This window comes from Zea mays, chromosome 4, assembly GCF_902167145.1.
Source record: "Zea mays cultivar B73 chromosome 4, Zm-B73-REFERENCE-NAM-5.0, whole genome shotgun sequence".
NCBI lineage: Eukaryota > Viridiplantae > Streptophyta > Magnoliopsida > Poales > Poaceae > Zea > Zea mays.
The window spans coordinates 184,980,621-185,052,709 of NC_050099.1; the positions used below are offsets into that span (position 1 = coordinate 184,980,621).

The window sequence follows — 72,089 nt, forward strand, 5'->3', positions numbered from 1 at the left end:
GATGGGAAGAAGAAGAAGACAAGACGCATCAAGGAGATCGTCTACTACGACAGCGATGAGTCCTCTTCTTCCCAAAAGGACGACGACCACGACAAACAAAGGAAACCGGTTAATTCTAACTTTTCTTTTGACTACTCTCGTATTCCGCAAAGTTCAAATTCACATTTGCTTTCCATTCCACTCGGCAAGCCCCCACACTTTGATGGGGAGGACTACGGATTTTGGAGCCACAAAATGCGTAGTCACCTATTCTCTCTCCATCCTAGCATATGGGAGATTGTAGATAGTGGAATGCACTTTAATAGTTCGGATAGTCCTATATTCATTAATGAGCAAATCCATAAGAATGCACAAGCTACTACTGTTCTTCTAGCCTCATTGTGCAGGGATGAATATAATAAAGTGAGTGGCTTGGATAACGCCAAGCAAATCTGGGATACCCTCAAGATCTCTCATGAGGGAAATGACGCTACCTTGCTCACCAAAATGGAGTTGGTGGAGGGCGAGCTTGGACGGTTCGCAATGATAAGGGGCGAGGAGCCAACTCAGACATACAACCGGCTCAAGACCCTTATCAACAAAATAAGGAGCTACGGAAGCACGCGATGGACGGACCACGACGTCGTCCGACTAATGCTCAGGTCCTTTACCGTTCTTGATCCTCATTTGGTGAATAATATTCGTGAGAATCCCAGGTACACCAAAATGTCGCCCGAAGAAGTCCTAGGAAAATTCGTCAGCGGGCGAATGATGATCAAGGAGGCAAGGTATGTGGACGACGCCTTGAATGGACCGATCAACGAGCCGCAACCTTTTGCTCTCAAAGCCATAGGGAACAAGGAGGCGCTACCCAGCAAGGTGGCGCAAATTGAGGCGGCCGGTCTTAATGAAGAAGAAATGGCCCTCATTATCAAGAGATTCAAGACGGTGCTAAAGGGTCGCAATGGACAGCCGAGCAAGACTAAGACCAAGGGGAAGCGATCATGCTTCAGATGCGGTAAGCTTGGTCATTTTATTGCTAACTGTCCCGATAATGATAGTGACCAGGAAAAGGAAAACAAGAGGGAAAAGAAGAAGCATTACAAGAAGGCAAAGGGCGAGGCGCATCTAGGCAAGGAGTGGGACTCGGATTGCTCCTCGTCCGACTCCGACAATGAAGGACTCGCCGCCACCGCCTTCAACAAATCAACCCTCTTCCCCAACGAGCGTCACACATGCCTTATGGCAAGGGAGAAGAAGGTATGTACTCGCAACTCTACCTATGCTTCTTCAAGTGAGGACGAATCTAGTGATGAGGATGAAGTAGATTATTCATGTTTGTTCAAGGGCTTAGATAGATCTAAGATAGACAAAATTAATGAATTAATTGATGCCTTGAATGAAAAGAATATACTTTTAGAAAAGCAAGAGGATTTGTTGTATGAAGAGCATGATAAATTTGTTGAGGCACAAAAATCCTATGCTTTAGAAGTTAAGAGAAATGAAATGCTTTCTTTTGAACTATCTACTTGTCATGAAACCATTTCTACTTTGAAAGGTGTCAACAATGATTTAAATGCTAAATTAGAAGTAGCAAATAAATCCAATTCCTGTGTAGAACATGTTGAAATTTGTACTAGGTGTAAAGATTTTGACATTAATGCTTGTAGTGAACACCTAGTTTCAATTTCCAAGCTTAATGATGAACTGGCTAGTCTTAATGCTCAACTTAAGACTAGCAAGAATGATTTCGATAAGCTAAAATTTGCAAGGGATGCCTACACAATTGGTAGACACCCCTCAATTAAGGATGGACTTGGCTTCAAGAGAGAAGCTAAGAACTTAACAAGCCATAAGGCTCCCATTCCCGCCAAGGAGAAAGGGAAGGCCCCTATGGCTAGTAATGTGCAAAAGAACCATGCTTTTATGTATTATGATAGGAGACAAACTAGAAATACTTATAGGAGTTATAATGCTTTTGATGATTTTGACTCTCATGCCATGTTTGCTTCTAGTTCTTCCTATATGCATGGTAGAAATATGTCTAGGAGAAATGCTATTCATCATGTGTCTAGAAAGAATGCTATTCATGCTCCTAGGAAAGTAGTGAATGAACCTTCCACAATTTATTATGCTTTAAATGCTTCCTTTGCTATTTGTAGAAAGGATAAGAAAATTGTTGCTAGAAAGTTAGGGGCAAAATGCAAGGGAGACAAAACTTGCATTTGGGTCCCTAAGGATATTTGCACTAACCTTGTAGGACCCAACATGAGTTGGGTACCTAAGACCCAAGCCTAAATTTGCCTTGCAGGTTTATGCATCCGGGGGTTCAAGCTGGATTATTGATAGCGGATGCACAAACCATATGACGGGGGAGAAGAAGATGTTCACCTCCTACGTCAAGAATAAGGATTCCCAAGATTCAATCATATTCGGTGATGGGAATCAAGGCAAGGTAAAAGGGTTAGGTAAAATTGCAATTTCTAATGAGCACTCTATCTCTAATGTGTTTTTAGTAGAGTCACTAGGATATAATTTATTATCTGTTAGTCAATTGTGCAATATGGGATATAACTGTCTGTTTACAAATATAGATGTGTCTGTCTTTAGAAGAAGTGATGGTTCACTAGCTTTTAAGGGTGTATTAGACGGCAAACTTTATTTAGTTGATTTTGCAAAAGAAGAGGCCGGTCTAGATGCATGCTTAATGGCTAAGACTTGCATGGGCTGGTTGTGGCATCGCCGCTTAGCACATGTGGGGATGAAGAACCTCCACAAGCTTCTAAAGGGAGATCATGTGATAGGTCTAACCAATGTTCATTTCGAAAAAGATAGACCTTGTGCAGCTTGTCAAGCAGGGAAACAGGTGGGAGGAGCGCATCACAGCAAGAATGTGATGACCACTTCAAGACCCCTGGAGCTGCTGCATATGGATCTCTTCGGACCCGTCGCCTATCTAAGCATAGGGGGGAGTAAGTATGGTTTAGTTATTGTTGATGATTTTTCCCGCTTCACTTGGGTGTTCTTTTTGAAGGATAAGTCTGAAACCCAAGGGACCCTCAAGCGCTTCCTCAGGAGAGCTCAAAATGAGTTTGAGCTCAAAGTGAAAAAGATTAGGAGCGACAACGGGTCCGAGTTCAAGAACCTTCAAGTGGAGGAGTTCCTTGAAGAAGAAGGGATCAAGCACGAGTTCTCCGCTCCCTACACACCACAGCAAAATGGTGTGGTAGAGAGGAAGAACAGGACGCTCATCGACATGGTGAGGACGATGCTAGAAGAGTTCAAGACCCCCGAGTGCTTTTGGACGGAAGCCGTGAACACGGCTTGCCACGCCATCAACAGGGTCTACCTTCATCGCCTCCTCAAGAAGACTTCGTATGAGCTTCTAACCGGTAACAAACCCAATGTATCTTACTTTCGTGTATTTGGGAGTAAATGCTACATTCTAGTGAAGAAGGGTAGAAATTCTAAGTTTGCTCCCAAAGCTGTAGAAGGGTTTTTGTTAGGTTATGACTCAAATACAAAGGCGTATAGAGTCTTCAACAAATCGTCGGGTTTGGTTGAAGTCTCTAGCGACGTTGTATTTGATGAGACTAATGGCTCTCCAAGAGAGCAAGTTGTTGATTGTGATGATGTAGATGAAGAAGATGTTCCGACGGCCGCTATACGGACCATGGCGATTGGAGAAGTACGGCCACAGGAACAAGATGAACAAGATCAACCTTCTTCCTCGACCATGGTGCTACCCCCAACTCAAGACGATGAACAGGTTCATCAACAGGAGGCATGTGATCAAGGGGGAGCACAAGATAATCATGTGATGGAGGAAGAAGTGCAACCGGCACCTCCAACCCAAGTTCGATCGATGATTCAAAGGGATCATCCCGTCGACCAAATTCTGGGTGACATTAGCAAGGGAGTAACTACTCGATCTCGATTAGTTAATTTTTGTGAGCATTACTCCTTTGTCTCTTCTATTGAGCCTTTCAGGGTAGAAGAGGCCTTGCTAGATCCGGACTGGGTGTTGGCCATGCAAGAGGAGTTAAACAACTTCAAGCGCAATGAAGTGTGGACACTGGTGCCTCGTCCGAAGCAAAATGTTGTGGGAACCAAGTGGGTGTTCCGCAACAAACAGGACGAGCACGGGGTGGTGACGAGGAACAAGGCTCGACTTGTGGCAAAAGGTTATGCCCAAGTCGCAGGTTTGGATTTCGAGGAGACCTTTGCTCCTGTGGCTAGGCTAGAGTCAATTCGAATCTTGCTAGCATATGCCGCTCACCATTCTTTCAGGTTGTACCAAATGGATGTGAAGAGCGCTTTCCTCAACGGGCCAATCAAGGAGGAGGTGTACGTGGAGCAACCCCTGGCTTCGAGGATGAACGGTACCCCGACCATGTGTGTAAGCTCTCTAAGGCGCTCTATGGACTTAAGCAAGCCCCAAGAGCATGGTATGAATGCCTTAGAGACTTTTTACTTGCTAATGCTTTCAAGGTTGGGAAGGCCGATCCAACTCTTTTTACAAAGACATGTGATGGTGATTTGTTTGTGTGCCAAATTTATGTCGATGACATAATATTTGGTTCTACTAACCAAAAGTCTTGTGAAGAGTTTAGCAGGGTGATGACGCAGAAATTCGAGATGTCGATGATGGGCGAGTTGAACTACTTCCTTGGGTTCCAAGTGAAGCAACTCAAGGACGGCACCTTCATCTCCCAAACGAAGTACACGCAAGATCTGCTAAAGCGGTTTGGGATGAAGGACGCCAAGCCCGCAAAGACTCCGATGGGGACCGACGGACACACCGACCTCAACAAAGGAGGTAAGTCCGTTGATCAAAAAGCATACCGGTCAATGATAGGTTCTTTGCTTTATTTATGTGCTAGTAGACCGGATATTATGCTTAGCGTATGCATGTGTGCTAGATTTCAATCCGATCCTAAGGAGTGTCACTTAGTGGCGGTGAAGCGAATTCTTAGATATTTGGTTGCTACGCCTTGCTTCGGGCTCTGGTATCCAAAGGGGTCTACCTTTGACTTAGTTGGATACTCAGACTCCGACTACGCTGGATGTAAGGTCGATAGGAAGAGTACATCGGGGACGTGCCAATTCTTAGGAAGGTCCCTGGTGTCATGGAACTCTAAGAAACAAACATCCGTTGCCCTATCCACCGCTGAGGCCGAGTATGTTGCCGCAGGACAGTGTTGCGCGCAACTACTTTGGATGAGGCAAACCCTCCGGGACTTTGGCTACAATCTGAGCAAAGTCCCACTCCTATGTGACAATGAGAGTGCTATCCGCATGGCGGAGAATCCTGTTGAGCACAGCCGCACAAAGCACATAGACATCCGGCATCACTTTTTGAGAGACCACCAGCAAAAGGGAGATATCGAAGTGTTTCATGTTAGCACCGAGAATCAGCTAGCCGATATCTTCACTAAGCCTCTAGATGAGAAGACCTTTTGCAGGTTGCGTAGTGAGCTAAATGTCATAGATTCGCGGAACCTGGATTGAATTGTAGCATACATGTACTTATGCTTTTGATCATGTTCCTTTTTGCATTTTGTTGCTTATTATGGTGCTCAAGTTGTACAAACACTCCCTGGACCTCACAAGTCCGTTGCAAAGTGATGCACATGTTTAGGGGGAGATGTGTTACAACTTGACCCTTTGAGACTAACCATGTGCTTGAGTTTGATAATTTAGTCTCGAAGGAGGATTGAAAGGGAAAAGGTGGACTTGGACCATGAAAGACTTCCACTGCACTCCGATGAGAGGGTAACTAATTCCAAGTTCATCTCATGAAATCTTATTGCCATTTGCTCTTAATTGAAGACTTTGGTGAGGCAATGGGGTTAAAAGGCCAAGATTAATCCCGTTTTGGTGCTTGATGCCAAAGGGGGAGAAAATAAAGGCCAAAGTGATAAATGGATCAGCTACCACTTGAGAGATTTTGAAAATAGTAGAAATAGAGTTTTTGTTTTGTCAAAAGCTTTTATTGTCTCTTATTGTCTCTATTGTCAAAAGTTGGCTTCTTGTGGGGAGAAGTGTTGATTATGGGAAATAGGGGGAGTTTTTGAAATCTTTGATCAATCTCTTGTGGAATGACTCTCTTTATGCTTCAATATGTGTGTTTGACTTAGAGATAGAGATTTGAGTTTGATTTGCAAAAACAAATCAAGTGGTGGCAAAGGATGATCCATATATGTCAAAATTGAATAAAACTCAAAGTCAGTTTTTATTTGAAGTGATTTTGCACTTGTTCTAGTTGTTTTATGTTGTGTTGGCATAAATCACCAAAAAGGGGGAGATTGAAAGGGAAATGTGCCCTTGGGCCATTTCTAAGTATTTTGGTGATTGAGTGCAAACACAAGGGCTTAAATGTGAAAATATGCTCATGGATGAACAAAGTGCAAATCACAAGTAAAGGTATGTTTCTAAGCCTTAGTACATTAGTTTTGTGTACTAACATCTTGTCTAAGTGTTAGAAACAGGAGAAAGAAGAAAAGAAAAGAAGTGGAGAGTGGCTGTGTACAGCCAAAGGCTGCTTCGGACTGGGGCACCGGACTGTCCGGTGTGCACCGGACAGTGTCCGGTGCGCCAGACCACCACAGAGCAAACCAGCCGCTCTCGGGTTTTTCTCCGGCGACTTCGGCTAAAATTCACCGGACTGTCCGGTGTGCACCGGACTGTCCGGTGAGCCAACGGTCGGCCGGGCCAACGGTCGGCCGCGCGATCGGCGCGCGACACGTGGCCGAGCCAACGGACGGAAGGAAGCACCGGACTGTCCGGTGTGCACCGGACATGTACGGTGCACCAACAGTGCGCAGATCTGACTCAGACAGCAACGGTCGGATGCGCTGTTTAAGGAAACAAATCGGGCACCGGACAGTGTCCGGTGTGCACCGGACTGTCCGGTGCGCCCGACGACAGAAGGCAAGGATAGCCTTCCAGATGTGCTCTCAACGGCTCCTAGCTGCCTTGGGGCTATAAAAGGGACCCCTAGGCGCATGGAGCAGTACACCAAGCATTCCTTGAGCACTCTTGATCACTCACACATCAATCTCGCGCACTTGTTCGACATTCTAGTGATTTGAGCTCCGTTCTAGTGTGCTAGTCTTTTGAGCTCAAGTCTGGGTCTTGTGTGTGCGTATTCGCTGTGATCTTTGTGTCGTGTGTGAGTTGCTAATCCCTCCCTTGCTCTGTGATTCTCTGTGAACATCTTTTGTAAGGGCGAGAGGCTCCAAGTTGTGGAGATTCCTCGCAAACGGGATTGAGAAAAGAAAAGCAAGAACACCGTGGTATTCAAGTTGATCATTGGATCACTTGAGAGGAGTTGAGTGCAACTCTCGTCCGTTGGGACGCCACAACGTGGAGTAGGCAAGTTTTGTACTTGGCCGAACCACGGGATAACCACTGTGTCATCTCTGTGATTGGATTCTTGTGGTTATTGTGTTTTGACTCCTCTCTAGCCACTTGGCATAAACTGTGCTAACGCCTAATCAAGTTTTGTGGCTATAAGTTTAAGTTTTTACAGGATCACCTATTCACCCCCCCCCTCTAGGTGCTCTCAAAAGGGTTGAGTAAAGACAGATTATAGAGAGCAGAGAAAATTCATATATCTAAGGTTTTACCTAGCTAACTGATGTCATTGTGGACAAAAGTCACACAATACACCAACAATCATTTCAAAGAAGCAAATCAAACATGAACACAAAGGACAATGAACTCAAGCATACCAGCACAACATAATCCAGTTCTACTCATTCAACCAAAACAAAAGGTGACACAAGGTTTGGAATAAGAAAGATATTATAACATCAAGGAGTTGGGTAAGAATTATCAAGGAGTTAGATAATACATATTTGTTGGTGGCCAAGAGTGAAATAAGATAACCATGAACTATTAAAGTGAGGATGAATGATACAACCAAGGATATGAGGTGAGTTAGGGAGAAAGTATTATCAAGGGGAAAAGTAGAGAGGCAAAGGTTTAATATATCAAGGTAGATATTGCGCAAGGGTGGCAATACAATGGCAAGAAAACAAAAGTATAAGAAGTCAAGGGTTATATAGTAATATTATGAATTAGAAAACCACTATAATATAATATCGCCCTTACCGAACTAGTCGAAAATCTTAATACTAAAGAACAATCCTATCAACCTAGCCAAGAAGTCAAATAATAGATCTAGGGGATCCATAACAAAACTTCTTGCGGACTGGGGATAAGACAGAAAATAGAGTATCGTTGATAGCTTCGAAAGGGTTTCTTCTAGCAAACTTCGCTTCAAGTCCGCAATCTTAGCTTGATCATCTTGCAATACTTCTCATTAGAACCTTCTGATAGACGAAGAATCAGACAAGAAGGGTTGAAAATAAAAGAGACAAGTTTTAATATAAAGTAAGTTTTAATGGAAGAAATTAGACCATGTTTTGAAATAATGACTGGGCTTTCCATTTCTAACTAATCTAGCGACCTACGGTCACATTGCTTTGATACCACTTCTGTCACACCCGTTTCCCAAGGGGCAGAGCCGGGTGCATCGCATATGTGTGCCAGGATCTATTTCCACACATATGTTGACGTCACAAGTGTAATATATCAAAAGAACAATGCATAAGAGCGTAAATAAAGATTTTATTAACATATTACACTTCGAACAGACATAATGTCTTAACCTTTATTCATCAAAGTACAGCGAAACATGAACATCCATCCACAGGAAGATGACCGGGGGAATCACTAGACTAGCATCCATGGAGTTCAGCATCATAACTTCATCTACAAACTTCTGATAAAAATTAAGCAAGGGTGAGCTCACTTATGGTCGGGGCTCAGCAAGTGGGGGAAAATTCAAGGTAACAAGGTAAGGCTAAAGTTAAATGTGGTTAGCATTTTAGTTGGTCAACATTTTATTAACAACACCTGTCTTACTAATAAGTGTGAATCCCAAGTATTTCCATTAAACAAAGGTATAAGAGTATATCAAAAACACTTAAGTGAAACCACTTAAGCAAACCATTGGCAGATCATCGGATCTCAATTTCCATCTTCAAGTTCAATTATCATGTGAGAAGTCCAGGCTGCTCATAACCGTGAGCACGGCTGATATATCAGTTTTACACTCTGCAGAGGTGGCACATCTTTACCCATGAGTCGCGATTCCCTTCTAGTCCGGGTTAGCTAGACCCGTATTCACTTCCGAGGTGAATGGCCAGGGTCTCACTACGAGGCTTCTCCCTAGAGTCCTCATTACGCAAATGTTGGAAATGGCCAACTACATAAGGTACACCTACCATAACCAACTTATAGTCCAGTCCACAGGGTAAAGCTTTGGGAACTATGCCTGTATCCAATCTGCCTGAGCCGGTACTATAAGTGCTTGCCAGGTGCCCCCGTTCCTGGTCGACCACGACCAACACCCAATATAAGACTTCCCTAGTTAATTAGCCAAGACCAGAGCCATGATAGTTCTCATGGTAGCACTGTTTTCCTGGGTGGTCACTCCATGTTCTAATTAATATGCAATAATCTTGTTTAACCATCGGGTTAACAATAATAATGTAAACTTATCATTTGAAACATTAATATCATAAACAGGAGTGACTGCATAAAGTTAAGTTGTAGCAATAGCATAGCTACTTGATTAGATCATAATACCAGGTTAAACAAGTAGTAAGGTTGGAAAGGTTAGGGGTATCTAAATAGGTAACCCATCAAATTATGCATATATATATCGAAGAATAAACTTTATTAAATATATTGTTTGGGATCAAATAGAGTATGCAGAGGGAGAAGTCCACTTGCCTTGCTTATTGAAAACTTGAGTTTCTTCCACGGATCGGAATAGATCTTGATTCTTAACTACTAGATCAACCACTAAATATCACACAAACAAACAAGAAGAACAAACACCACTCAATAACATACCACATTCACCATACGCAAAGCTAAAAGAAAGCTTAACGAAAAGAGCGTTCGCTTTTCAAAAACATTACAAGTAATGACTATAATAAGAGGGTATTCTTTTCAAAAAATTGTGATCTATACTTTATAAAACAAGACATGAGCTTAAAAATATATTAATTAAAATATACAATTATTAGGTTCACCTATTTAATCGTTTATAAAACATCATATGTGATATGTCTAAGATTAAGGGTTTATAAGATGATAAAACACGTTATAACAATATTAAACCTTTTTAACCTTTTTAGAAAAGGTATATGTTATATATCTAAGGTTAATGGGCTACGAAATACGTTATTAATTTTGGAAGCATTATGGAACGTATTATAATTCATTGTTAAACCTTCACTTATGATAAACTAAGATATAAGTCTAAATAGATTTTGTGTGACAAGACAACTAAATAATAATTATATTCATTTTCATTAAGAGAACACATAGCCTATATTACTAGTCATGAACAAATTGTTTATATGATTAATTAATAAATAAAAAGATAATTGATCTATTATTTATCTTTAGTATTAATTTAGAAACTAATGATCTAATTCTTTAATAAGGAAATTGAAATTGTTTTTGACATTCTATAAACTATCATTTTATTTTACAAAAGCAATAACACTAATTAATCTATTTTAACACTTATTTTAGGAAAAACTCCATATTACTTTTAAACATTGTGAGATGTAATATATCATCATTTATAAAAACTTGAATATAAGGCTAAATATAATTAGACAAATATTTATCTTTTATTTTTATTAATAAAACTAACAAAACTATTTCTATTTTATTTGGGTTCTAAATTTACATTTTATAATAAAAATTGTAACATGGACCTACATATAAATAAAGGTAGACTAGAAGGTGTAGCTGATAAATTTGCATTTTATATATAGATGTCATTATAAATATCTATCTTTTGGTTACCAGAACATAAAGGCTAAATTTTTTAATTTCTTATTTAGAAAACCATATAACCAACATAGTTAAAATTATAAAAAAATGTAATTTATTGTAAGTGCTACATATGAAGTTAGCACCACAAGGACCCAATTATTTGAGCTCAAATTAATATTTTTTTATAAACTGAAAAATGTTGTAGAGCTAAAATACGATTAACTGTAGACCATAGGTGGTAACGTGTAAATAAATTAGACCTTTTTTCTACTTTGGATTGAGTAGAGAGGGCTTTGGCGCAGCAGGTTCGACGATGAATAATGGTAGTTGCTGCGCGGTGTCGTGGAACAGAGAAGCTAGAGAACTCTGTTGTCGACGAACGTTTAGCAATAGGCGCCGGGGATACATCGGCGTCGTGGCGCGAACTCCAGTAGAACAGGCGATAGCGGTGAGGTTCAACACAACGACGAGCTCCAGCGACGTCGTTGTGCGACAGCAGCACGGCGAGCAACTGCAGCAGCTCGGCATGGCGACGTCGGTAACAGCAGCAAGCATGGTGTAGCACGACAAGTAGCCCGCACGGCTCCCGCGACGTAAGGATGGTGACCAAGCACAGGCGCAGCGTACGCCGACGAGCACTAGCAAGGGGATTCAGCGAACTATAATGACGTGTCACGAGAGATTGGAATCAACGACGGAAATGGTGCGGTGGTGTAGTGTGTGCAAGCAGCTCAAGCAAGAGGGGAGCAGGCGAGCAGAGACCCGAAGGACTGATAAGAGAGTGTGGCGAGGTGAGAAGCGCGGACGGGTCTGCTCTTATAGTTGAGCAGAGGAAGTGGAGAGGGTGTCGGGTGCCAGCTTAAAGGTGCCTTGAAGGCTATTTGCTGTGGTGTTGAATGTCGTGATTGAAATCTCCATTAATGGAGGAGGTAAGGCTGGGAAAGAAACCATCGTGACGAGAAACGGGCGAGCGACTGATTGGGCGCTGGGCCAGCGAGGCGACATGGGCTGAATCGACGATGACTGCTGCTGCTGATTATTGCGAACAGAGCAACGTGAGAGAAAGTGGAGGAGAGGAGGAATAGTGTCATGGGTCCCATGCGTCATTGAGAGGTGAGAGAAGAGAGGAAGAGTGCGAGAGGAATGTGCTAGCTAGGTAGAACGACCGTGTATTTTATTTTGTTTTTTTTCCTGTTTAAAATATATATATATTAAAAAACTATAATAAGTTCATTGATAAAAAATATCTAAAATTAAATAATAAATTAGTTTTGGACGAACATTTATTATTAAATAGATTGAGCTGTCATAAAAAGAAACAAAGCAAATGAAATGTTCACGTATTCATATGATGATCATTATTAACCTATCAACACGCATATTCAAAAAAAAATATTTTATCAACTCCTTATTTGTTTTATAAAATAAGATTTTTCTCACCAATACAAAAATTGGATGTATCACACAAAATTTATGCTTCAGTATGAATGCATCAAACACTTAGACCTAATTGTATCTAATCAAGAAATTATTCAATTTATTTATATCATCAATTCATTTTTTTGAAAATATAAATATTTTTCTTTCTGCTGTAAATTAGAAATATAAACTAAGTATCATTTATTTGGTGGATTTAGTGTGTTACAATAGCATCATAAGAGGACACATCCAAGATTTTGAAGTCTGTAGAAAAAGTGAACCCTTAGACCGACCATGTAGTCCGAATTTTTTGTTTTTTAGCCCCTTTCGGGACAAAAATTTACGTTTGGACCCCCAAAAATTTTATTTGCATATTGTTAGTGTTTAGTAAATTCTTAGTGATTATATAGTTAGCATTTTGTTTAGCGCATTGATATTACATGTTTTCTGTGTTGGCAACCATCGTGTTGTCGCTTATTCGCAGGTTCTATAAACATCACTTTAGAGGGGAGGTGCTGCCAAATTTTTTATTGACAATAGGTTTTTTTGTACGTAGGTGTTCGTTCGACTTGACCTTCTCCACCGTTAGCTGGACTCGTACGCGTTCTCAGGTATACATTGTTTTCGTACATTATTTATAGATTATGTAATTTCGTTTGATGTGTTCATTTAATATTTACTATATAGTTATTAGTTAATATATATTTATTACTTAGTAAGTTAGTAGGCTTAAGTATATAGCCATTATTGAGTTAGTAATCCATTTTTGCAATAGATGGACAGCCTAGTAACACTATACCATGGAGGAAGGGTGGAGATAGATGCTTATGGGAGTGTTACTTTTGATGGTATGAAGATCGTGACCATGTTGTTCGATGAAAGACCATCTTTTGACAAGCTTTTGGCTCGAGCTTGTGAGGAGATTAGTTGCGACATAAACGACCCTAGAATATCAATTCAGGGTTTGTTGTCCCATATTACATATGGAACAGTTGTCCGACGGTTGATCTCCATTACCTCAGAAGATGATTGGGTGATATATTTAAGAATTGTGAAGACGATGGTTCCACCATGTTTGGATGTGGTTGTTCAAAAGTTACCTGTTAGTCATTGCGATGGTCCAGTCGGGTTATCTCCACAAATGCCAAATGCATCTCGTATTGAAGCTCCTTTGGTAGAGCTTCATGAAGAAGTGGTTGTTGTGCCCGATGCTCAATCGGGTCCGCACGAGTATGGGATTTCACGTCCTATTCCTGGCGTTTGTGGGGCTTCTAATGCGGTGGTACCCCCCAAGAGATCCCATTGACCCAGGATCCAGTTCACGATCATCCTAGTAAGTGTCTTCGACACATTGTTCGTATCCATCGTTATTTCGTTTGATTAGACTTTTTAATGTGGTTTTTCTTGCTCCGACCCGCTGCAGGATCTCCACATATCGATAATGCTGCTTATCTTGATGTGCCTGTGTCATATAATATGGACAACATATGCAGGGCATCCAATAGTGTTGATGTTCAGATTGAGGATGAGGGGAGCCATATGAGGCTGCACGGGCCTTAGATTCTGATGATGACCGTCCGGTTCAAGAAATGACCGAGCAAGAAATTGAACTCATAAGACGTTTGTGTCCGGAGCGAGACCCTGCAGTACATGAATTTAGCAGTTTAAGTCATTCCACCCGTGCTTATGCTGAAGGACGTGACGATGAACTGCTAGAGGCTCCGGATAACGCCGACAGCATTGAGATTAAGGTAGGCTTACTTTTCAAGGACCTACCTACACTGAGACGATGGCTACAGGAATATTCTATGAACCGGAAGAGGCCGTTCAAGGTGAGACATTCGTATGCACAGCGTCGTTACACTGTTGTGTGCGAGGTGTCGGAATGTAATTGGAGGGTATGTGCCCGAAGGCAGAAGGACACCGGAAAGTTTAAGATCACCAAAATTGTAGGTCCACACACTTGTGCCCAGACAGAGCTGAGCTCTAAGCATCGTCAGTTGACATCTACCCTGATTGCGAAAAGGATATTGGGGATATTGAAGGGTCAGCCAAACTTGAAGGTGAAGTCAATTATGACCATGACTTCGGAGCTGTTTGGTTACAGGATCAAATATGGGAAAGCATGGAGGGCAAAGCAGCGAGCATGGAAGATGATATACGGGGATTGGGAGGAGGGTTATGAGAAGTTACCAGCATTGTTCAATGCAATGAAAGCAAAAAACCCAGGCATGCATTATGAGTACATCCCCAAACCTAATGAATGGAGGAACGGCAAAGAGATATTTTTTCGTGATTTCTGGTGTTTCTCGCAGTGCGTAGAGGCCTTCGGGCATTGTCGTCCCGTGCTCTCTATTGATGGTACTTTTCTGCTTGGGAAGTATAAGGGCACATTGTTGGTTGCCATATCATGTGACGCAGATAACGCACTGGTTCCTTTGGCATTTGCTTTGGTGGAGAGGGAGAACAGAGATAGTTGGTCTTGGTTCTTGCGGCTTGTACGCATCCATGTCGTAGGCCCTGGACGCGAGGTTGGTGTCATATCTGACAGACACCAAGGTATTCTTAATGCAGTGCAAGAGCAGATTCCTGGCTACGCACCCATGCACCACAGATGGTGCACTCGACATCTAGCAGAAAATCTTCTTCGAAAGGATCATAGCAAGGCTAACTTCCCCCTTTTTGAGGAGGTATGTCGACAGTTGGAGGTTTCGTTTTTCGAGGATAAGTTGAAGGAACTAAAAGATGCAACAAATGCTGAAGGTAAGAACTGGATTGCTGGATTGAAGAGGGAACCGCAGAAATGGACAAGGGCCTACGACGAAGGTGGCTGGCGGTTCGAGTTTCAGACTAGCAACATGGCCGAGTCATTTAACAGTGTGCTCAAGGGTATACGGGGCATGCCAGTCAATGCTATAGTAACATTCACTTTTTATAGGCTTGTGGCTTGGTTTAATGATAGACACGCGCAGGCCAAGGCAATGCAGACCCGAGGGCAGAGATGGGCACCTAAACCAACATCACACCTTAATAATGCAAAGGAACGTGCCCATAGACATGAGGTACAATGCTTTGATGAGGAGTTGGGTAAATACGAGGTAACAACACTAGGCGGCATAACTTCCGACGGTGAAGTGCGACCTTCGAGGACACATGTCGTGTTACTTGATGCATTCTGGTGCGGATGTGGTAAACCTAGACAATACCATTTTCCATGTTCTCATTATGTTGTGGCCGCACGTCATCGTAACTTTGCATTTGAGAGCAGAATACCTTCTGAGTTCAGTGTAGAGAGCTTAGTACGTACCTGGAGCCCTCGTTTTGAGCCATTTCTTGATGAGTCACAATGGCCAACGTACACTGGTCCGGTATACGTTGCTGATCCAGCGCATCGATGGGACAAACGTGGTAGTAGGAAAAGGAGCCGGTGCAACATGGTTATGGATCAGGTTTCCGGTCGCAGTAGGAGAGGTCGAGTGTCCCCCTTTCTCGTGGACCCAGAGCAGAATGAATGCGGAAAATGCGGTAGACTTGGCCACAACTCACGTACATGCATTTGGACACTTAGTCAGGTGTGATATATTTTTTTATACACAAATTTTATTCTAATATGTCGATGTTTTTGTTACACTTTGTACACAACTTATATTCTAATATGTTGATATCTTAATTTGCAGGATGGCGCAGTTCCACTTGCTGGACCCTCACTATGACGAGCACCACAGGGGCCGTCTCACCGCAGAGGGAGAGGTAATATTTTGTACATAAATTAAATTTTCGAATTAATATATGCGACCTATATTTGACTAATGAAAATTCTTTTGATTGCTAGGTGTTGCCTGTTTTGCGGGTCCGGACCCACGACCGGTTTCTGGAGGAGATGAGGTACGATGAGAGGTACACTCCTCTCCTACAGAGGGCTGGCTTGGACGTCTTATCGTACCAGGTCCGCCGTGGGCTGCCCACTTTCAACCCAGTCATGTCGCGTATGTCGCGTATGCGATCGTTAATGTACGAATCGACGAGCCGAGATCCACAACGCATCTTATGTCCCATTATTCTCTTGGACTCTATTGTGCGCATCACCTCTCCTTTGTCGTCGTAACTCTCCCAACTGCATTTCCTCGTCTCCTACAAAAAAATAGTAAGTACCGCTATAACATTACAGCTGGTGCAAAAAAAATACCAACCTCATCGTAATCGACCATATGTCCACAAAAATATCCAACACCAAGCTCCGAAGGAACTAATCCATACTTAGCTTCAATACCACATTTGCAGAGTACTGGATCAAATTTGACCTCTTCTGCCGCCCACCCGTTGTATCTCTTTTCCTTTACCTCTGGCTCTGGCCAATGGGACAAAGGACCATACAACCACTCTCTGAAACAACACTTACGCCGCCCGTATGGCTGCAGGAGAAAAAATTAGTAATTTATTGTAAATAAAAACTAGTTCATACATTTAGCGTATCAATGGGCTCACATAATCAATGTTCGGACAACAGAACTGCTTGTCATAGTCTTCGTCGATGACAGCACGGTCTCCACAATCGCATCGAGGCGGTGAGTCCATCCGTCTTTCTGTTGCTACCTCCTTCTCCGCATCCGTCATTGGTGGAGGATTTGGGGTAGGAGGTACCCAACGCTTAAAACACTCATGACTGGTCTTTCCACTCAACCAATTAACGAAAAGAAGATATCGAGGGTCAAATTTATCAGGACCATCGATCCACTGGAAAAAGAAACACCTCTGATGTCCCTAAAATAATGGAAAGAAGCACTATTACATATCTACAAAATAATGAATGCGAACAAAATTAAGTGACAAGTCATAAGCTACGTACGTCCAAACTGCCACAAAGGTAGTAGGAGCGAGCAGCCGTGTCTGGATGTTGTGATTGATGTACCCAAGCCAGTCTGCCACAGTCACAGTTAGGCACGGGGAGTTCAGGAGGAACAGGAGCATCCTTACTAGATACGTCCGGATATAACTCCCGAGGACGACCTCTCTTCTGCCACAACGCCTCTCGGTACATGTCTTTCATCTAATAAACGATTATAATTATCACGTGTACCTATTATGCTTTATAATAAGTTTACACAAACTAATAATCGAAATGATAATATAATAGGTGTATACAAATTATTAAACTAACAACCCAATATACAAAACGAATCAGTTGGAAATCATACATTGGTCTACGAAGTGAACCAACTCAAATCTTTGAATCCAGCAAATTTTGACGAAGTTTGGAAATGGGATGAAATGAGCTGCTCTCGGTCAGCCGCGCGGGCGTTTTTATAGGAATTCGTAGCTCGGCGCCAAGATCTGTGGCGCCGAGCTACGAGGCCGCGCCGCCACCACGTCAGAGCCAGGTCAGCCCTAGACGCAACTAGCCGTTGCTGCCACGTCATAGCTCGGCGCCATAGGCTGTGGCGCTGAGCTATGTTAGCTCGGCGCCACAGGCTATGGTGCCGAGCTAAGGGTCCAAAATTGAGTTTAAAATTTTTTTAGGTCTAAACGTGATTTTAAACCTGATAAAGGGCTAAAATACAAAAAAATCGGCCATGTAGTGGCTAGGCAATGCACTGAACACTGTAACCGAGCACCATTAGCGGCTTGAACAACAATAGGAACCGATAGAGAAACAACGCCTTGAAGCTGAGTGGCCAATTTCGTTCTCAAGAAGGAATGAGAACTGTCGGAGTCCACCAGGATTCAAACAGCTTGGTGATGAATAATACCATCCAGACAAAATGTACGTGGACCTAGCATTCCAGACACAACAGCCACAGACACAAACATAAATATCTGCTCTGAAGGTTGGATTGGGTCATTCCCTTCCGATTGAGCATCAGAATCCCACTGAAACAGTTCAAAGATCTCCTGCACAACGTTGAGTTGAACCGAAACAGCACATCGTTGAGTTGAACCATTTATCTACACACTTAATACAAAGCCCCCTTGCACGCCGATAAGCCCAAAGGGTGGACCACTTGTCCTCCAAATTCTTTGAGTTAGTGCCCCGACGGTCCTCGCCCTTAGTTGTCTGTTTCTCTCCTTTCCACGGGGGTGGTGGAAGTGGAAGAGGAGCTGGTGGTGCTAACCAAGTCATCTAGAAGGGATCAGGTCGCCGGGTCGGTGGCCTCTTCCCGTACTCTAACACCTCCTCCTGCAATTGAGCCAACACGCAGGCAGATTCCCAAGAAATGGATGTTGAACCAAAACAGCAGACTTATTAATATCATCTCGCAAACCATCAATAAAGTGCATGGTCAAATAAAGGGGTCTGTGTGAGATCCTTAAGCTGTCAATTGATCAACAAGGGAGGAGAAACTATCGATGTACTTAGACACCGATGAAGTTTGCCGAATGTGGAACAACTGACGGATCAACAATTCGTGATGATCACGGCCAAATCGAACCAAAACCCAACCACATAACTCTGACCACGAACAGGATCTAAGATGGCTCTGAACAGTTTGCACCCAGCGAGATGTAGCAGTAGTGAAATGCATAGATGAGACCCTCACCCACCGCGTTGGATCAACACTATACAGATCAAAGTAATCCTCACATCTACGGATCCATAACTTGGGTTGATCCCCATCGAACGTAGGAAACGGCATTTTAGGTAAATGATCAGATAAACCAGCCAAACTCCCACCCACAGGTTCCCTAAACTCGGATCTCGAACGATGGAAAGTAGGAGAGGCAAACACATGGGGGTGAGATGGGGATGACACACCCTTTGTCGGGTGATGATCGAGAGTTGTGACAACTCCGCAACCATCATCCCGGATTGATGGATTCAGGTAGTGCCCGTCGGGTCGGGCGGCCGTGGAGGCAGCAGCAGATGGGCGCGCGACCGGAGAGGGAGCCAGAGCGAGCACACCAGTCATGATGGTCGGGTGCTCCACTGCCGACCGTTCGTAGAGCTTGGACAACTTGGAGACGTGAAGACGGATGTCATCGACGAAACCCTCCATGCTAGGACGCCAATCATCGAAGGAGATGACAGCCGACTCGAGCTGCGACAAGCACGTCTCATTGGCCGTGGAGGCCGTGGAGAGCGAAGCCAACTTGCCATCCATCCATGCATCGAGATCCGCCATACGACGCTCGAGTTCCAGATCACGATCTAGAAGGCGCTGCTGCTGCTTGACGTCATAGTCGGAGAGGCGTTGTGTCAACTTCGCATCCTAGCCGCCGAAGCGCTTGGACATTTCGTCAAGCAGGTGCTAGAAGTCAATGTTCATGGTGGCGCGCTGGCGACGAAGACGAGTGTCGTAGGGGTAGGAGGTTGCAGGATCCAGAGTGGAACAGGGACGAGGATCGGACCCCTCTGAGGCCCTGTTCGGTTAGAGGTGGATTGAGAGGGATTAGATGGGTTTGAATCCCAAACAAGTCAAACTTCTTCTTAATTTTTTCTAATCTCATCCAATCCAATCTATGTGTATTGGGAATAACCGAATAAGCCCTGAGTGGGGAAGAAGGAAGAAGGGAATGCTTGGAGAGGAAGACGAGAGATACGAGGAATCGTTTGTTTACAATTCTCTAGATGTCGCTCCATACAAAAGCCAGTGGCTTTTATGCGCGCCGTGGCAACTGGGCTGCACGCACACGCGCGACGCCACACCGGCCCATAGGCCTCACACCCAATCACTGTTGTGGATCCAACAATTGGGCGCCCTTGCACGCGAGCCGAACGAAGACCCTCAGGTGCTGATGGTGGAGATGCAGGTGTAACACGCCGTCCCAACACAGTGGAATAATTGGTATTTTACCACTCAGAATGTTGTCAATCCAACAGTTCTCCAAATCTATAAATTCTAAACCAAGATACACATAATCAACACAACAAACAAAAGAAAATAAAAACCTAAACTGCTAAAAGTTACAAGTCATAACAACACTTAACCAACAAATTCACTACGCTATTAATTACAGTACTAGTTTCATTACTACCGCCGCCTCCTGGTACTGCGCCTCATCGGCTCGGCCTCAACAAGTCTTTTGAGGAATGGCTGGGGAGCGGAAAGCCCCACTGATTCTGGGATGTCAAGATCACCATTAGCTGATGGAACAGCCATCTCTGGCTGCTTACTTGACATGTGCAGCGGCTGGATTCTTGATTTTTCCACCTGAAAGAGCACTCCAGTTAAACACTGCAGCATGTGCCTTGTGGGTATTCGATTTAATGAGAACTGATATTTGATTTGATGGGCAATTGAGTGGTTGCAAGTATGCAACTATGCAAAACTTTACAGTTTTGTGAGTGGGTGCAAGTATGCAACTGGCTTAACTTCAAATCTCCACTGTTAACTTACCAGCTCATGGTGAAAAGAATGAGAATAAGCTTCAGAAAGTCTTCTCTGCAGATCGTCTTCCTTCTTTCCTTCGTACTCAGAGTTCTCCATTTCATTTTCCTTCTCTTCCAGTTCACGATATAACTCTAATAGTTTGTAAACAAATAAAACACTCTGAAATCAGACACAGTTTGCATCAAGCCATCAACCTCTAAAGAAATGAATATGACGACTAATAACCAGGCCGTAAAAGCAGAAAACATTTTGTATCAACTTCTGTTTTCAGAACATGCCAGTGAGTGAAAAAGAGACCGTGTACTACAAAATCGTTTTCATGGTTTGAGAACAAATCCACATAGCCTAAATGCCTTACCTGTAAATACTGACAAGATCCAGATTTGGGTTGGAATATCAAATAGCGTCTTAGCTAAGGTCAACGAAGACTTCAGGATCTCTTTAGCCTGTGCTGCGTCATGTAGCTGAAGCGCCAATGTGCCCAGTATTGTCAAATACTGAGAAACTAACTGGATGTTACCCAACTGTTGGTGCGCTATTTTCAAACCACTTGCAAGGCGGTTCCTGGTATTACATAAGCATTAAATATTTATGAAATACAAATGCACAAACATGCTAATTGTGTGCTCAGAAGGTCAATAAAATTGCTACTCCATCCATTCCAAATTATCGTTCACTTTGGGTTTCTTCTAAGTCAAACTTCTTTAACTTCGACCAAGTTTATAGAAAAATATCTACAACATCAATTTTGTTTCATCAATGTTTTACATGCAATATAATTTCAAAGTGCATTTATTTGAAACTGTAGATGCTAAATTGCTAATATTTTTTTTCTAAAAACTTAATCAAAAGTTAGAGAAATTTAACTTAGGACAAAAGACAAAGTACAGTATAACTTGAAACGGAGGGAGTATGTGACAAGACAACAATAGGAAAAATAATGCAGAATATTAACTAAAATATCATATTTGTTGGAAGAAACCTCGGCCCTAATCTATTACACAATACAAACATTTATATACTCATGCTCACAAATGCAGCTTGGAGCACTAATAAGGCTATATGTAGAATGGAGTTTATGAAATCATCATACTTACCGTGCTTCCTGCGGATTATGCTGTCTCATAAGTAATAGTCCATAAACAAAAATGATACAGGTTTTCTCTCGCACACCAACAAATGAGTCCATTGTTCTATAGGCAGGACCAACCAGTTCTAGTGCCTAAAGAATAAAACAGGCAGGTGATATTCAGTTGTCAGTTACCCCCAGCAGTAGATAGGTACAAACTACAAAGCAAGATAAGCTATCAAGCTCTACTGTACCTGTGAAGACGACTCTGCATCACCCTTACAAATATATGACACAGCTGCATAGGTTTCACACATCGATTGCATTGATTTACTCTCTGTCAGCTGAGACCATTACAGGCAAACAAATATTAACAGGCTTGGCCTAATATAGAAAGACATACATGTTAAATTTGGCAATCTGGTAAGGGTATATAAGAGATCGGCCAAAAATACCTTTTTTGCTTCAAGAAAGTGGAAAGCTGCTTCATCGAAGCAGCCAACAGAATGTGCATATTGTCCCCTTAAATTTTCAATGATACTTTCGCAACCTTGAAGAATTGTGGGGAAGCGAGTAAACCAGTTTTTCATCTGAGCTAAAGCCTACAGAAGTTGGCCAATTGAAAAGGAAATGAGTTGGCTAACAAGATCATTAGATCAACTGTAAAGTATCACAATGAACAAATATGATTACATCAAAATCCATAATCTGCATATATAACATAAATCTAGGAAACATGTATGTCTTTCATAAACATGAATCCATAATCTGCATGTATAACATAATCGACAAGTCCAGATAGTGCGCGGCCAAACTCCCCTCGGTCTTGTGGAGTTTGAGTACAACCCCGACTCGGTTCACCAGATTCACGCCCTTCTTCTTGGCCTGCGAGTCCGAGTCAGTCCTGACCAACGCTGAGTACGGCGCACCAAGGATCGCCGACATCGACGAGCAACGTGCTCGAGGCGCAACAGGACACCATCGAGCTTCTCGAGGAGGCAAGGGAAACGACGACTGCAAGATCAACCAAGTTCCACCAAACGCTCCGTCCAAGCCACAGTAAACATGTTCACACGAGGTCCTTCAATGTAGAACTCATTTTGAGGCAGGTAGAATCGACCAATAGGAGACACAAGTTGTCCCTGACTTGGGATGGTCCCTACGTCGTCACCCAGGTCTACGACCAGAGTCGTACAAGCTCAAGGACTCCAACAGCAACGTCCTTGCCAACGCATGGAACATTGAAAAGCTAAAAAATACCCTTAAGTTTATCGATTCTTAAATGTGTTAACCGGGCGAGTAGGCATCTTACCGAGAGCCCATCCCAGGGATGACCTTGGGTTGGCCGACCTCGCCCAGTAGGTGGTAAGCTCCCAACGGTCCTTAGTCATTCTGGCTTGAGCCTAGGCCAACCCTAGCGCAGCCTTTGGCCATTCCACTCCGAACAAGGCCGATCGACAGGAAAACAAACTCCCCCCGATCCGCTCAGTTCGCCGCGACCCATGCTCGGTCACCTTGACCCCTCAAAGCTAAGGCCCCACGCGACCAGAAACCAGTGTGAACAAGGAAAGATTGGACATAAAAATTGGGCTCGTCGGGCACTTTTATATACAGAGAGACAAATGTTTACAACAGTTACTAAAAAATTAAAACCTAATCGAAATCCTTCCCTAGAAATAAGTTGGGGTTGATCTTCGTCGTTAGGGTCTCACCTTGAGGCATGACCTCGATCTGGTCAATGTCCTCTGACGTGCGATTGGCCACGAAGCCTTCAGCGATGGCTTCCAAGTCGACGTCGTCATAGTGCTACATCGTCAAGGCTAGCACCACTCCCGCATCATCCGCCATCGCCACCCAGAAGATCCAAAGGACGTGTGCGGGCACGCCCATCAGACGATGGGCTAGGATGCTACTCCAATCCTCGAGAAGGACCCAATCGCAGATTTCCTGCCTGGTCTCCTAAAGCTCGAACAACTTCGTCACGACCGTCGAGTCTGGCTCATCGGTATATGCATGCGCCGATACCTCTGTTGGAAGATTGAAAACCCTAACCATAATTGGGTAGAGGATATATTAATACATATCCATGGTACATGGCCCAAGGCCCCTTACAATACATTGTATGCTAACACCCCCGCAGTCGCAACTCTATCATGTACACATGTTGAAGATGTACCGAAACTCAGAGAATATTGTGGATGGGAGCCCTTAGTGAAGATGTCGACGAACCGTGAAGTGGTCGAGACGCAAAGAATATGGACTCGCCGACAGCGACAAGTTCGTGGATGAAGTGAAGGTCGATCTCCACGTGCTTCATGCGCTGGTGCTGCACGGGATTGGTGGAGAGGTAGACCACGCTGACATTGTTGCAGTAGATGAGGGTGGCACGCGCGAGGGGGCTCTGGAGCTCCTTAAGTACCTGACAGAGTCAGGACGCCTCTGCCACGTCATTTGCCATAGCGCAATACTCGGCCTTAGCGTTGGAACGCGAGACAACGGACTACCGCTTCAAGGACCAGGGGACGACGTTGACCACACCGCGATACTCGACCGATGCTGCACTGACTGTGTTGTGTGAGACTGTGACGTAGAGTAGCAGTGGGGTCTTCAAGTCTACGCTAACAAGAGTTGTTACTTCTATGAGGTATGCCTTTAGTGACTCGAAGGTTGCTTCTGTTCTTGCCGACAGGCTAAGTCTTGAGAAAGGGTAGACTTCTCTTGGCTGATTGTGAGATGGATCTCTTAGTGTTGCTATTCTTCCTATTAGCTTTTGTATATCTCTCAAGGTCTAGGGGTCTTCATGTCGACGATGACCTTAATCTTGTCAGGGTTAGCTTCAATGCCTCTGCGAGAGACAAGGCAACTTATGACCTTCCACTTGCATACTCTGAAAATGCACTTTTCTAGGTTAATGTGTAAGTTTGCCTCTCGCATGTTTGCAAATGTTTCTGCGAGGTCATGTTAGGTGATCCTCTTTCTTCTTACTGACGACAACTATGTCGTCGATGTCTGTGAAGATATTGCGACCAGTGTGACTTTCCAGGATAGTCTTCGCCATTCTACAGAAAGTCCAATCAGCATTCTTGAGGCCTTCGGACATGCGAATAAAGCAGTAAGTCCCTTAGGATGTTTTTTTCTCAAATACGCGGGAGAGCTAAGCGTCATTATATTAAGAAAAGTTTGAAATGGACAAAGTACAAAGGCCCTTCCCCCTAAGGAGGCCAACACAATGAGTACATTAAAGGATCCATAGGACACACACACAAAACCACTAAGGATCGGCTGGGTCGGCCAGCGGCCACCACACTATTACAGCCCTGGGATAAGAGCCGAGAGGATGGAAACGCTCTTGGTCTTGGCCCCAGCCATCTCCCATAGGTCTCTTTCTTCTTTGGCTTTCCTGATGATTGTCTCCATGTTGGGGTTAGCCTTCTCAAAAACACAACATTTTCTGTGATTCCAAAGGATCCAAGCTCCTAAAATGATTAGCGAATTGAGACCTTGTCTTGCAATGTCATGCACCTGATCACTTGCTCTTCTCCACCAGTCCCTGAAAAGATCACCCGGCTGAGGAGTTAATGTCTGGAGGTTGACCATATTCAGGGTTCGAAACCAAAATTCTCTAGGAAAAATGCAATCAGTGAGGTCAATTGATTCCAGAGCCTGGTCACAGAGAGGGCATCTGTCAGGATGTTCAAGCCCACGTCTCTGTAAACGATCAAAAGTCCGACAACGCCCGAGGGCAGTAAGACACAAGAAAAAATTGCATTTTGAAGGCGTCCAAGTTTTCCAAATAATATCATAGTGGGCGAACTGCATTGATCCTATAAAGCTTAGGCAACTTTGGCAGAATACTCTCTATTGCTTGCAAACCTGAAAATGTGTTTATTCGCCCTGTCCATCCTCAGCAGCATATTGGATATAGCATCCTAAAGCATAAGGAAATCAGCAAGGACACCAACTGTAAGGCTTCCCCGAATACCAGTAATCTAACCTCCGTCAAGAAGGGCTTCTCTAGCAGTTATGTTGTTGATTATTCGCTTGGGAACAACAGCTAGTAATCTTGGTACAAAGGTCTACAATACAACGACCATGTATCCATCTATCACACCAAAACAAAATTGAGGAGTCATTACCAAGTTCAGATATCACCGCAATCTGAAAGGAGGCTTTGACTTTGTCTGAAATATGTAAAGGCAGATTTGCCCATGGTCGAGAGGGGTCAGTCTTAGCCAGCCACAACCACCACATGCGGAGGGTCCATTAAGCTCTTTGAGGCTGAAGATACCAAGTCCTCCAGCCACAACCACCACATTCTCAATATGCTCGAGGGCTCCGGGAATATCTTCGATAGAAGGGGTGATTTCTTCAGATGCGGCTCCGACCGAGTTGAATATATCCTTCAATCGGTCAATGCATTGGGTGGCAAAACCGAAGCATTTATCCCGAAGATTTGTGACAGTTTCGCTTAATTTCGCGTTCTTTTTAGCTTCTGCTTCAACTTTTGCATTCAATTCCCTGGACTCGCGGTCGAAGAGCTCTGATCTCTTATCCAAAGTTGCTCGAGCTTCGTCTAGCTCTGCTCAGTTTATCATTTTGAGATCGTGCCTCGGCGAGTGAGCCTTCGGCTGAATGCAGCAGGCTGTCTTTTTCCTTTAAGGAATCTTCAAGTTTTTAAATTTTATCTTCTAAGCCTTCAATAATGATTTCATTTTTTTCTATCTTCGGCATCCTGCTGCATTTTCAAGGCTTTGCTCAACAGCAGACTCTGCAAAGCAAATCAAAGTTAGAATACCCAAATCACCACGAAGGTAATAATAGAGAGCTATAGAGAAACCTTACTTTGAAATTAGAGTAGAACAAACTGTCGATAATGTGTTGCCGCCTGTAGCAGCTAATGTCAGTTTCCAGCTTCGGAAATCCAACACTCTTGGATAAGGTACTTATAATTTTCGCCCCGGCGCGATCGCGAATGCATCCTAAAATCTCTTCGTCGACCCCGCCGAAGAGTATGGACCCGGGCTAGTAACCGCAGGATATAGCAAACTCTTTTAACACTGATTTATCCTCTTCGGAAAGTTCTTGGCCACCTAGGTGCCGGAGGTCAAAATCTTTATCTTCCGAAGAGGCATCTTCAATTCTTTTTCCCTTATCAGGCGTTGCGGCCATGTTTTCCTCGGCAGCCACATCTGATATGAGTTTGTCGATTTCCGACATTATGGTTACAAGTTCTTCAGCTTCGGCTCCAACGGCATCACCAGTATCGACAGGCATCGCTGCTTTTGCTGCCGAAGCTGAGGGCGGCGTCTGCTCAATTGCTTGCATCACATTCACTCCATCGTTTCTTCTGCCCCCCGACCTTCTCCGCAGCCGAAGCGGTTTCCTTTGATTGTAAAAGGCTAGTCTGATCTAACCTTAGTGGACTTAGCAGTGCAAATGGTATAGATTCAGTCATTACCTTCAGAATCTCCGACACTTCAGCAGCAGATGGTGAAGGAGAACTCATAATCTTCTCTGGCACATCATGTACCTTCATATCGGCAGATGATATCTTGTCAAGTTTTCGCTTCTCGGGAGCCGAATCCTTCGGCTCCGGAAGAGTCTTATGTTTCTTCGAAGCTTTATGATCCTCCTTGACAGATCGGGCAGCTTGCCTACCCAGAATACTTACAATCCTTTTCCTTTTACCCCCTCTGGCCCCTTCGTCAAGCCTGTCGTAATCTGTGTATTCAAAATTCAGGGCATCCATCACCCGATTCAACCTTCGTTTTGGTCGGATGCCGAAGGCAGCAGTCATTAATTGATCTTCTTTCTTTGTATAATTTCAAAGGATTTCATTGCACATGATTTCTATCATTTCTAACCATTCAGAAAATGGTTTTTTGAATTGCTTTTCAAATTTGAAACGGTAGGGGAGTCGAACAAGTTCATATTTTTCCCCTTTCCTTCTTCGGCATCCCCCAACCGCTAGAAGTTGGAAAAGTTTTGTTTGCCAGATATTCCTGCACTAAGTCCCTAGTGCTAATTTGACCAACTACCACCCTGAATTCTACTTCGGCCAGCTGGCATAGGGAGCCGAGTTGCATGTTGCACAGTGGCCTCGTCATGCCAAAGCTTAATCTCAGAGGACTCATTACCATAGTCATAAGTTTCCTCTCTTCTCATCAGCCTTCACATAGAACCATTCGCTAGTCCACCCGGTCAGCCATTTAGTACGGTAGCCGATCACCGGGGCCTTGGTGTCCTTTCGGCATGCAAAATTATAACACCCGAAGTTTTTGTGTAGACCATCGGCTCTGGCCTTCGTCTGATAGTGCAGCTCATGCACTCGGCAAAACCCTTCGGCATTCGCACTTTTACCCTGGCTTCAGAGAGCCCATATGTAGACGCTGAGCCTGATAATGGCATTCGGTTTCAGCTGATGGAGATATATTTCAAATCTTTTCAAAACTTCTCCTATCATATCGTATAGGGGAAACCGCAGCCCTACCCTGAAGAAGCTCCTAAACACAATAACTTCATCTTCTTTCGGCTCCGGAATCACTTCTTCGCCAGCAAAGCGAATAAGTTACCTTCATCTTCCCCAAAATAGCCCATTTTTTCATCACAACTAAGTCCTCTTCTGTTACGATCGATTTTCCGAATTCAATGTGACTAGGTTTTGATGGGCTTAGGATGTTGTTGTCCTCTTCACTTTCATCATCACTTCCGCTTTCGGCCATTCTGCTCAGCTTCGGCAGTAGCATCTTCGGCAGTAGCATCTTCCGACACAACCAGACCTGATCGTCTCATCACTTCTGATATTGGTGCCGTTTCAGTCACTTCGGCCTCATCTCCCTCATGGGACACCCTAGCAGTGGATCTTACTCGGGCCATTTCAGTGTTTAGACTCCTTAAGACAAAGCAAATTTCAAGTGACGAAGAGCTTGTTCGGAAGCGCAATCCAGAAAGCTTCGGCTTCGGTTAAAATTTTTAACAGCACAACAGTGTGATGGCAATGAATGTTGTGGTAACTTCTCACCAACCTATCTGTTTATATAGTGTTGCAGGAGAAGAAGGCGAACCGCCAGACCGTCTACACTGGCTGAACGGTGGACCGCCTAGCGCCCGGAATATTTTAATCGTTTTTCGATAACAAGCTCAGGGAAGGTGTTTTTCGGACCTTCGGCATTCCAAAGCCTTCGTATTTTTCGCGGATCGAGCTCGTTACGAAAAAAACAATCTAGCACCGCGAAGGGGCTACTGTTGGGGGTCTTCTTCTCCGTCGAAGGTCCTTAAGACATAAACACCTTCGGCAAAATGTCACAAGAGGTCCGCCCCACCTCTGTCGAAGGTTCTCATAGACGAAGATCAAGCAAAGAAGGAAAAGACTAGATAACCCTTATTAGTTTAAGTTGCTTATAAACAAATATTCAAGGGCATGGATGTAATTTTACCTGGGCTACGTCTCGTGCCTATAAATAGATGAACAATAACATCGTACTGTTCACGCTGGATTGTAATCACTCTCGCATTCACGCCTTCGAGCAAACCGAAGGTATCAATGTAATATTAATACTGTTAATATTCATATATGTTTTATGGAATGCAAATATAAATGAATTAATGAGATGTAGTTACTGTCTTTATCCTTTCGCATTCCTATTCACATATTAAATGAAGGTATCTCCTTTGACCTTCGTCTGATGAGCATTATACTCATGCGGAGATAATGCTTCAGAAGACAAAGGTCCGTAATAACTAAAAGTTGTGTTGCCTTGTTCTTGATATACAGCATTTGAGAACAAGTGACCAACAAATAGGAATAGATAAAAGAAAAGTGAAGGGGGATTGAAAGAAAATAGAAAAAGTTCGCCCCAGCCCCCCCCTTCTTTGGCCTCAGTCGACCCGGCCCATTCCCCCAGCTGGCCCATGTCGCGCCCCCTCCTCGGCCCATCGCAGTGCCCCCGTCCCGGCCCAGCTCGGCGTTGCACGCTCGCGGCCCAGGCGCCCGCGCCGGACACCCTAGCGGCCCCGTGCCCCAGTCGCGCCTCATGCTCTTAGGCCCACCTGTCAGCTGAGTTGCGAGGCCCGCTCGTCACGTTTATCTCCCTCAACCTCCCACTTCCGCTTCGTCCGGTTGGCAAACTTCAAACCCACGTCGTGGGCGCAAACTGTCGCCCCAACCGTCTCCGTGCAGGCCCCTCTCCGCCCTCGCCTCGTCGTCTGAGCTCCGTGCTGAGGTGAGCATCTGCCCCTCCCTCTTCTTCCCTGCGGGTCATGCCCCACCGCGCAAGCCCCGACCATGGCGTGCAGCCACCTCGATGCCAAGCTCGACCCCAGGCGCGCCTCCCCTCCCCCTGCTCCCGGACGACATGGCCCCAGCTCGCGGCGGCTAGGACCGGGCAAAAAACCCGTAACCCGAAACCCGAACCCGGAATACCCGAACCCGAACCCGAAATACCCGAAACCCGAATTTTGTTCGGGAATTTCGGGTAGCAACTTGCAAAACCCGAATTTAGTTCGGGTAATTCGGGTATCACAATCGGGTACCCGAAATACCCGAATTACCCGAACTTTAATGTGTCATGTACTCATGTCATGCTTAATTATTAATTTGTACATTTATAATTATGTGTATGTGTGCATAACTTGTGATTGTAGATTGCTTGTGTTTTATATGTCCATGTGTATCATTATTCAAACTATATTTTTATACTAATTTAATAGGGTGTATGTGTTTTTATGAAGGTGACACAATAGTTCGGGTAGTTCGGAAATACCCGAACCCGAAATTTCGGGTACCCGAAATTTCGGGTATTGCAAAACCCGTTGTAATTTCGGGTATCGATTCTCAAAACCCGAAATTTTAAAAACCCGAATTACCCGACCCGAAATTTTCGGGTAACCCGAACGCCCACCCCTAGCGGCGGCGGCGGTGGCCAGCCCACCCCAGCGACCTGGCGTGGCGGCGTAGTGGCGCGACCGCCGAGGCCCCTGCCTCCCATGCCGAGCACCTCCCCCCCCCCCGCACACCCCCCTCCCCTTGCTGTCGACTCCATGGAGAGGGTGGTTCAAGGAAGAAGCAGCAGCCACATGTTGATCCCACCTTTGCGATCTTTGGCGGCTATGGCGCTGTCTGTGTGGCCCTGTGTGTGGCTTGCCTGCGACCAATAGAAATCCGCCACGTCACCGTTAATCTGCGATAAACTAAAAGAATTCAGTATATAATGTGTCGTAAACCCATTTCGACTCGTTTCAATCGCATCAACTTCGTAACGACGTCGCTTTCGTATTAGTAACGTTATTTTATCACATCACAAGTTTTAATTATTTATCAGTTGTTCATTCCATGCTTATTCAAAATGACCTTCTGCTTAAAACTATTTTATAGTTTTTAACACGTGCTTTTATAAATAAATGTTAAGTTGATTAATACCAACTTAAATGTTTTTTTCATTTAATACTTGTTTAGTATAAACGCGTTATCAGTTAGCGATTATCGTGCGTCATTGCGTTGTCGGTGTGTTGTTCGCACGGGTGGCGCTCGCAGTCGTCACGTTGTTCGCGCGTCGTCACGCATGTGTCGGGGACGCCGTTTTCGCGTGTGTCACGCGCTTTGCCGCCTGTCGTTCGCGCACATCGCGTGTTGTTCGTGTACGATATTAAACCATTCTCTTATAATCACTCATGTCAGTTAATTAACTATTTGTTTAATCGTCCACTTTTAAAATGGTAAGGTAGTCAAAACTAAGTAGTAGCTTTAATTTATATTTGATAAAGGTCGGCTAATATAATTATGTTGATTGAATGTTCTAATTAATACTCGTGTGGCACAAACGCGCTAACTTCTCGACCGTAGCTCTGGTTGTTGTGTTTCTTTTCCTCGCATGACCATAGAAGCGATTTCTATTTTATATTACACGTTTTTATAATGATTTCCTTTGTATGATGTAATGTTCTTATGCATATATGTTTGTTTGCTTGTGCTTGTTCGTCTTCGCGTTGCGATTAGAATGTGATCCATTTCCGAGCTTCGAGGAATCGACGATCAAGTCTTGACGACCAAGTGATCAACCTCTTCGAGTTCTACGGGATTGAAGATCCTAAGCATCTGTTTGGTGAAGGCAAGTGTCCTCTGACCCATTATGTCCTACTCACATGATAATTCTTTTCCCCGCATTATATAATTGAAATCTAAGGATTGACTAGCTTTCTATTTACCTTGTCCTTGATTACCTTTTTGGGTTATTTTGGTTAGCTTTATGCTAGCGCTCTACTTTAATAAATGAACATGATGAGATACAATTATGATACGATGCTTTACATTTTGGTTATGATTATGAGCTTGTGATACTAGAGGCTCGGGTTGTTTCCTGAGTACTTCTCTGTAAGCACCTGTTCGCTGGATGACCACCCGGGAAAACAATGCAGCCATGAGGGTGGTATGGGACGCCCTTAGCTGATTAATTAGAGGAACTTGAGGTGTAGTTTGCTTCGCCGTCGTGCCGTCAATGGGGTCCGGGCACAGGTACTTGCTCTGTCGAGGCTGGGTGTTGTTGTTGGTCACTCTTCCTATGGGGAGATGTACTGTGTTTATCAAACTCGAGAAACCTAATGAGCGACTATGACCTCTGGGAATCTTTGTAAAAGTTATGTAGTGAGACCCTGCCAGTTCACCTTGGAAGTGATCAATGGGGAGTCATGATCCCCGGACAGAACGGGAATCACGGCTCATGGGTAAAGTGTGCAACCTCTGCAGAGGAATGAAACTGATATATCAGCCGTGCTCACGGTTATGAGCGGCCTTAGGAGCTCCTTTGATTAGAGGTACAGATGGTTCGAGACACTATGGTTCTATTTATGGATTTGGTTCGATGATGATAATGATGTTCCTCGATGAGGAAATGGTTCATGGGTTGGTTATTGCTAAAACTTGACTTCTACTAATAATAAATACTTGACGAACTAAAAGCAACTGCTTTGATCCTAACCCCACATAAAGCTAGTCCACCTCAGCCAAACGGGACATTTCCTGAGTACGTTGATGTGTATTCACCCTTGCTTTCACAAAACACCAGGTTGCCTTTGGTGCAACCTATGCTCAGGTAACCAAGAAGAAGGTGTCGAGGCGGATCTCCAGGAGTTCTAGGACTTCGACAAGCTCGAGGATTAGGCTAACAGCCTCCCCAGTCAGCTGCCTGTGGTGGGTTTATTTACGTTGGCTACGTTTCTATTATGTGCACTTTAATTTATATTATGTAAATGAATCTAGTCTGTAATATTATTACTTACTCTTTATTATTATTCAAAGCATTGTGATATGATGAGTCATTTATGTAAACGCTATATACGTGAATTCTGATCCTGGCGCGTACATGGTTCGCATTCGGTTTGCTTTCCAAAACCGGATGTGACACTTGATGGGGCCCAATACTATATACCCATTTGCTGATTTGCTCAAACACTCTATTCAAGCAAATATTCCCTTGACGGATATCAAAGCTTCTTAAAGTTTCCATCTCCGTATACTTTCCAACAACTTTGTAGCCTCTTCCTCAACTTCAAAAATGATGTCTCTTCCCTCTCCCCCCAGGGAGACTTCGAATCAGGGGATCCACACCTTAACCCCAAATAGTGGCATCTGGCGGCGTTGGACGCCAACAACTTTCCAACCGCGGCTCAGAGGCCTGACCCCACAGGCGATAAACTCCTCGACCAAGTTCTGGACGCTGCTGCAACCACCACTCAAGTTCTATCGGCTGCTGCAACCACCACTCGACGAAAGGGAATCTCATTTCGGTCCCCTTCCGCGACTTCAAATCAGGGAAATGATGTATACTGAAAAGGCACCATCTCGCTTGCCTTCGGCCACTCTTCATGGTCCTCGCCCTCCCCACCAACCTTCACATAGAACCACCCTTCGCTCCAATCCGTGCCCCACCGGCTATTGGCGCACGACACCAACTCGATAACTACATCCAAAGTCTTGTGGGTAGGGGTGGTAATGGATCGTGATCCAAATGTTACTTCATGACTTGTTAGGGCCCTAAATTATTTTTAGTTCAAAAATGAATAAAATAGAGCCTGATCCTAATCCGATCTGATCCTTACATTTTCTAGTGTAAAATTTAGAGCCCATTGTCACCACTAATTATGGGTCTTCGATGCAAAGGTGCAACTACCAAACTATGTCACCCGTTCGTCGACAGTCTTCTTTTGCCAGTTCAAGCAGTAGTGCTTGGCGAAGATTTGAACTGAGGGTTCCCCCATATGTCACCACGATCCACAAAAACATGCCAAGAGCCATGATGGCATTCAGAGTCAACTGATGGATTTGTATATTAAACTTCAACAAAACCTCCACTAAAAACTTGTGGCACGACAAACGAAGACCGGCAAAAAACGCCTCGAAGACTACAATCTCGTCTTGAGGGTCCAATGTTGTATCTGATACAGGGGTGTGCTTAGCCCCCGCAACCAAGTATTGTGACTGCTCCATCTGCCTCACGCAACCGATACCAATATGCGAACAACCGAATTCGCAGGTCTCTCCCCCGGCGGCACTCCACCTTCTCGAAGCACGCTTAACCGGCAACAGCAAACCGGTAGAATCCACGGACGACAAGCTGGCTGCCGAAATAGGACAGGATCGCGGTGGCAAATCTGGCATTGCGCCATTAACATGATACAAGTCATTGCTAGAGCTCAGCGAAGAAGAGGACAGCATGACATATCAACGACGAGGATGGGGAGTCTGCTTCAAATGCGCCAGCGCAAAAAAAAGCTTGGGTGTGGAGCTCGTCGACTCTCGGGCACGCAAAACGATGGGGAGCTTGAGAAGTGAAAGCAAGGAAGACAAAGCAGTGAAAACAAATGGCGCAAGCCAAACCCTAACCAGAAAACGGCATATATAGAATAAAATAATTTTAAAAAAAAAAGATGCAATCAATCAATCAACCAACGGTCAAAAAGATGTCGCCCCTCGAAACCACTCAACCAATGATCAAGGCCAACGTTCGTAACATTCTCCAGTCTTCAGGATCGACTCATTAGGTTAAACCTCACCCTCGAAGGGCCCATGTTGGGGAGAAGGCAAAACAAAACCTTGAGTTGACACCGTCAAACCAATTGTCGTACTTTATTGTCAACCCTAAGGATGCAGGGTCCATCGAAGATAACGACGAAATCTCCGCTCTAGGAAGCAGACCCATTGGTAATGGCCGACCAAGGCCTCGATCACTAGGTCCATCAAAGGCCACGAATGCTACGGCAAGGCCTTCACTCTTCGAGAAGCAGGACAAGAGAGACATCGTCGTCGTCGATGTATGGGCTATGCTACATACTAGGCACACGGAGCCCGATCAAAGGCGATGAGCGCACTACCGAAGGCTTCGCTAGTACAAGAACCCAGAAGGCTCAATTGATGAGTTAGAGACCTCGACCTCTTCGCTCGAACAACATTTGCAGTCCTAACGAAGACCTCGAAGGCCCCATTCAAAGAGCAAGAGGGGCAATGACAAGACCACTGAAGGAATGAGGGTACCCACGGTTAAGAGGGGGGCCAGCTAGACAAGGATATGCGCACACTGGTGCTGGTGTGTGTATGTAATTGGGTGTCTGTAACATGGGAATTGTAGTCGTCCTAAAGACATTGTTCTATAGAATATTCCTGTGATGTAGTAAGTAACCAAGGTTAAGTTTATACTTTAGGGGTCTAGCCCTTGGTTACCCTATAAATACCCCCAACCCAGACGGGTGACGGGACAACTGAAAAGACATTTGAGAACCACTATTTCGCATTTATCATCTCTCTTGTTTGGACCCCACTATCAAGTCCCAACAATCAACATGCACAGAGACTTGGGGCATCGTACATCTCACCATCACCACTACTCCCTGAGAGCCATCATCCTCCCTCCCCCCATGGATTAGATGGAAATTAGGAACAAGATTAGAATAAGTTTGAGAATAAAAGAATGTAGAGTTTGTTTAGGAAAGGAGTCCAAATCTACAAGACTCTACCTATAGAATGCATGGTGGTCAAGTCCCTTAGGGACTATAAATGCAGGGTGATATACTCGTTATGATTAAGCAAAAAACAGACAAATCCTCCTCCCTCTCATGCTCTACTGTCCCCTGCACTTCCCGCATCACCTATGGCTGCGCGGCAGCCCTGCTGCCCTAGCCATCATATTGTCCCTCATTTGCGCCTACTCCACCCTGATGTCACCCCAACCCGATTGGTGCCCATCACAAAACAACTTACAATAATCCGCAGTAAACTAATTGACAGAAAAAAAACATGATCATTTTACCAAACATGCATTTATACAATTAACTATCGATATACATGTGTCTTTACCTCTTGGGCTTCAACAAATTCTGACCTTGTAAGTTCCACAGCAACTTTGTTTTCCAGAAACTGAAGTAAAAGGATCAAGTACAGCCCTGCTGTCCATATTGTTGAGTGTTCCAAATCTGCCTCTGTGTAGCAATGGTAGTTGAATAATGAAAATAAATCGGACTACACTCAAGTCATATAAAATGAAGAAACAGGAAAAGTGCACAAGTTAGGACTAAATTGGTTAAATCCATTCTTTCTGTAAGGTACAAAATTAAAAGAAATAAAACAATGGGTTGGATCCATTCCTTCTGTCAGTTTTTAACTAAAGAACTAAGTATAAGGTTTCATGAGGAAGAAAATCAAAGACATGGTCCTCTATTTTTATTTTAATAAAATGATACACCGCTCTCCTACGTCGTTTGAGGAAAAAAAACAATGGCTATGTAACTATGGATGCATATAAAATGGCAAAAACTGTGTATTAATTACTGATTTTCTGACCTAGTGTTCACCAGTTAGCAAGTAGAATAAATGCAGGCCGCCAAATGGGCAACCATATGAAATTATGCTTCATTTGACTGATATATTTCTATGCATATTTGCTCATTCATATTCCTTCGATATTTACAGGGCTCCTTTCCCATCTTGGCTTGTTTTTAAGCCAGTACGAAAATCAAGGTTGATGTCGTTAATAAGGTTGTTTATCTTATTCCATAATCCATCCTTACTAATGGTACCACACTACCACTACTACCAATGATCTAACCAATAAGGGTAGATGTTTTCTTGTTTTCTTTTTAGGACTTAATTTGTGTGAAAAGTGCAACATGGTCCTATATTCTATAAAACAGAAGTAGTACTTACTAGTCCAGTTCAGTTCATATAGCGTATAAAAGACTAGAGAAACAAACGAATTGAAAAAAATAGCTCTCATGAACCATACAGAGCTCACATTACGTCACAAAAAGGAAATAAAGGGTGGGATCCATAAATAATAACAAGGATATTAGAAACCCATCAAGGTGATGCATTAGGGAATTCATACAGTTGTGATTGTGGGTGGTAATGGATCACGATTCAAATGTTCCTTCAAGATTCGTTTGAGCCCTTAATTAATTTTAATTCAAAAATGTATAGAAATAGAGCCCGATCCTGATACGATCGGGTCTTTAAATTTTGTAGTGTAGATTTTAGAGCCCATTACCACCCCTAGTTGTGATGCTAAAAAAGAGTAACAGGACTTATAAGAAATAAATACCCATCACACCATCCACAATGCCAAGCTTCACAAGTTCATCTGTGAAAAAACAATATGAAGCCACAATAAGTACCAAAAAGAGACAAGTTTCTATGAATTTTCACCTTTACATGCATAGGAAAAGATCTGTCAGGATCCTAACTTCTAGAAGATCCAAGATACAATCAATATTGCAAGACAGACATACTCATTTATTTCATTCCGGCGACCACTCTGGTTTAACAATGTCTTGACATATTTTTAACATTATTAATTACAGTTACACAAAATCTTACAAAGCTAAAGTTGACAACCAAAGGCTCAAATGGAATTCATAGGTAGGACGTCATACGAGCAAATACTAATAATACTACGACGTAACTGTAAAACGGTCACACTGCAACAACTAACCGGCAGAGGATGAGTGCAAAAAAATAACAATTCAGGAAAGTAGAACAGTATTTTTTCTAACTAAAATATTTATCATCGTACTTTGTACCTATTTACAACATGTCTCAAATCTCAAATGTACCATAACAAACATGGTCACTGGTCTTTGTAAATACACTCTCCTTTGTAAGGCCAAGGCAACAAGACAAGACACCTAGTTGAATTTCACATGGCGTTGACTATGGATGTCGAATGTCATGCAACACAAGCTCACCAGTAAAATTTATATAATTGCAGGGACCTTCTAAGAATGGCTGCGGACCATACCAAATATGGTTACGACCATCAAAGAAAGAACCTATATGTCTTGGTGAACATAATGTTGAGCTCAGAATCACAAATTCCAGCTTCTACCACTTTTCTACCAACATGCATGAGGAAGTGATGAAAATGAATTCTAATATAGGCCAGCTTTCTGTAGGGGAACTTGTTCATTGGAGTATAATTATGAAGTAAATCTTGAAAATTGGTTTACTATTGCCCTGGATCATAATGAGATGAAACAATTTGCAACGGTAAGGCACTTTCATGGAAGACATGATGTGAAAACAACTATAAACAAGTGATGAATCCATCAGCCGAAGAAACATGCATGTGAATTGGGTACAAATGAAATGAGGGAAGTTGTAGCTGCTCACAAGGGCAACACAAGTAAATATGCTACATGTACATTTGCACAGTACTAGGACGTTAACAAGTAATGACAATTATTTTTACAGCATTACTAGCTAACCGTAAACACTCGGTCATGATATGTAGCTTAAAAATAAATCTTAGAAGAAAATGCCAGTTTAATTGTCTTCTGAGTGAATGGATGGATTTTAGTTGGCACCTCCAAATAAGAAGCATCAGTTCATTTTGATGTGCACATGCTTCAACATATGTGTGTGTGACTCCCTGTCGATTTTGGCACATCTAGAATTGTGTAGCAGGCATTCATAGCTAAAAGTTTGTTGGTATTACAGGAAATAGTTTAAATAGGATAGAATTCAGCAATGCATACCATGGATGAGCCGGAGTCCTGAATTTATTCTCTTCCCGCACTCCTTAAATATCCCTTTCGGGCGACCTACCATAACAACCATGAGATCTACGAGCACAAACACCGCCGTCCGTGGGAGCCACTCCCCATGCATCAGCGGTGGTGCCAAAAGCAGCTTATCCCCATAATCCAACACATCATTCAATGAGTCATAGCCACACAATGCTCGCAGCTGACCCTTGAGCTGCCTTTGCTTGTGCGATAATGCCAGCATCTCCCGCTCCTTCAGCCCAGACTGCCCTAGTGTCCTCTCCAGTGTGCTGAGATCATTAGCAAGCGCCGTAATTTGGCGTCCTCTCTGCATCTCACTCTTCACAGCTGTATCCAACCTCTCTACGTGCTGTGAGGCAGCCTTGTAGTCGCAGATCCTGAGCAGGTAGAAAGTCTGCAGCAGCTGCGTGTAGAAGAAGAGTCCAACCCAGTGCTCCATCTTCACACAAATGAACAGGCAGGCACACGCATCAGGCTACATCTTTGGCGCTATATGCATTAAAAGAAACCCTAATCTGCAGCTACCTGCTCGGCTGTGAGTGCGTCCCAGAGCAGCGAGGCACGAGTGACAGCGTTCTCAACGGCAGCGCTGTCCTCCCAGCAGAGGAGGTGGACGTGGAGCTCGGAGGCGGCGAAGAAGAGCTCGAGCTGGGGGCTCCCGAGCTCGGCGGCGGCGGATGCTCCCACGGACAGTGCGGACAGCGCTGACGCGGCGTCCCCGTCATTGGTGAAAACGGACCCGAGCTGCGCCTGGAAGTTGCAAGTCCATAGAAGCGCTGGCTCGCGCTGGAGGAGCCCCGAGGCGGAAGCCGAATCCAGGAGGCCGAGGCCGCGGTGGAGCACGTGCTTCTGCGACGCGATCGCCCCCAGGACAGCATAGGCGCCCGCGAGGTGGGAGTGGGCCAACAGCTTGAGCCGCGGTGGCGCGGAGGGGAGAGGGGAGAGGATGAGCAGCGCGCGCTCGAGGTGCGTCTTGGCGGCGGCGGGAGCGCCGGCGCGCGGGACGCGGGAGGACCCGCGGGGCGCGAGGAGGAGCGAAGCGAGGCGGAGCCGCGCGCGGGCTTCGGTGAGTGGGAGGAGAGCTGCGGCGTAGGGCGGACGCAGCGCGGACTCGAGGCAAGCGGCCGCGGCGGAAAAGTCATACCGGCGCTCAGCCTCGTCGGCCAACGCGAGGAGCCCATCCGCGGACACGGCGGCGATGGACATGGCGGCGAGGAGGGGGAAGGGAGGGGCGGCGGTCGGCTAGAGCGCAGCGGCCGGCATGGTCTATTGGGGGAGTGGGGGCTTTGGGAGGCTGGAGCTTGCTGCGGAAGGAGGAAGGGAATGGGGAAACAAGCGGGCGGGGCGGCGGCGGGTTCAACGGGGTCGTCTGTTGGTCAGGTCGCAGGCTCGCAGATCGCCGAATGTGTTGGGAGTTATTTGAGATTGTAACAATTTAGTCGTGCGGCTTCGCCACTTTATTACTTCGCAGCAGCTTATCGTCATTTTGGCATTCTGGAGCTCACAGCCGCGCCAGATTGGGATAGTTAATGCTCTGCTGTTGGGGACTTGTTCTCAAATGCTATGAATTAAGAACAAGGCAACATAGAATGTTAAATGATACTGTCCTTCGTCCGCGAAGCATTATTCCTTTGAGGATAATGGATCTTAGACGAAGGTTGATAAGCGTCTTATTACGAAGTTTAACCTTCGTAATAAACTTTCAATAAACGTTGTAGAATAATGCAAAATAAAAGGTAAGAATGAATAAATGATTCACAGATGCATTATATAATATTCACTTAATATATTGAATCATAAAATACAATGATACTTATGCCTTGACAAAGGTTGTATTCCGAGAAATGCGATTGCAAATGTCAGAAAAATGCGTGAACAGTAACGTAATACTGTTCACTATTTATAGGCACAGGACGCAGCCTGTGAGGAATTACAAGTATGCCCCTTATAAGAACTTACAACGTTGACTCAGACCTTTATGGACTAAAAGGTCATTCTATCTTTAAGTCGGTTTGTAATGCCGAAGCTCTGCGAAAAGGCACCTTCGGCTATCTTGTGCGAACAGCTTCATCCGAGGATCACTTCTTTCTATAAGACCTTCGGCGACGAAGCATAGACCCAACAGTAGCCCCTTTCGCGGTGCTAGATCGTTTTTCGTAACGAGCTTGATCCGTGAAAAAAGTTTCTTAAGCTTCAGAGCGCCGAAGGTCTCAAAAAACACCTTCCCTGAGCTCGTTGTCGAGAAACGATTGGATTTCCCTGCGCGCAGCGGCCCCACCTTGCAGAGTTACTGTTCGGTCACTGCGGTCCACCGTACAGCGAGTGCGAGCGGGTGTCCGCCTGGTGTAAAACTCCTGGCACTTCACCTTCTTACCTGCGGCACTATATAAACAGACGAGTAGGTGTGAAGTTACCATTCAAGAAATATTTTAAGAAGCCCTGCCAAGAGTGGCTGGATACAGTTGAGGTGATGTGTAATGAAATTCTTGGAAATTATTCGAAAAAAGAAGATCAACTGATGACAGCAGCCTTCGGCACCCGTCCGAAGCGAAGGCTGAACCGAGTGCTTGATGCACTGGGTTTCGAATATCCTGATTATGCGCAGCTGAACAAGGGTGCTGAGGGCCAGAGAAGAAAAAGAGCGGCCGAAGCTTTAAACAAGGATGAAGAACAACCACCAAAAAAGAAGAAAATTGTCAAGAGAAAAATATCAACTCCAAAGCGAAAACTATCCGAAGAAGAGGGGACCCCCACACCACCTTCTACTAGCGACGTGGAGGAAATTCTAAAGGTAATGACTGAACCCATGCCCACGAAGCTAAGTCCATTAGGGCCTCGACTGACGAAGCTTTTTCAAAAGGTGGCGGAGCCGGAAAAAACGAAGATAGCCAAAGCGAAAAGGCAAAGAATTATTGCCGTAACAGAAGTTATTGACAAGACGCCACCGAGGGCGTCAATTCAGAAAACACCAGCTGTTGAGGGCACAGAAAATGTCGAAGTCGCACCTTCGGAGGTCGCGGCTACCGAAGCCGCTACAGCCGAAGATGTAAACTTAGAATCTACTATTGAAGACATCAACAAAATTTTAACAGACATGGCTGCAGAAGAAGCTGCCACCACTGCTGAAGAAACCATGGCCACAGTGCCTGGGAAAGGGAAAGAAATAGCCGAAGACACTTCGGACGACGAAGCCTACTCATTTCAAAATTTAGTCGGGCAAAAACTGTCGAAGGCCGAAAAAGAAGAGCTTAAGGAATACGCCAAATCTTGCGGATACAAGCCAGGAGCTCTTCTATTTGGAGGCATTGATGATGAAAAACTGGGCTGCATCCGAGACTCAGCTGGGGCTAAGGTCATCGGTACTCTATCAAAGAGTATCGGTTTTCCGAAACTAGAGACAGACATCAGCCGCTACCGACGACAACATATCGTCGGCAGCTTATTTTATTCAAATTTCAAGGTAAACATCCTTCTCTCTAACTTCTATTGTTTTTTAATAATGGCAATATTCTTTAACGAAGGTTGTTTATTTGCAGAGCATGCTTCTAAGCAAAGCTTTGAGGATGCAGCAAGATCTAGAAGATAAGAAGCACGAAGCTATAATTGAAAATTTAGAGAGCAAGATAAAAGAACAATCAGCTATTATTGAAAAGAAAGACTTTGAACTTCAATCAACCGAAGGCTTGCTGGCAGAGACTGAAGCCAAAGTAGCAGAATTGAATTCGAAGCTTCTCTGCCAATCAAAACAATTTGAACAAGAGAAGCTAGAACTTGATTCGAAACTTGAAGCCGAAGTCCAAGCCAACTCAAATTTGAAGAAATCATTAACAAGCCTTCAGGATAAATGTTTGAATTTTAGCAACAATTGTATCCAACAACTAAAGAAGATCTTTTACTCAGTTGGAGCCAGCAGCGGGAAATTTACCCCTTCGGATGAAGATTTACCAAAAGCCTTCGATCATATCGAAGCTGAAATTGAAGAACTTGACGAAGTTATAGCTGGGCACGGTGACTTCTGTGCCTGGGTAGCTTCTCGGGGTACTGCTGCAGCATTCCTGAAGGCTGGCTGCGAGCATGGAAAGATTGTCAACAGGCCCAACTTCGCCCTGTCTCCATCAATTCTCGACGACATTCCTGACCTCGCCCGGAGCATCTCAAATAGATTCATAAAAATGATATGGACAAAAGGCGGGCGAGAGAAGGCTGGGGACGAAGCTCGAAGTCATCTTGAACCAGTAAGAAATCATACTTTGTACTTACCTTCTCCTTCACACTTGATTTTTACTCGGGATACCTTGATTCATGTAGGATGACGAAGCTGAAGGTGATACTTAAAGGATATGCCGCCGAAGCAGAAACCTGACGAAGATTAATAGGAGTAGACTAGAAAAAACTCAGGAGAATTTGTAACAACTTTTTGTAAATACAATTAATCTATTCTCAAGGAACTTTGTTCATACCTTGTAATATATTCTTACCCTTTTATTGAGACGCTTTGATGTGGACGAAATCAGTATTTTGAGCCGAAGGCGAAAAAACACCTTCCCTTCTTTTCGTACACAACGAAGCATAAAAGACCATTTCTTCTTTTTGCCAAAGCTTTTCTTTTTTGTACATGACGAAACATAAAAGACCGCTTCTTCCTCTTGCCGAAGCTTTTTCTTTTTTGTACATAACGGAACATAAAAGACCACTTCTTCCTTTTGCCGAAGCAACCACTTAGGAACACAAATGCTATGAATGAATGCTTATGAATGCAAATGCTATGATGTAATGTGCGAATGAATGTCCAAAGCATATAACCGAAGCCACACTCAACCATTATTTCCTTGGAATCAACCACACATCAGTTCTGCATTCCCTTAGGAACGACTTTGGAGCTTCCTCATCTTTTACTTAGACGGTATAAACTCTGCATTCCCTTAGGAACGTCTTTGGAGTTTCTTCGCCTTTTACTTAGGCGGTATAAGCTCTGCATTCCCTTAGGAACGTCTTTGGAGCTTCTTCGTCTTTTACTTAGACGGTATAAACTCTGCATTCCCTTAGGAACGTCTTTGGAGTTTCTTCGCCTTTTACTTAGGCGGTATAAGCTCTGCATTCCCTTAGAAACGTCTTTGGAGCTTCTTCTCTTTTTTCTTTTTCAGTTTCTGCACTCGATGGTGCGTTCTCAGCTGTTACATTTACATTTTTTGGGGGATTTTGCTCTTATAAGACTAAAAAAGGAAATTACACATGATGGCCCCATTAAAAACCTTTCTCCCCCTTCGGAAAGGAAAAGGGTGCCATGAAAAAGAAAAGAAAAAACATAAAAAATTACATCATGTTATACATAGTATCGCCGAAGCTCATCCGCATTCCAAGACCTTGGAATTTCGTTGCCATCCATGTCCTTCAATCTGTACGATCCAGGCCTTGACGAAGATACTACTAAGAATGGTCCTTCCCATTTCAACTGTAGCTTACCCACTGTATCTGGGTTAGCCACTCTCCGAAGCACCAAGTGTCCCGGCTCAATATTTTTTAGCCGGACTTTTCTATCTCGCCATTTAACTGTTTCAGCCTGATATTTATTGATATTCTCCACGGCCTGAAGCCTGATCCCTTCTAAAGCATCCTTTTCCACAAGGCAAGCATCTTCGGGACCTGATTCTGCCGAAGCTACTACTCTTATTGATCCAGCTTTTGCTTCCTCCGGAGTTATTGCTTCGTCACCGAATAATAATTTGAATGGGGTAAAGCCTGTAGACCTTGATGTTGTTGTATTGTGGCTCCACACCACTTTGATTAACTGATCTGGCCACTTTCCCCTGGGTTGATTGAAGATTAACTTCATTATTCCTGTCATTATAATGCCGTTGGCCCTTTCAACGAGCCCATTTGACTCCGGATGCCTGACTGATGCAAAATGGATCTTCGTTCCAATTTGATCACAGAAATTTCTGAAAGCTTCGGAGTCAAACTGCGTTCCATTATCTACAGTGATTGCCTTCGGTACCCCGAAGCGACAGACAATATTCTGCCAGAAAAACTTTTGGACAGTGGCCGAAGTTATTGTGGCCAATGGCTTCGCCTCAATCCACTTGGAAAAATACTCCACAGCCACTATAACATATTTTAGATTCCCTTGAGCCGGTGGTAATGGACCCAACAAGTCAAGGCCCCACCTTTGCAATGGCCAGATGGGTTGTATCAGCTGTGTCAAAGACGAAGGTTGTTTTTGATCTCTTGCACATTTCTGACAACCTTCGCACTTTTGCACTAACTCCGCCGCATCCGAAGCTGCCTTCGGCCAATAAAACCCTTGGCGGAAGACTTTCCCAAGTAATGGCCTGGATCCGATGTGGGATCCACACAGGCCTGCATGTATCTCTTTCATCAACTCTATACCTTCGGCTCTAGATAAGCACTTGAGCAGCGGAGCGCAAACTCCATGTTTGTATAATTCCCCTTCTATCATGACATACGGACGAGCTCTTGCCTCTATTCTTTTATTGTAAGCTTCGTCATCTGAAAGGAACTTACCCTGAAGGTAAGAGATTATTTCAGTTCTCCAATCTTCGCTGTAAACAGGAGATATGTTGAGGACTGCTCTTTCAAGGAGCTCCACTGAAGGTGCCTTTATTGTTTCGAAGAACACATCCGAAGGTAACGGCAGCCCCTGTGCCGCAGACTTAGCTAGCAAATCAGCATGCTCATTTTGTCCTCGAGGAATATTCTTGACAGAGAATCCTTCGAAGGATGCTTCGATCCTTCGGACCGTATCTAGATATTTTTCAAGCTTCGGATCTTTAGCCTTGCAACTTTTGTCAACATGACCCGAAACCACCTGGGAATCAGTTTTAAGAATTGCCCTTCTGATTCCCATTGCCTTTAATTTCCGAAGGCCCAGAAGCAGGGCTTCGTACTCAGCAATATTGTTCGTGCAGCTGAAATCAAGTCTTGCTGCATAACAAGTTTTGACCTTGGATGGTGAAACCAACACAGCAGCTGCACCTGCTCCGAAGATTCCCCAAGAGCCATCACAAAACACTGTCCACACTTCGGCATCTTTATTTGCTTCTTCATCCTGAGCCCCTGGCGTCCAGTCGGCAATGAAATCTGCCAATGCTTGAGACTGGATCGAAGATCTATGCACATAATCAATGTAAAATTCGTTGAGCTCTGCAGCCCATTTCCCAATCCGTCCAGTAGCTTCTCTATTTCTCATTATATCCTTCAACGGCTGCGAAGAAGGAACAATGATATTGTATGCCTGAAAATAATGCCGAAGCTTCCTGGATGCCATTAAAACGGCATATAATACCTTCTCCAGCTCTGTATAATTTTTCTTTGAGACACTAAGGACCTCAGATACAAAATACACTGGAACTTGCTTCTTGAGCTGGCCATAAAGCTTCTCCTGGACAAGCGCCGCACTTACTGCTGAGTGCGAAGCTGCCACATATAACAACAGAGGAGCCCCTGGCGTTGGCGGAGTTAATGTTGTGAGATCTATCAAGTATTGCTTCAACTCTTCGAAGGCTTTTTGTTGACTTGGGCCCCATTGAAAGACTTCGGCTGACTTCAGCACCTCGAAAAATGGTAAGTTTCTTTCTGCTGATCTGGATATAAATCTGTTGAGAGATGCCAGCCTTCCTGTCAATCTTTGGGCCCCTTTTCTTGTAGTTGGTGGCTCCATTCGAAGTATAGCTTCGATTTTATTTGGATTAGCTTCGATTCCCTTTGTTGAAACCAAGCATCCAAGAAATTTACCCTTCTTTACTCCGAAGACACATTTCTCTGGATTCAGCTTCAAACCAGCTTGTCTGAAGCTGGCGAAGGTCTCCTGCAGATCAACAATATGATTTTCCTGCTTCGTGCTTTTGACGATAATGTCATCAACATAGGTCAACACATTTCTGCCTATTTGAGACTGAAGAACCTTCGCAGTCATTCTGCTGAAACTTCCTCCAGCGTTTTTGAGCCCCTCAGGCATCCGAAGATAGCAATACGTGCCACTTGGAGTTATGAAGCTAGTTTTCGGCTCATCTTCCTTTTTCATCCAGATTTGATGATATCCTGAGTAACAGTCCAAGAGACTCATGAGCTCTGAAGAAGCTGCTGCATCGACTAGAGAGTCTATCCTTGGCAACGGGAATTCGTCCTTCGGACAAGCCTTGTTGAGATCTGTGAAATCGATACACATTCTCCACTTGCCATTGGCCTTCTTCACCATAACAGTGTTAGCTAGCCACTCTGGATACTTCACTTCTCTGATAACTCCTGCACTGAGGAGTCTTTTTACTTCATTGCGAGCCCCTTCGGCCTTGTCATCAGACATTTTCCGAAGCCTCTGCTTTCGGGGTCTGAAGGATGGGTCAACATTGAGCGAATGTTCTATAACATCCCGATTTACTCCACAGAGATCATTAGCCGACCATGCAAAAACATCTTTGTTGTTGAATAAAAACCTTATCAAGGTTTTCTCCTGGTCTTCAGATAATTGCGAGCCCAACAGCACCTTCTGCTCTGCTATGTCCTCACACAATAGCATGGGCTTCGGCTGATCTGCTGAAGCTGCCTTCTCCCTTCTGAATTTGTACTGTTCACAAGCTTCAGTTCCATCTATATTATGGATTGCCTTGGAGTCGGTCCAGCTTCCTTCGGCCCTTCTAGCAGCTTCCTGGCTTCCATGGATAGCAATAGGCCCTTGGTCCGAAGGTATCTTCATGCAAAGATAGGCAGGATGAAGGATTGCTTCGAAGGCATTAAGAGTACCACGACCAATAATTGCATTGTAAGGATATTCCATGTCAACAATGTCAAACACAACTTGCTCAGTTCTAGTGTTGTTGATGAATCCGAAGGTTACTGACATGGTGATCTTGCCCAGTGCTACAATCTGTCTTCCTCCGAAGCCACAAAGAGGATGTGTAGCATCATGAATCTTATCTTCTGGCTCTTGCATTTGTCTGAAGGCTTTAGCAAATATGATGTCAGTTGCACTGCCTGTATCGACCAAGACATTGTGAACCAGAAATCCTTTGATAACACAAGAGATAACCATGGCATCGTTGTGTGGGTAATCTTTGAGCTGAAGGTCCTCTTGAGAGAAGGTAATAGGAATGTGAGACCATCTTGATTTGATGAAGGGTCCTTGCACCCCAACATGCTGTACTCTTCTCTGCGCTTCCTTCTTCTGCTTCTTGTTAGCTGGCTCTGAGGACGAGCCACCTGTGATCGGGAGCACCAGCTTCGGGTCCGAAGCAACTCCAGCTTGATTGTTGAACGAAGCCATCAGCTCAGAAAAGTGGAAGTGAGTTCACCGGAGGTGGGCGCCAATGTTGGGGACTTGTTCTCAAATGCTATGAATTAAGAACAAGGCAACATAGAATGTTAAATGATACTGTCCTTCGTCCGCGAAGCATTATTCCTTTGAGGATAATGGATCTTAGACGAAGGTTGATAAGCGTCTTATTATGAAGTTTAACCTTCGTAATAAACTTTCAATAAACGTTGTAGAATAATGCAAAATAAAAGGTAAGAATGAATAAATGATTCACAGATGCATTATATAATATTCACTTAATATATTGAATCATAAAATACAATGATACCTATGCCTTGACAAAGGTTGTATTCCGAGAAATGCGATTGCAAATGTCAGAAAAATGCGTGAACAGTAACGTAATACTGTTCACTATTTATAGGCACAGGACGCAGCCTGTGAGGAATTACAAGTATGCCCCTTATAAGAACTTACAACGTTGACTCAGACCTTTATGGACTAAAAGGTCATTCTATCTTTAAGTCGGTTTGTAATGCCGAAGCTCTGCGAAAAGGCACCTTCGGCTATCTTGTGCGAACAGCTTCATCCGAGGATCACTTCTTTCTATAAGACCTTCGGCGCTCTATTAACGTTTGTTATGTTGCTCTTCATGCAGGTTGTATTACCCTTCGTACTAATCTACCCCTTGCCGGACTTGGAGTGTTCTTGCGCGAGAGAAGTCCTGCCAACAGAAAATAGAGCGCGCGCCGCCGTCTGCCACCAGGGGGACTCGCCACCAGGTAGGCACCACTTGGAGAGTCCTGCGCGAGCTCGAGGTCTTTGTTGATGAGCCCCGCGGCGAGTAGAATTCTTCCTCTCTGTTGGGGTCGTACTTCGGTGCGCCGAAGGTCTTACACGAAGAAGCAGCTTCGGCTGAAGTCGTCTCCAAGAGATGGCCGAAGGTCCCTTTTCATGGAGCTTCGGCGTTTTAAACCGACATAGAGATAGAATGACCTTTTTATACATATAGGTCTGAGTCAATGCTATAAACTTTCGCAAGGGGCATAATTGTAATTTGTCACAGGCTGCGACCTGTGCCTATAAATAGATGAACAGTACCTCTGTACTATTCACGTGAACCTGTCATTTGCTTTCGCATCACGCTTGTACTTTTGCCTTCCGCAGGACCGAAGGTACATTTGTAATTCAAAGTCATTTACATTCATTAATACAAGTATAGATAATTCTATGACAATATTTAAATGTTTATTTCATATTCTATGATTTATGTGAATGCATCATTCTTCGTTGTTATGCTTACGAAGGTATGTCCTTCGTAACCTTCGTCCGAGATGCTTTATATCCCGAAGGGATATATCGTTATGGAGGACGAAGGATCTTAACACGTAACATTTTTTTTTGTGTTGCCTTGTTCTTAATTCTTAGCATTTGAGAACAAGTCCCCAACATTGGCGCCCACCTCCGGTCAACTCACTTCCACCTTTCTGAGCTGATGGCTTCGTTCAACACTCAAGCTGGAGCTGCTTCGGCTTCGAAGCTGGTGCTCCCGATAACAGGCGGTTCTTGCTCAGAGCCAGCTAACAAAAAGCAGAAGAAGGAGGCTCAGAGAAGGGTGCAGCATGTTGGAGTGCAGGGACCCTTCATTAAGTCAAAATGGTCTCACATTCCAATTACTTTCTCTCAGGAAGATCTTCAGCTCAAGGACTATCCTCACAATGATGCTATGGTCATTTCTTGTGTGATCAAAGGGTTTCTGGTTCACAATGTCCTAGTTGACACAGGCAGTGCAGCTGACATTATATTTGCCAAAGCCTTCAGACAGATGCAAGAGCCTGAAGACAAGATTCATGATGCTACGCACCCTCTTTGTGGCTTCGGAGGGCGGCAGATTGTGGCACTCGGGAAGATTACCATGCCGGTAACCTTCGGATTTGTTAATAACACAAGGACTGAGCAAATTGTGTTTGATATTGTTGACATGGAATACCCCTACAACGCCATCATTGGTCGTGGTACCCTAAATGCTTTTGAAGCAATTCTTCACCCAGCTTATCTCTGCATGAAGATACCTTCGGACCAAGGGCCTATTGCTATTCATGGGAGTCAGGAAGCTGCCAGAAGGGCCGAAGGAAGCTGGACTGATTCCAAGGCAATCCATAATATAGATGGAGTTGAAACTGGTGAACAGTACAAGTTCAGGAGGGAAAAAGCAGCTTCGGCTGATCAGCCGAAGCCCATGCTGCTGTGTGAGGATATAGCAGAGCAGAAGGTGCTATTGGGCTCGCAATTATCTGAAGATCAAGAGAAAACCTTGATAAGGTTTTTATTCAACAATAAAGATGTTTTTGCATGGTCAGCCAATGATCTTTGTGGAGTGAATCGGGATGTTATTGAACATTCGCTCAATGTTGACCCATCCTTCAGACCCCGCAAGCAGAGGCTTCGGAAAATGTCTGATGACAAGGCCGAAGGGGCTCGCAACGAAGTAAAAAGACTCCTAAGTGCAGGAGTTATCAGAGAAGTGAAGTATCCAGAATGGCTAGCTAACACTGTTATGGTGAAGAAGGCCAATGGAAAGTGGAGAATGTGTATTGATTTCACAGATCTCAACAAGGCCTGTCCGAAGGATGAGTTCCCGCTGCCACGGATAGACTCTTTAGTTGATGCAGCAGCTTCTTCGGAACTCATGAGTCTCCTGGATTGTTACTCAGGCTATCATCAAATCTGGATGAAAAAGGAGGATGAGCCGAAGACTAGTTTCATAATCCCAAGTGGTACATATTGCTATCTTCGGATGCCTGAGGGGCTTAAGAATGCAGGAGGGAGTTTCAGCAGGATGACTGCGAAGGTTCTCCAATCTCAGATAGGCAGAAATGTGTTGACCTATGTTGATGACATTATTGTAAAAAGCACGAAGCAAGAAGACCATATTGCTGATCTGCAGGAGACCTTCGCCAGCTTCAGACAAGCTGGTCTGAAGCTGAATCCAGAAAAATGTGTCTTCGGAGTAAAGAAGGGTAAGTTTCTTGGATGCTTGGTTTCAACAAAGGGAATTGAAGCTAATCCAAACAAAATCGAAGCTATACTTCGAATGGAGCCACCAACCACAAGAAAGGGGGCCCAAAGATTGATAGGAAGACTGGCATCTCTTAACAGATTTATATCCAGATCAGCGGAAAGAAATCTACCCTTCTTCGAGGTGCTAAAATCAGCTGAAGTCTTTCAATGGGGCCCAGCTCAACAAAAAGCTTTCGAAGAACTCAAGCAATACCTGATAGATCTAACAACATTAACTCCACCAATGCCAGGGGCTCCTCTGTTGTTGTATGTGGCAGCTTCGCACTCAGCAGTAAGTGCGGCACTTGTGCAGGAGAAGTTTGATGGACAAATCAAGAAGCAGGTCCCAGTATATTTTGTATCTGAAGTCCTTAGTGTCTCAAAGAAAAATTATACAGAACTGGAGAAGGTGTTGTATGCCGTTCTAATGGCATCCAGGAAGCTTCGGCATTATTTTCAGGCATATAATATTATTGTTCCTTCTTCGCAGCCGTTGAAAGATATCATGAGAAATAAAGAAGCTACTGGCCGAATTGGAAAATGGGCTGCGGAGCTTAATGAATTTTACATTGATTATGTGCACAGATCCTCGATCCAATCTCAAGCATTGGCAGATTTTATTGCCGACTGGACGCCAGGGGCTCAGGGCGAAGAAGCGAATAAAGATGCCGAAGCATGGACAGTGTTTTGTGATGGCTCCTGGGGAACCTTCGGAGCAGGAGCAGCTGCTGTTTTGGTTTCACCGTCCAAGGTTAAAACTTGCTACGCAGCAAGACTGGATTTCAGCTGCACAAATAATATTGCTGAATACGAAGCCTTGCTCCTGGGTCTTCGGAAACTAAAGGCGATGGGGATCAGGAGGGCGATCCTTAAAACTGATTCTCAGATTGTTTCGGGTCATATTGACAAAAGTTGCAAGGCTAAAGACCCGAAGCTTGAAAAATACCTAGACACAGTCCGAAGGATCGAAGCTTCCTTCGAAGGATTCTCTGTTAAGAATATCCCTCGAGGGCAAAATGAACATGCTGATTTGTTAGCCAGGTCTGCAGCACAGGGGCTGCCGCTACCTTCGGATGTATTCTTTGAAACAATAAAGGCACCTTCGGTGGAGTTACTTGAAAGAGCAGTTCTTACTATTTCCCCTGTCTACAGTGAAGATTGGAGAACTGAAATAATTTCTTACCTTCAGGGCAACTTCCTATCAGATGACGAAGCTTATAATAAAAGAATAGAGGCAAGAGCTCGTCCGTATATCATTATAGAAGGGGAGTTATACAAGCATGGAGTTTGTGCCCCGTTGCTCAAGTGCTTGTCTAGAGCCGAAGGTATAGAGTTGATGAAGGAGATACATGCAGGCCTTTGTGGATCCCACATCGGATCCAGGCCGTTACTTGGAAAAGTGTTCCGTCAAGGATTTTATTGGCCGAAGGCAGCTTCGGATGCAGCTGAGTTAGTTCGAAAGTGCGAAGGTTGTCAGAAATGTGCAAGAGATCAAAAACAACCTTCGTCTTTGACACAGCTAATACAACCCATCTGGCCATTGCAAAGGTGGGGCCTCGATCTGCTGGGCCCATTACCACCGGCTCAGGGCAATTTGAAATATGTTGTAGTTGCTGTGGAATATTTTTCCAAGTGGATTGAGGCGAAGCCATTAGCTACAATAACTTCGGCCACTGTCCAAAAATTTTTCTGGCAGAATATTGTCTGTCGCTTCGGAGTGCCGAAGGCTATAACTGTAGATAATGGAACACAATTTGACTCCGAAGAATTCAGAAATTTTTGTGATCAAATTGGCACGAAGATCCACTTTGCGTCAGTCAGGCACCCGGAGTCAAATGGGCTTGTTGAAAGGGCCAACGGCATCATAATGACAGGAATAATGAAGCTAATCTTCAATCAACCAAGGGGAAAGTGGCCAGATCAGCTTACCAAAGTGGTATGGAGCCATAACACAACAACATCAAGATCTACAGGCTTTACCCCATTTAAGTTGTTATTTGGTGACGAAGCAATAACCCCGGAAGAGGCCAAAGCTGGATCAATAAGAGTGGTAGCTTCGGCAGAATCAGGTCCCGAAGATACTTGTCTCGTGGAAAAAGATGCCTTAGAAGGGATCAGGCTCCAGGCCGTGGAGAATATCAATAAGTACCAGGCTGAAACAGTTAAATGGCGAGATAGAAAGGTCCGGCTAAAAAATATTGAGCCAGGACACTTGGTGCTTCGGAGAGTGGCCAATCCGGATACAGTGGGCAAATTGCAACTGAAATGGGAAGGGCCTTTCTTAGTAGCATCTTCGTCAAGGCCTGGTTCGTACAGACTGAAGGACATGGATGGCAATGAAATTCCAAGATCTTGGAATGCGGATGAGCTTCGGCGGTTTTATGTATAACTCGATGTAATTTTGACTTTTCTTTTTCATGGCACCCTTTTCCTTTCTAAAGGGGGAGAAAGGTTTTTAATGGGGCCATCACATGTAATTTTTCTTTTTAGTTTTATAAGAGCAAAATCCCCCAAAGATGTACATGTAAAAGCTGAGAGCGCACCATCGAGTGCCGAAACTGAAAAAGAGAAAAAGCTCCGAAGACGTCCCTAAGGGGATGCAGAGCTTACAGCGAAAAGTCAACGCTGATTCCGCCGAAAGTAAAAGGCGAAGAAGCTCCGAAGACGTTCCCAAGGGAATGCAGAGCTTATACCGTCTAAGTAAAAGACGAAGAAGCTCCAAAGACGTCCCTAAGGGGATGCAGAGCTTACAGCGAAAAGTCAACGCTGATATTGCCTAAGTAAGAGGCGAAGAAGCTCCAAAGTCGTTCCTAAGGGAATGCAGAGCTAATGTGTGGTTGTTTCCAAGTAATGGCTGACAATATGGCTTCGGACATATGCTTCGGACATTCATTCGTGCATTACATTACATCATAACATTCGCATGCATAAGCATTCATTCATAGCATTTGTGTTCCCAAGTGGCTGCTTCGGCAAAAAAGCTTCGGAGAAGTGTCTTTTTATGACTTGTTACGCTATGTTGTGTGCAAAAGTGAAAAGTTCCGTTGCTTTGGCACAAAGAAAAGTTTCAGTATAAGGGAGAACTGGATTTTTATGAATCGTTGTGTAAAAGAGTAGTAGTCTTTTATGTTTTGTCATGTAAAGGAAAGCTTCGGCAGAAAAGAGAAAGTAGTTTTTTATGTTTTGTAAAGGAAAGCTTCGGCAGAAAAGAGAAGTAGTTTTTAATGATTTGTACAGAAAAGCTTCGGCAGAAAGGAGAAGTAGTCTTTTATGTTTTGTCATGTACAAAAAAGCAAAGCTTCGGCAAAAAGAGGAAGCGACCTTTTAGGCTTCGTTGTGTACGAAAAGAAGGGAAGGTGTTTTTTCGCCTTCGGCTCAAAATACTGATTTCGTCCACAACAAAGCGCCTCAAGCAAAGGGTAAGAATATATTACAAGGTATGTACAAAGTTCCTTGAAGATAGTCTAGTTGTGTTTACAAGAATTGTTACAAAAATATCCTGAGTTTTTCTACAGTACACTTCTACTGATCTTCATTAAGTTTCAGCTTCGACGACATAATTTAGGCATCATCTTCACCTTCGTCATCCTACATAAATTAAGAGTTTATGAGTAAAAATCAAAAGCAAAGAAAAAGGTAACTCCGAAGTATCATTTCTTACTGGTTCAAGATGACTTCGTGCTTCGTCTCCAGCTTTCTCCCGCCCGCCTTTTGTCCATATCATTTTTATAAATCTATTGGAGATGCTTCGGGCGAGGTCAGGCATATCATCCAGGATTGATGGAGATAAGGTGAAGTTGGGCCTGTTGACAATTTTTCCGTGTTCGCAGCCGGCCTTCAGAAATGCAGCAGCGGTCCCTCGAGAAGCCACCCAGGCACAGAAGTCACCATGCCCAGCTATGACTTCGTCGAGCTCGTCAATCTCCCCCTCAATGTGTTCAAAGGTTTTCGGTAGATCTTCAGCTGAGGGGGTAAATTTTTCGCTGCTAGCTCCAACCGAGTAAAAAATCTTTCTTAATCGTTGAATGCACTTGTTGCTAAATTCCAGGCATTTTTCTTGAAGATTTGTCAGTAGTTTTCTCAAATCTGAATTCTGCTGAGCTTCGGCTTCAAGTTTTTCATTGAGATCTTGTTTTTCTCGTTCGAACTGCTCGGACTGGCGGAGAAGCTTCGAGTTTAGTTCTGATATTTTTGCTTCAGCTTCCGCCAGTAAGCCTTCGGCTGCCTGGAGCTCAAAGTTCTTTTTCTCAAAAGCACCTGATTGCTCCTTTATTTTGTTCTCTAAATTTTCAATTATAGCTTCGTGCTTCTTATCTTCTAGATCTTGCTGCATCCTCAAAGCTTTGCTTAGAAGCATGCTCTACAAATAAACAACCTTCGTTAAAGAATATTGCCATTATTAAAAAACAATAGAAGTTAGGGAGAAGGATGTTCACCTTGAAATTTGAATAAAATAAGCTGCCGACGATATGTTGTCGTCGATAGCGGCTGATGTCTGACTCTAGCTTCGGAAAACCGATACTCTTTGATAGAGTACCGATGACCTTAGCTCCAGCTGAGTCCCGGATGCAGCCCAGTTGTTCGTCATCAATGCCCCCAAATAGGAGGGCACCTGACTTGTAGCCGCAAGACTTGGCGTAGTCTTTAAGTTCTTCTATTTCGTCCTTCGTCAGTTTTTGCCCAACTAAGTTCTGGAAAGAGTAGGCTTCGTCGTCCGAAGGGTCTTCGGCTATTTCTTTTCCTTTCTCAGGCACTGTGGCCATGGTTTTTTCAGTAGTCGCACCAGCTTCTTCCGCAGCCATGTCTTCCAAAATCTTGTTGATATTCTCAATCGTGGATTTTAAGTTTGTATCTTCGGCTGTAGCGGCTTCGGTAGCCGCGACCCCCGAAGCTACGCCCTCGACGATTGCTGTATCTTCGGAAGCTGCCGATTTTTGGATTGACGCCCTTGGCGGCGTCTTATCGATAACTTCAGTTACCGCAATGATTCTTTGCCGCTTGGGTTTGCTTGTCTTCGTCTGATCCGGCTCGTCCACCTTTCGAAAAAGCTTCGTCAGTTGGAGCCCTAGTGGACTTAGCTTCGTGGGCATGGGTTCAGTCATTACCTTTAAAATTTCATCCACGTCGCTGGTAGAAGGCGGTGTGGGGGACCTCTCTTCTTCGGGAGATTGGCGCTTCGGAGTGGATATTGTTCTTTTCTTGATAATTTTCTTTTTCTTTGCTGGTCCTTCTTCACCTCCGATCAGAGTTTCGGTTTCAGCCACTCTTTTTCTTTTGTGGCCTTCGGCACCCTTATTCAACTGCTCATAGTCTGGATACTCGAGGCCCAGGGCATCGAATACTCGGTTCAGCCTTCGCTTCGGTCGGGTGCCGAAGGCTGCTGTCATTAATTGATCCTCCTTTTTGGAGTAATTCCCCAAGATTTCATTGCACATTGTCTCAACTGTGTCTAACCACTCTTTGCAGGGTTTCTTAAAGTACTTCTTGAATTTAAAGTGATAAGGCAGACGAACTAGCTCCCCCTCCTTCTTCTCTCCCTCCAGCTTCGGCATTTCCCACTCTTTTAGAGTAGGGAAAACCCTGAATGCCAAGAATTCCTGAACTAGATCCCTGGTGCCAATATTTTTTGAGATAATTTCAAATTCACCCAGAGCAGCCCAGGTGGGACCCTTTAAATCGCCGATGCGGCAGCGTGGCCTCGTCTCTCCGAAGATTAATTCCAGAGGGCTTTGTACCAATTTTTCTCTGTCTTCGTCAACTTTTACGTAGAACCACTCAGACTTCCAGCCTGCCGGCCATTTGCTTCGGTAGCTGATGACAGGACACTTTGTTGTCTTCCGGTAGGCAAAATTGTAACAGCCGAAATTATCGTGTAGTCCGTCTGTTCTGGCCTTTGTTTGGTAATGTAATTCGTGGGCTCGGCAGAAGCTGTCGGCAAACGGTTCCACAGCTTGGCTTCGGAGGGCCCAGATATAAACATTGAGTCTAACGATGGCGTTAGGAGTCAATTGGTGAAAATAAATGCCAAATTTTTGCAACACATCTCCAATAATTCCATGGAGAGGAAATCTCAGCCCAGCTTTTAAAAAGCTTTTGAAAATTACAATTTCATCCTTCTCTGGCTTCGGGGTAGACTCCTCTCCCCCGAAGCGAAGTAGCTTCTTCTGATCTTCATTGAAAAAACCTGCTTTTACCATCTTCGCAAGGTCAGCTTTTGAAACAGTTGATTTTCCAAAATCCAGGTGACTGGGCTTGCTGGGTGTAGCAATGTCGTAGTCATCTTCGGAGTCAGTCCCATCAATGTTTTCTTCTTCGGCTGTTGTCGGGTTTGCTTCGGCACCAGGCCCCTCTTCCGCAGTCACTAGACCGGAGCGCTGCATCGCTTCGGAGATGGGCACAGTGCCTGAACTTTCGGCTTCGTCTCCCTCACGAACAACTTTGGCAGTAGATCGCACTCTCGCCATTTGATTCTGAGTTTGGGGAAGTCAGAAACCTTTTTCTTTTTTCTTTTTTCCCGAAGCTCTTCTTTCTGACGAAGCAAGCGTCGAGACGGACCTTCGTTCGATTTTGGGATTTAAGCTTCGGCTATGATGGAAAATTTCGGCAGCAAAACAGTGCAAATAGCAATGAATGCTGTGGTAACTTCACACCTACCTGCTTGTTTATATAGTACTGCAGGTAAGAAGGCGAAGCGGCGGAATTGTTACACCAGGCGCGCCGTAACTTGTACTCGCTGCGCAGTGGACCGCAAGGATCAAACAGTAACTCTGCAAGGTGGGACCGACACGCGCTCGGAAGTCGGATCGTTTCTCCGCAACGAGCTCAGGGAAGGTGTTTTTTGGACCTTCGGCTTCCCGAAGCTGAAGAGGCTTTTTTCACGGGTCAAGCTCGTTACGAAGAACGATCTAGCACCGCGAAAGGGGCTACTGTTGGGGTCGTACTTCGGTGCGCCGAAGGTCTTACACGAAGAAGCAGCTTCGGCTGAAGTCGTCTCCAAGAGATGGCCGAAGGTCCCTTTTCATGGAGCTTCGGCGTTTTAAACCGACATAGAGATAGAATGACCTTTTTATACATATAGGTCTGAGTCAATGCTATAAACTTTCGCAAGGGGCATAATTGTAATTTGTCACAGGCTGCGACCTGTGCCTATAAATAGATGAACAGTACCTCTGTACTATTCACGTGAACCTGTCATTTGCTTTCGCATCACGCTTGTACTTTTGCCTTCCGCAGGACCGAAGGTACATTTGTAATTCAAAGTCATTTACATTCATTAATACAAGTATAGATAATTCTATGACAATATTTAAATGTTTATTTCATATTCTATGATTTATGTGAATGCATCATTCTTCGTTGTTATGCTTACGAAGGTATGTCCTTCGTAACCTTCGTCCGAGATGCTTTATATCCCGAAGGGATATATCGTTATGGAGGACGAAGGATCTTAACACGTAACATTTTTTTTGTGTTGCCTTGTTCTTAATTCTTAGCATTTGAGAACAAGTCCCCAACACTCTCCGAACGACGGGGAGGCCCCGTCGGGGCTCCTCGACGGCGCTGGTGCGCACTGCCGCGCCAGCGGCGGAAGCGGGCGGAGCTCGGGCGAGCTCCGGGACACCTCGTCGTCGGACGACGTCGTGTCGCTGCTCCTCTCGCCGGCTCTGCTCGCCAGCGTCCCCATGTAGAGGAACTCGGCAGAGGTAGCCGACGCCGGCGCGGCCTCCCTGACGCCGCCTCCGCCGCTGCCACCGAACTTGTCACGCGCGAAGAGGCTTGTCCTTTCCGGGTGCAAGAACTTGGCGTCCCCGCCACCAACGCACCCGCCGCTAGGGATGGCAATTTTACCCGCGGATTCGGATATCCGTCGGATATCCGACCCGTCGGGTTCGGATTCGGATGCAAAATTTGACCCGCGGGTCTTACCCATACCCGACCCGTGATAAATTCGGGTCGGGTACGAGTTTTACTTCTTACCCGCGGGTATGCAACGGATATCCGAAATTAAATTTTTAGCCCACCAATTTGGCACCAGGAGTCGGCCCACACAATAGCCCATCACCACAAACCCTATGTCCCTATCCCACTCAAGACGCTCCCAGCCTAGCCTCCCACCCATAGCCGCCAGGAGGCAGGACGCACGATGCAGGAGCCGCCGTCCTCTCCATCCGGCCATCCTGATCCCTATGTACCATCCCCTCCACAACTCCCCTGCTCCACCACACGGCCACAACAAGGCAAGAATTCGTCAGCCACTGACATCCAGCAAGGCAGCAAGCCGATTTCTAGCAAGGCGGCAAGCCTCCGCCTCCAGCAAGGCAAGTTGTTGGTCGCCGGCCATCAGTCCAAGACCAGAGGCCACCCTGACTCGTTTCCTCATGCATGTGATGTTGTTGGCTGTTACTATTGGCCGCATATAGCACATAGTTGTTTCTTGTGATGCAGTTGGTTGTTACGGTTGACACCATATTATGTGCAAAGACATTTGTGTTTGTTGTTGTTGTGATGCCCACGGATACCCGATACCCGCCCGATATCCGACGGGTATGGACACGGGTATAAAATTTTACCCACGGGTATCGTTGCGGGCGGGCATTAGTACTCTCCACGGGTATAGTCGCGGGCGGGTATTTTCTCTACCCGACCCGAACCCGACCCATTGCCATCCCTACCCGCCGCCTTGAGCAGCGGCAGCAGTATGGCCGGGACGAGCTTGGAGGACTTCTTGGACCCGTGCGAGTTGCCGGCTGATCCGGGACGAAGAAGGGCTGGTGGAGCTGCCTCCTCGCGATGGCGGGAGCGTGGGGGCCGTTGGCTCCATCGACGCAGCAAGTGGCGAGCAAGATGGGTAACAGCAGCTGCAAGAATTGGCGAGGTGTAGTATTTTGGATCTGTCTCGCTCTCTCTCCTCTCTACTCTGCCTCTTCTTTTCTATCCATCTTTGTATGCACCTTTTACAGCAGGGACAAAATTGACTTTTACCATATCTAATGGAAGCTAACAGAGCAAGGGGCATTAACTGTCCCAATATGACGCGGCTATGAGCTCCAGAATACCAAAATAGCGATGCGCAGCTGCGGAGTAATAAAGTGGCGAAGCCGCGCGACGAAAATGTTACAATCTCAAATAACTCAATGTGTAGGTGGGGTTTGGGACAGACCGACGCCCGACGAACCAGTGCAGTGCAATGGACGAGAGTCGAGTTAGTAAAGATTTGTCTACACTTATTACAGTCACAGGAAAACGCGGATAATTTATTGCTTCATTAAAAAATCATCCATCATGTCTTCGTTTCTAGGTCATGGTCTCTCACCGACGGAGTCACCCTCATCTTAAACATTAGTCCGATAGCTCCGGTCTCTCACCTCTCTCGCGTTATTTCTCTTAGACTTGTGTTTCTATAAGCCGGTAAGCGTCTATTTATATGTAGTCATACACTCATTTTATCATCATTATTTATTTGTTGGTTTATCTTAAACAATAATGTACATATTTTCTCTCGTTTTGATATTAGTGTCACGGCTACCATAGGTCAAGCAGGGCCTTCCAAACAAAGAAGAAACAGTTTCTTTGATCCTTAGAGCTATAAAATGACCCTTCTAAGCACATGGACCTGTTATCCAGGCATACCAAGAACGCACCGAACTCCGATTCAATGCAACTACGCTTTCAACTCATTCTAGAGAGAACTGAGTGTTTGGCTGATAGAAACTCTGTCGTTTTGGTTCTTGTGTTCTCTCATTTGCTTGTGTGCATAGTGTTGCTGCACTTGTACTCTTGTATGTGTTGCTATTCCCCATTACTCTTGTGCCTTGATCGAAATCATTTGTGTAAGGCGTGAGAGACTCCAACTTGTAGAGATTCCTCATAGAGGGGATTTGATATAAGGAAGAACAACGTGGTACTCAGGTCTTGATCTTTGGATCAATGAGAGGGGTTGAGTACAACCCTTGACCGAAGGAAATCACCACAACGTGGAGTAGACATCAGCCGAAACACGGGATAAAATCGTCGTGTCTCTTGTGCATTTACTTTATTGTGATTGTTGACTTCTTTACTTCTCATATTCACCTGTGTTATTGCTCCTAAGTTGATACACATTTAAAAGGAGCAATCAAGTGAATAATTATCATCTCTCTTCTTCTCTACTTACAACAACTTGGTTTTAGCTTTGACTAACACTCATTATAAACCAAATTTGCCTTGTTTAAGATTGATTATCGCAAGATCACCTATTACCCCTCCAAGGCCTTGTTCGATTATTCCCAATACACGTGGATTGGATGGGATTGAAAAAAATAAGAAAAAGTTCGACTTGTTTGGGATTCAAACACATTCAATCTCACTCAATCCACATAGATTGAGAGCTAACCGAACAAGCCCTAAATGTTTTCAGAGTCATTGTCACCGGTGGAAAGATTAGGATCCTTAGTCTTTGATAACATCAAACCTTTACAAGACTATGCCCCTGTTTGTTTCAGCTTTTTGGAGCTTCTGGCCACCAAAAGCTGCTGTAGAGTGCTAAACACTTAGCTTTTCAGTCAGCTTCTATAAAATTCGTTTGGGTAAAAACCATTCAAAATCAACATAAACACATAATCAGTTGAGTCATTGCAACAGTAGGAATCTGTCACTTTATAGGTCCTAAGTCCTATGGACACCTTTATCTTCCTCCGCACGTAATCCTAATGATACTCAGATTCTCTATACAACCAGATTCTCCCCACAACCAGATTCTCAGAAAAGCTGGTCAGAAAAAAGTTGAACCAAACATGCCCTATATAATGGAGTTTGTCGTCCTCTTATGTGTTTTTTTTGAGGAAGAACACACGTTCTGTATTATTGATTCAAAGTGACATTACAATCCCTGCTAGCAGCTTCCATAAGCCAACTAGGAAAGCAATCTAGCCAGAATAACACAGGAGCCAACTCTATAGCCTTACTTGCACAAAGGTGAGCGACCTCATTACCCTCTCTATTAACGAAAGAAACTTGAAAAGATCTGAAATTCATACTCCTCTCTTTGATTTCTTGCCATAAGCCTGCGATAGCACTCCTTCTTCCCTCCTCAGACCGAAGAAGAGCCACCAGGACAGAGTTATCCACTTCTAGAATCGCTTTTTCCACGCTGAGCATCTGGGCCAGCACCACGCCGTCACGAGCAGCCAAAGCTTCACTGGTTAGCGCATCAGGGATGTGTTCATATAGTTGTGCTGCTGCCGCCAAAACCTCTCCCTGCGAGTTCCTCATCACCACACCCCCAGCCCCTTTGCCCGTCTCAGCAACAAAAGCAGCATCCGAGTTAATTTTCACCCAACCCTCCAATGGCGCTTTCCATTTAACCCGGCAACGCAGAGAGGCTTGCGGCCCCGGCACTTTTAAACAAACAAGATCCTCCAGCATTTTCGCCACATGACTCACTGCAGCGTATGGATTCCAGCGGTCACGCCCAAACCTTCTAGCATTCCTTCCAGACCATAAAGACCAGGCACCACAAATAACCATCGTTTTAACTGAATCAGTGAAGTGGTCATCAGCCAATAAGTCCTTTGCCCAAGTGACCTCCAAAAAAACTGGTAGTTTTATCCCTGTAATGTTTTTAACCACTCGCCAGAACTGCTTTGCAACTGGACAATCAATAGCAATATGGAAAAAAGATTCTCCTTCCTCCCCACACACTTCACAGAAATTTTCACGAAGAATATGTCTCCTCTTCAATTCCTGTTTGGATGGCAAATAATTATGAAGGACTCTCCACCAGAAAATTCTTATTTTTGGAGGTATATTCAGCTTCCATAGTTTTCTCCACCAGTCTTCTTCATTCGATGAGCTTGCTGCATTAACAGCATGATCCTTCCCGACACTTTGAGACTGCTTCAACATTCGATAACATGACCGAACTGAGAACACACCATTTTCCTCATGCGCCCACCCCATCACATCAGCATCCATCCGAGTGCCAGGCCTCAGCTTCAGAATTTCCTCAGCATCCATAGCAATGAAAGACTTCCTCACCAAATCAACATTCCAGCATCTAGTACCTGGCAGAAAAAGTTCGTCCACAGATTGCACTTGGACTCCTTCAAGATGGACAGTGGGCTTCAACTGCCTAAGACTTGGAATCCAGTTGTCCTCCCAAATACTTATTGAGGATCCAGGGCCTACTCTTTTAATCAAACCCTGCCATAAGGCTTCACGTCCCAACAACACCGCCTTCCAGATTTCTGAACTTTGCTTCTTTTTATTTGCTTTCAAAAATTCATTATTGGGGTAATATTTCCCTTTAATGATCCTCGCACAAAGAGAATTAGGCCTTGTCATTAGTCTCCATCCCTGCTTTGCAAGCATCGCCTTGTTAAACAGAGGTAAGTCTCTAAAGCCCATGCCCCCACTTATTTTAGGCATTGTCAGCTTGGACCAGCTTTGCCAATGAATTTTGTGACTGTCTACTGCACTTCCCCACCAAAAATTTGAAATATAAGTCTGCATCTTTTTACACACATGTGTCTTCTGTGTTGAGAGTGCTCAAACACACTTTGACATAGTACAATCAATTGACGCGAGATTTTAGAAATGCACAGTTATCGCAGTTGCTGCTCTATTACATGTCATGTGGTTAGCCCACAAAACTGTTATCAGACCCATGAGTAGGTCGGTATGCATTAGCTTCCTATATTTGGTAACAAAGACGACGACCAAAAGTGTGCTTTACATGGTCAGACCAAATTCTTTATTTATAAGTATTATACAATGTTAGACATGTGATACAATATTTTCGAATTAAATACAAACACAATGTTTTCAACATTTTAGGATGCAATGCATGTGCAGTCTCTCATTGATTTGAGACCGACAATCTGCACATATAAAGAGAAGATCAAGTTTTGAGAAAATGATTTTTAGTTAAACTTGCAGGAATCGAAAACAATTGCTGAAGTCTACCTTTTTTCTAGTAGTGTTTTAATATAATCGAGTCCATTTGATCTAGCTATCGCAAACTTATAAAACCACTTATAACTTTCGTTGTCTTCAAACGTCAAATACTTTTTTCATTTGTTTTTCTCGATTAACTTAACAAAAAATATAAATTAATCATAAAAACTAATTTCATTAAACTCTAGTTACCTAATCTATATTGTGAATATATAATATAATTTAGTATAAACCAAAATAATAATTGAAACATATATAATTAATAAACATAAATTTTTAATACACCTCAAACATACAATAGACAATGTTTATTTTTGGATACAGAGTTTAACAAAAAGATATGCTCGTCATGTATCCTAAATTGTAGATTTATTTACATAAATTTATAAAAGGCATACACAATTCAATAAATATTGATTATGTATTATATCTCAAACATATAATGATTAGTCTGTCATAAAAAGTCACCATAATTGGACAATAAAAACCGTAGTGTGTTGTTGTATAGAATATCACGTATTCACTACGTAGATTTACATAGGTAGAGCCCAATAAAAAAGTCCACTTTATGTTTTAAGTATATTTTTAAAAAAAATATAGACAAAATAAACATAAAATGCGTTAACAAATTCAACAACTCCAACGATGACGAAGCTATCGTTTGGGCTCAACGAGCCACGATCTAACTGATCTGACCGTGTCGCCCACTCATCCCGTTCATTGGGGACGGATGAAAGTGGGTATAAGATAAATATAATATTTAAAGATAGCTACATATAAAACTTGATGCAAAAAATCTTTTCTTATAATATCAAACACATCATAAAAAAATAAAATTTTGCATATGTTGTTTTATATATTATGTCACATGGTTTTGGAGGTTAAATCGAATGCGAAACATGTACGAGTCAGGATCAGAAACTTATGTACATAGCGGTTACATGGTTGGATATCATCACACATTGCTCAAAATAAATAACGGAAATAGTACTTTATTACGTCAAAATACCCAAGACATTCACAGAGTCATTAACTTAAGTCATAGTCATAATCAAAGTGCGGATACGAAACATAGAATAATAAGTACTTCGCATGCAACTGACTGAAAGTTTGCCACTAAACACAACTATAACTCGTTGAAGTCCTGAAACTACTAAAATCCTCCATGTTGCCTTCATCTTCTCCTGATCACCGATTGCAATGGGGATAACCTGGGGTTAGAGGGTTTTAAACTAAGGGTGAGTACACATCAATGTAATCAGCAAATATCTCGTTTGGCTAAAGTGGACTAGCAGTGTGTGGAGTTAAGCTTAAAGCAGACCCTTTTAGTTGGTCAGGTATTTATTACTAGTAGTAAGCCAAGTTTTAGTACTAAAACCAGTTATTATCCAAAATTACTCCCTCCAAGAGAAAATACCAGGAACCATAGTTATAATCATCACCATTTACAATCAACATAAAAGTATCCCAAAATTATTCTAATCAAAGAGGATCCCAAGGCTGCTCTTAACTGTGAGCACGATCGATATACCAGTTTCTAACACTCTATAGATGTTGCATACTTTACTCACGAGTCATGATCCCTTCCCAGCCTAGGTTGTACAAACCCAATCTTCTCTACCGAAGTGAATGGTCAGGGATTCACTACGTAGCCTTTACAAAGATTCCCGAGAGGTCACAACAGCCCGTTAGGTTTCTCCAGATTGATAAACACAGTACCTCTCCCCACGGGGAGGGTGACTAACAAAAGCAACACGAAAGAACCTCGGCACCTAGCCTCGGCAGAGCAAGTACTGTGTCTGGACCCCATTGACGGCACGACGGCAAAGCCGACTACACCTCAAGTTCCTCTAATTAATCAGCTAAGGGCGTCCCATTCCACCCTCATGGTTTTACTGATTTCCCGGGTGGTCTCTCAACGAACAGATCATTAAGGAGAGGTACTCAGGAAACAGTCTGAGTCCCCTAAAGTATCATAAGTTCATCATCATAATCCAGATAACATCATCGTATCATAAATGTTCTCATCATATTCATGGATTAAAGTAAAGCAATAGCATGAAGCTAACCATAATAACCTAAAAGGTAATCAATGAGAAGGTAAATACAAAGCTACTCAATCCTTAGGTTTCAATTATGTAATGCAGGACAATGAATTATAAAGTAAATATAACATAATGGGTCAGATGACACTTGCCTTCACCAGGTTGCTGCTGAGGGAAGTCTCCGGCAATACACTCGGGAACCACGGACTGCTCGTTGTCTACGCAAATCAACCATTCATTCAACACACTTGGGCAATAACAAAGAACATTACGCCAAACATATGCAATAGATCAAACACAGGTTCAGTAGAAAAGTACATATTTATAAGTGAACGCTATGATCTAGGGTAGATCACTATGTTTTAAGGGTCTATTATTCTATAACAAAGTTTATCTCCGTAAATTACTTCCCTAACTAGGTCTATCTTACTAAATTACTCACTTAAAGTTATTCTAGGGATGGGGTTACACTAAATGAATTTAAGTTCACAAAGTTACACACTTGAACAATCATTAGGGCTTTACCCTTTTGTTTTATTCTTTAATAACTATTCTATTACTTAAATCGACCTAGAGTCTAGCTACAAAAATAATACATGCAGATAGTGGGTGAACATAATTAAAGCAGATAGAGAATAATATTATGAACATTTTGCAATTTGAACCATCCATTTTGGAGTTTATATGCAAAAGATATGAAATTCACAAGTTTTGGAATTCACAAACACTAAATTAGACCCAATTCTATGATAAAAATAAAGTGCAGGGGCTTCTCTACAAGAAACCAGGGGCCTGAGCGCAAGAAACAAGACTGCGGGTTGTATTACTTGAGAACCGAGGGTTCTTTTTACAAAACGGCAAACCGAAGGGGTATCAGTTCTTTGCAGCCGTAAAATCTCGGATCGGCGAAGGATTAGAACTGGCGGGCGGGCGGGCGGGCGCCTGACAGGTGGGGCTCAGGGCGGGACACAACGCTGAAGCGCGGGGCCCACGGGACAGCGGCGCGATGAGGGCACGTGGCGCTCTGGCCACCAGATCTACGATCAACGAACCTGGTTCAACGAACCACGCGAACCGTTATCTAAACACCTGGGGCATCGGAACAGGGGTGAGTGGCCAGGATCGAGCGTCCAGGGGTTTAACAGTCCCTGGCCGGCCAGGGGCGGCGCTGCTTGCGCTCGTGGCAACATAGCCGCTGGTGGTGAGGCAGGCCGGGTTTCTAGGGGTGCTAGGTGGTCTAGGTAGGTCGGGGAGGTTGGGGAGGGCCTTGCAAACACTATGGCGAAGCATGGGTCGCGAAGACGGGACCGAGGCAGGCAGACGGTGGAGGAGGACCTCGTGCAGACCGGAGACCACTCCGACGAGCAATACCCGTCGCGATGGGGGACAATCCGGCGCACCGAGGCCGACATGAGCTTAGATGAGGGGGTAAGAGTGATCTACGCCAAGGTTGGGCCTGGGGAGGGGTGTAGCGGCCAAACGTCGTGAAGGCACGGTGGCCCGACGAGGAGTGGCTCCGGCGAGCCCAAATTTCTCACGGTGAGACAAAATTAGTGCAGAAGAAGGGTGGGGCAGGTTCCTTACTCAGAGGCTGCGCTCGGGGCAGCTTGGCACATCGTGGGGGGACTTCGGTTGGCCGGACGAAGAGGAATCGCGGCAACGGTGAACTCCGGTTTGCGCAGAGGAGAGGTTAGGCGCAGACAGGCATAGAGGTTGGTGGAAGGGGAAACCACCATGGGTTCCCGGTGCACAAAGCTCACGCGAAGTTCACCGTGGCCGAGGCGATGGAGCCCGGCGAGGACGGTAGAGCAACGACGGGGCGACGATTCGAGTTGGGTGAGCGCGAGGGTAGGGAGAGAGCGAATGAGGGGCATGGGCGAGCTGAGGGGTGCGGGGACTTCACCTAGGCGCTCGGGCGACGTGCGTGGGTGAGTCATGGGGGCGTGGGGCGGTTTGACCGCGTGAAGCGCACGCCATGGGCGCAAGCGCGACGGTCGCGGGGACGGGATGGGTCTGACGTGACAGGCAAGGCCCGCGAGTCGGCGAGGGGGCGCGCGTGAGAGTGCACTGATGGGGCGGCTGAAAGGGAAATAGGGTTTAGCCTTTTCCCATAAATAATTTTGGTGGTTGAATGCCCAACACAAATAATTGGACTAACTAGTTTGCTCTAGATTATATATTCTACAGGTGCATAAAGGTTCAACACAAACCTTACACTTTGGTTTGCACTCTTCACACATTTTGCACATAAGTACTTAATTAATGTGTTGGGCATCTAATTACCAAAATACTTATAGAAATTGCCCAAGGGCACATTTCCCTTTCAATCTCCCCCTTTTTGGTGATTTATGCCAACACATCCAAAAGTAACCAAAAGAAGTGCAACATCAATGCAATTGAAGACCAAATTATTTTTGTTTATGATTTGGCATATTTGGATCACTCTTTGCCACCACTTGGTTTGTTTTTGCAAATCAAATTCTTTTTCCTATCTCTCAGTCAAACACACTTGTTTGGGCAAATCGAGAGAAATTCCAAGAGAAAAATTGATCAAGTGCCAAAAACTCCCCTTTTTCCTTGTAATCAAAATTCTCCCCCATAAGAGACCAAATTTTGGCAATACGAGTATTTTGGACAAATCACAAATTCTAACTCTACTATTTTCAAATTTCTCAAGTGGTTGGCTGATCCAGTTGCTTTGGCCTTAATTTCTCCCCCTTTGGCATTAAGCACCAAAACGAGATCATTTTTGGCCCTTTAACCCCATTGCCTCACCAAAAATGTCAATTCAGAGCAAAAAGGCAATGAGATTGCAAGTATGAACTTGGAAGTAAGTACACTAATACCGGAGTGAAGTGGAAGTCTTTTCATCGTTCAAGTTCACTTTTCCCTTTCAATGCACCTTTGAGGCTACATCAAGTGTACTCAAACAAATATGTTAGTCTCAAAGGGTCAAGTTGTAGCACATCTCCCCCTTAATATGTTCATCATTTGCATATGGACTTGTGAGGTCCGGGGATTACTTGTACAACTTGATCACCATAAATAAACATTAATGCACAAAGGAACATGATCAAGGCATATAACACATGTATGTTATAGATCAATCCAAGTTACGCGAATCTAAGACATCTAGCTCACTATGCAACCTGCAAAACCTTTTCTCATCTAAAGGCTTAGTGAAGATATCAGCTAGCTGGTTCTCGGTGCAAATATGGTACACCTTGATATCTCCCTTTTGCTGGTGGTCTCTCAGGAAGTGATGCCGGATGTCTATGTGCTTAGTGCGACTGTGTTCAACAGGATTTTCCGCCAAGAGGATTGCACTCTCATTGTCACATAGGAGTGGGACTTTGCTCAGATTGTAGCCAAAGTCCCGGAGGGTTTGCCTCATCCAAAGTAGTTGCGCGCAACACTGTCCTGCGACAACGTACTCGGCCTCAGCAGTGGATAGGGCAGCGGAGGTTTGTTTCTTAGAACTCTAGGACACCAGGGACCTTCCTAGAAATTAGCACGTCCCTGATGTACTCTTCCTATCAACCTTGCACCCGACATAATCGGAGTCTGAATATCCAATCAAGTCAAAGGTAGACCCTTTTGGATACCAGATCCCGAAGCAAGGCGTAGCAACTAAATATCTAAGAATTCGCTTAACGGCCACAAGGTGACACTCCTTGGGGTCGGATTGATATCTAGCACACATGCATACACTAAGCATAATGTCTGGTCTACTAGCACATAAATAAAGTAATGAACCTATCATGGACCGGTATGCCTTTTGATCAACGGACTTACCTCCTTTGTTGAGATCAACGTGCCCGTCAGTTCCCATCGGTGTCTTCACGGGCTTGGCGTCCTTCATCCCAAACCTCTTGAGAAGATCCTGAGTGTACTTCTTTTGGGAGATGAAGGTGTCGTCCTTGAGTTGCTTCACTTGGAATCCAAGTAGGTCAACTCGCCCATCATGGACATCTCAAACTTTTGTGTCATTACCCTGCTAAGCTCTTCATAAGACTTTTGGTTAATAGAACCAAATATTATGTCATCGACATAAATTTGGCACACAAAGAGATCACCATCACAAGTCTTTGTAAAAAGAGTGGGATCGGCTTTCCCAACCTTGAAAGCATTAGCAATTAAGAAATCTCTAAGGCATTCATACCATGCTCTTGGGGCTTGCTTAAGTCCATGGAGCGCCTTAGATAGCTTATACACGTGGTCGGGATACCTGTCATCCTCAAAGCTAGGGGGTTGTTCCACGTATACCTCCTCCTTGATTGGCCCATTGAGGAAGGCGCTCTTCATGTCCATTTGGAACAACCTAAAAGAATGGTGAGCAGCATAGGCTAACAAAATTCTAATTGACTCTAACCTAGCCACAGGAGCAAAAGTCTCCTCAAAATCCAAACCTGCGACTTGGGCATAACCTTTTGCCACAAGTCGAGCCTTGTTTCTTGTCACCACTACATGCTCGTCTTGCTTGTTGCGGAACACCCACTTGGTTCACACAACATTTTGCTTTGGATGTAGCACCAGGCTCCAGACTTCGTTTCTCTTGAAGTTGTTGAGCTCTTCCTGCATGGCCAACACCCAGTCCGGATCCTGCAAGGCCTCTTCTACCCTAAAGGGCTCAATAGAAGAGACAAACGAGTAACACTCACAAAAAATAGCTAAGCGTGAGCGAGTAGTTACTCCCTTGCTGATGTCACCCATAATTTGATCGACGGGGTGATTTCGTTGGATTGTTGCTCGGACTTGGGTTGGAGGGGCCCGTGGTGCTTCTTCCTCCATCACTTGATCTTCCTGTGCTCCCCCTTGATCCTTCCCTTCTTGAAGTACTTGGTCATCTTCATGAGTTGGGGGATGCACCATTGTAGAGGAAGATGGTTGATCTTGCTCCTGTTGTTCCTATGGTCGCACATCTCCTATCGCCATCGTGCGCATTGCGGCCGTCGGAACTTCATCTTCATCTATATCATCAAGATCAACTCGCTCTCTTGGAGAGCCATTAGTCTCATCAAATACAACATCGCTAGAGACTTCAACTAATCCTGATGATTTGTTGAAGACCCTATACGCCTTTGTATTTGAGTCATAACCTAGTAAAAACCCTTCTACAGCCTTGGGAGCAAATTTAGAGTGTCTACCTTTCTTCACGAGAATGTAGCATTTGCTCCCAAATACCCGAAAGTAAGAGACATTGGGTTTGTTACCGGTAAGGAGTTCGTAGGAGGTCTTCTTGAGGAGACGATGCAGATAGAGTCGGTTTATGGTGTGGCAGGCTGTGTTCACAGCTTCCGACCAAAACCGCTCAGGCGTCTTGAACTCTCCAAGCATTGTTCTCGCCATGTCTATCAGCGTCCTGTTCTTCCTCTCTACCACACCATTTTGCTCTGGTGTGTAGGGAGCGGAGAACTTGTGCTTGATGCCTTCCTCCTCAAGAAACTCTTCAACTTGTAGATTCTTGAACTCTGACCCGTTGTCGCTCCTTATCTTTTTCACCTTTAGCTCAAATTCATTTTGAGCCCTCCTTAGAAAGCGCTTTAGGGTCCCTTGAGTTTCTGATTTATCCTGTAGAAAGAACACCCAAGTGAAGCGGGAAAAATCATCAATAATTACAAGACCATACTTACTTCCCCCGATGCTAAGGTAGGCAACGGGTCCAAAGAGGTCCATGTGAAGAAGCTCTAGTGGTCTTGATGTTGTCATCACATTCTTGCTGTGATGAGTGCTTCCCACCTGTTTCCCTGCCTGACATGCTGCACAAGGTCTGTCTTTCTCAAAACAGACATAAGTTAGTCCTAACACATGATCTCCTTTTATAAGCTTATGAAGGTTCTTCATCCCAACATGTGCTAGACGACAATGCCAAAGCCATCCCATATTAGTCTTAGCTATTAAGCATGCATCTAGATCGGCATTCTCTTTTGAAAAATCAACTAAGTAGAGCTTGCCATCTAGTACACCCTTAAAAGCTAGTGAACCATCACTTCTTCTAAAAACAGATACATCTATATTTGTGAATAAACAATTATAACCCATGTTACACAATTGACTCACAGATAACAGATTATACC

General features: G+C 44.3%; 2 protein-coding genes across 3 annotated transcripts; both read right to left on the reverse strand.

The window, feature by feature from the left end:
• Positions 1 to 17,902: 17,902 nt before the first annotated feature.
• Positions 17,903 to 19,800, reverse strand: LOC103654238 (uncharacterized). Its single transcript, XM_020552750.1, has one exon. It carries the CDS (start codon positions 19,383 to 19,385, stop codon positions 18,573 to 18,575), a length of 813 nt encoding a protein of 270 aa, XP_020408339.1. The 5' UTR covers positions 19,386 to 19,800; the 3' UTR covers positions 17,903 to 18,572.
• A 231-nt stretch (positions 19,801 to 20,031) lies between these two features.
• On the reverse strand, positions 20,032 to 40,095 carry LOC100192084 (uncharacterized). Of its 2 annotated transcripts, NM_001365512.1 has the most exons (10): positions 39,235 to 40,053; positions 38,680 to 39,148; positions 37,248 to 37,286; positions 36,008 to 36,129; positions 22,119 to 22,265; positions 21,918 to 22,007; positions 21,692 to 21,816; positions 20,953 to 21,158; positions 20,601 to 20,725; positions 20,039 to 20,414 (listed from the first exon to the last, which is right to left on the reverse strand). In NM_001365512.1, the coding sequence occupies exons 1-10, from the start codon at positions 39,913 to 39,915 to the stop codon at positions 20,235 to 20,237; spliced, it is 2,184 nt and encodes a 727-aa protein (NP_001352441.1). In that variant the 5' UTR covers positions 39,916 to 40,053; the 3' UTR covers positions 20,039 to 20,234. The 2 variants fall into 2 exon arrangements, with proteins under 2 accessions (XP_008676467.1, NP_001352441.1); XM_008678245.3 differs by lacking the exon at positions 37,248 to 37,286 and having other exon boundaries at positions 20,032 to 20,414; positions 39,235 to 40,095.
• Between the last annotated feature and the right edge of the window lie 31,994 nt (positions 40,096 to 72,089).

Bases quoted from the DNA above. Each gene is read 5' to 3' on its own strand.
- LOC103654238 (XM_020552750.1), bottom strand. From the start codon at position 19,385: ATGGCGGATCTCGATGCATGGATGGATGGCAAGTTGGCTTCGCTCTCC.
- LOC100192084 (NM_001365512.1), bottom strand. From the start codon at position 39,915: ATGTCCATCGCCGCCGTGTCCGCGGATGGGCTCCTCGCGTTGGCCGAC. The intron at 37,287-38,679 runs GTATGCATTGCT...GTTTTTTCACAG, and splicing joins AGGACTCCGGCTCATCCATG to ATGAACTTGTGAAGCTTGGC. The intron at 22,266-36,007 runs GTAAAGACACAT...CAACTTCTGTAG, and splicing joins AATTTGTTGAAGCCCAAGAG to GCTTTAGCTCAGATGAAAAA.